Genomic DNA, 72,089 nt, shown 5'->3' on the forward strand with positions numbered 1-72,089 from the left:
AACGACCACCATAGCCACCTCTGGGGGTCTCTTAGGAGTCAGGAACCACAGGCCTTGCATCAAAATTCCATCGGGAGCCATCGTGGTGACCTCCGACTCGAAAACTACCCAGTCGGGTCGAGACAGCTTCCAACTGAGTCTGTTATTGCCATTTAGGTCTGTTCAGGCCAAAATAGCCCAAAATCGACCGACCAATGGTCCAACCCGACTTTTTACAATTTCATCCCGCATCCCGGGACTAGGACTTTTACATTTTTGTTGTGTTTTTGGAGTTATAAGGGGTTTTATGCATGTTTTACTTCCAAGTTTTAATCTTTATGTAATTTCCATGTTATATCATTCATGTTTATCATCTTTGAACGTGCTAGCATGTCGAGAAATGTTTAAATCGAAGTCGAGGAGACCGATTTAAACCCGAACGACCAAAGAGGCTCACGGGTTTCCTTTGAGGAAGGGTAACCATGACCACTTTGTTGGTTTTTTGGGTCATAACCGGTTTCCTTGCCCCGATTTAAATTGTTTCCCCTATCTTTATGCTTTCCCGCATCCATGAAACCGATAATGTTTTATCGATTCCATAAATAACGTGTTTGTGCATGTCTGTATGATTGAATGCGTTTTTCAAACTCAAGACGATACCGGCTTTGTTAAATACGTGTTATTTACTGTGTTTAACGTTTGAGCATGCAAGAAATAGTCGAAATTAGGTTAAAGAGACCACTTCAAACCCGAAACAGGTCAAGGAAACTCACGGCTATTCCCAAGAGGAAAGAGCCGAGAGTTCTTTGACCTTATTTCAGTCAAGAACAGTCTCTTTACCTCAATGAAATCCATTTCTCGGATTTTGTGCAAATTGCAATTTTAATATTGTCGCAAATCCTGCATGCTTACAACTTTAAAACATTATTTTAAAAGCAAAATGCATGGATTCATGTATCGGTCACTCTTTCGGGGCCATTTGGGTTCTGAGGGTATTTTGGTCATTTTGACCAAATTATCCTTGACCTTTCTGGACCTGTCTTGGTCGTCGTGTCATGAATTATTTTCACTAAATTAAGCTTTTCGGGTATTCAGACTTCATTCGGTTGATTAATTCATGATATGTCTAATTGTCTGTAACACGCATATCTGCTGCATTCGACATTTAATTTTAAGTTGTAATCCACAAACGGGTTAATTGGGATGCCCACATGATTAAACCCATTTCACACTAACAAATCTTGCATGAATTGGCAATTAACTGATAATTCGCATCGATGAGTTGTCAAATGACGTTAATGCCATTTTCAAAACTCGCATTTCCAAAATTCCGAAACGCGCGATCCAATGTAGCACAAACATCTAGAAAGGACTTGTGTGTCTCGACTTGAGTTTTTACCTAATTTCAGGTAACTCAAGTCATGATACAAAAGATCTTTCTAGATCACTTCCAAGCAGATCGACCTATTCTTTAACTTTTTCGGGGTTCTTGCACAACCCTGGACGATCCAGGAAATTGGTTGACACCGGCTATAGGCCGAGGTGGCCCACACTGCGATGTTTCCCTTTTTTGAAAACAATTTTCAAATAAAGGACAAAATCATATTTTCACAATTTAGCGACACCCCTAGGGTTAGCTTGACAGAAACACTACGGTATCAAGATAAGAATAGGCTACATGTTCAGGTACCGGTTCATCTGTAAAGCCGTTTCTTATCCATTGATGAGTATCATTCTATCGTAGACTCGGGTAACTCGAACGGTTATCTCTGTCACAAAACATGCAAAACGCTGATTAACCTTTCACTTGACCTAACCAAACACTATATAATTGTTAGGTGAAACTCTAGGTTCCAAATCTAGAGTCAAAACACGAGTTTGGCTAATTTAGTGGAATTTAAGTATCATAATACAGAACAACTGTAAAAGTAATCCACACACACGAGATTTGACTCTATTTGTCAAGTTCTCAAAGCAAAACCGAATGCAAAATATTTTGCACGATTGCTTGTTTAGCATTTGGTAATTGCTTGCAAAATACCCTTGGGTTAATAACTTCTTAATCCACATAAACTCGGCAATAACAAACACATTATCTGCAATCTGCATGTTGTTTGTCTATGCGAGTCGAACCCGACCCATAGGACGCATTGTCCTTAGGGTTCAACGCCCTAACCATTAGTCACGGAGTCCAACACCCCATTTACTGAAAGCGCTTGAATTTCAGTTTTTCAGTGTTTCCCTGAATTCACGGTGAGTCGGAGCGGAATAATAATTGAAAGCGAATCGATTGGGATTCAATCATTTGTAATTCGTATTTTATTATTTTTCTGAGAGTATTGTAAGGATTTTACTTTGTACATTTATTCTGTAAGAATCCCAGTCAGTGAGCGAACGGTCCGAGTGTCGAATTAATCGAATGGGTCTAATGCTTGCCTAGACAAGAGTAAACCCAAGATATCGCGGTTCCAGTTCACGCGGGAATTTAACCATCACGGTTTGATGAACTGTAACGCAAGATTGTGAACCGAATCCCCGACATACGGGCCTATTTCTTTCTTGGCTTCCCAACCGACATCGTTTAGTTCACCGAATTTCCAATGTCAAAAAGTGTAAGCCGAGCGCAGCTTAATTCACGTGGTAAATGATTAAAACATGCAAGCCTAGCAAACCAGAGTACCGAAAGGGCGTGCGAGATATAGGCACACCCATAACATGAACCCCCGAACACGGACTTTCCGGTTCCGTACCAACCAATGCCTTAGCAAAACTAGGTGTTCCATACCCCTAAACCTGGGTAACTTACCGGCCCTCGACCTCTGAGTTGTAAAATAGTAAGTGGCGACTCATTCTCACGCGTGTCCATCACGTATCCCCGGGAAGGTGAATACTTCCAAGCCGCGCGATCCAAAAGCGTGCATGCAAGCCCCGATGAGAGTCCACATTCGAGTCCATACACCACCTATTTCGTCCTTTTTTTTTTGCTAAATAAAGTACTTTATTAAGAATAGACGGTGTCAAATACATCTACGATTGGATTTAGGATCAGATAGCCATCATAAGTACGGAGATAATGAAAATTTGACATTGAGCTGAATTGACCAAAGTCATGGGCTAGGAATCAAGGAACATAACCAATCTAAAAAAAGTTTGAGAGTAGATATTATATCCTTAACAATGCTTCTAATCTCCCATGAAGTGGTCGTGGGTACAAAATGGCTTCTACTAATAGTAAGGCGTCGCATCGTAACCAGATCTTCGTCATTCCTCTTCCCACAGCTATGGTCAGGGCTAGGAGGGCGGCTCGAGCATCTGCCTAGAGCGGTGTATCTTAGTGGGAATTTGGAACCATGATAATATTGGAGGGCTATTCGGATGCTGTATAACCCCTGAGAGGCACGATATGCTACAGTTCCATGCTGCATCCGTACTGATGATGCTCCATTCTAGTCTTGTGGGTTCCTCTAGTATTGTGAGTTGCGGGGGTGATGGGTGCGAGCCTTCTTCTTGTTGCCCTGCATTGCGACTGCTCTTGCTGTGCTCCTTAAAACCCTTTTGATTCTCTTGATTGTATCGTAAAGGTCTGGTGGTTTTCCTGCATGTAAAACATCGTTTCATGAGTTCCATAATTGGTAGATAGTGATTGCAGCATATAGAGAAAACTTGTTCTTGTCAAGAGAGTTTGATAAAGAAGTATGTGGAGGGCAAACAACAAAGTTGATCAAATCCTTAGTATTAGTGCTCAGGATGATGTTTGATTGTAAATCCCATGGTGATTCCTTCCAAGCAACATGATAAAAGAGACAATCTCCATAGAGATGGTCAAATTTATCGGAACTAGTTTAGCAAAGAGGACATGGAGCGTTTTCTTCACTAAATTAGGAGAGGCTTTCACTGGCTATTCTCCAGAGGTGGAGTTTTAGAAGTTCATGAATTTTTAGGCTCCAAATAGCTTTCCACACAATGCCAGTATGGTTATGGAACCTATTCTGTTGGTCTATGAGATAGAAGGATTTGACTGAGTGCTTCCCTAAAGTGTTTGGAGTCCATATAGCAAAGTCTTCGATGTCGTCTTGGACAGATGTATTCTGAGGATGTTGTCCACCGTTTCTTGCTTGAAAAGAGATGTGAGTAGTAGGACGTTTTATCTTTTGGATGGAATAACATCAAATCACTTACCTTTAGCTCCGGATCCAGAGCCACATTTAGTCTGGGGGAGGGTTTGTGATCATTCGTACCTGAGACCCATGGGTCTAGCCAGGCTGAAATGGTGGAGCCATTACCTACGGAGAAGCAAGTACTTACCTGGATGGTATTACTTCACCATTGTAGGCCTTTTCATATTGGTGAGGGAGATGAGCGATTGAAAGAGTTTAGGAAGTTACCGTATTTTGCCTTAACAGCTCGACCTGCTAGGCTAGTATTGGTCTATGTCAATGCCCAAGCTGTTTTGGACAGCATTGCTTTGTTTGAATCTTCTGCTCTTCGGAATCCTAATCCTCCTTTTGCTTTCGGTTGACAAATGGAATCCCAACTCCTCGGTGCATAGTATGTGCCCTCTTCTTTGTTTGTATCCCACCAGAATCTCCTTGTCACTTTGTCGATGGTGTTGAACGTGGATTTTGGTAGTCTGAAAAGTGACATTATGTAGATCGGGGTGCTATTAATCACGGAGGTAATTAAGGTTGCTCTACCCACTCAAGAGAGTGCTTTTGCCTTCCATGAAGCCAGCTTGCGCTTGATTTTGTCGATTACGAATTAGAATGATTCCTTCTTTTTTCTTTTGATGATGAAAGGGTTTCCCAGGTACTTGGTGTCTTCCTTGAGTTTCCTCATGCCCATAGTGGTTTTTACATATCTCCATATGTTTGTTGTGCAGTTCTTGGATAAGAAGATCCCTGATTTAGCGTAGTTGACTTCTTGACCCGATCAAGCGCAAAATTTATCTAAAGAACTTTTTATGTTTCTGATGTTTGCTTCGGTTGCTTTTGAGAGGATGAGAATGTCATCTACAAACATTAGATGGGAAATATGCGGCCCTCCTCTACTAATTTGAATGCCCTTGATGTCACCATTGATTTCTGCCATGTAGAGGAGTTGAGACACTATTTCCATTGATATGACAAATAAATACGGTGAAATAGGGTCTCCTTGCCTTATACCTCTAGTTGGTGAGAAATAGCCATGGGTGAGCCATTGAGTAAGATAGAAAAGGTAGATGTTGAGATGCACTGGTAGATCCATAATATGAAGGTCGAGTGGAATCCCAGCTTTTCTAGGATCTTGATGATAAAGTTTCATTCTATCTTATCAAAGGCTTTTTATAAAGTCAATTTTCATTCCTATCAATCCCTTGCGGGCCTTTGTTTTCCTCATTGTGTGAGGGATCTATTGGGCAAGTAATCCATTCTCATTTATCCATCTCCCTTCGATGAATGCGGTTTGGTTTAGGGAGATGATCTTGTAGAGCAGAGGTTTGAGTCTGTTTGCTATAATTTTATAGATGATTTTGTAGCAAACGTTGTAGAGGCTAATGGGTCTAAAGTCTCTGAAAGATGAGGCTCCTTGGCATTTCGGTATGAGGCATATGAGTGTGTTGTTCCATTCCTTGAGTATATAGCCTGAGATGAAAAAGTTCTTCACAACAAAAAGAAGAATGGGCTTTACCGTTTCTCCGTAGTGTTTGTAGAAAAGAGAGGGAATTCCATATGGTCCTGGTGCTTTAAGATTTGGAATTGAATTGATGGCCATTAGGATTTCCTTGTCGTTTGGAATTTGGATTAGGCTTTCGTTCTAAGACTCTGTGATGATGTGGCTGATTAAGTTTTTCATATGTTCAGGTATAACGGGGTGGGAAGTATTAAAGAGTTCCTGGAAATTTCTCAGGAAGTAGTTGCCTATTCCATCACGATCTTGAGTCCATTCCTCGTTGTTGTCCTTAATGGCTGCGATATGATTTGAGTTGAGAGGTGGAAAAATTTGGAGTTTCTGTCTCCTTCTTTCAGACAGAGTTCCCTCGATTTATGTTGCCATATGAGATCTTTCCTAGTGAGATTCTCTTCGAGCTCTGCAGCTAGTTTTTCTTCTTGCTCTTTGTTTTCGGCCGTGGGGGGCTTTCCTTGGATTTCTTCAAGTTTCTCCATTATAACCGCAATGTTAGCGTCGCAATATCCAAATACCTCTCTGTTCCATTTCCTAATATCTGTTTTTACTATTTTAATTTTGGATGAGAGTTGGAAAGCTTTTAATCCATTCATAATTTTATTCCAAGCCTTTTTGACAATTTGATTGCTTGATTTATCACGGGTCCAGGATTCCTCAAAACGAAACGGTTTAGGTTTGTGAGAATAGTCCATCCACAGTTTTAGTAAAATAGGATTATGATCGGATCTAATTTGTGGAAAATCGAAAACTCTTGCTCTTGAAAAAATGGTTCTCTATTCATCATTTGTAATTGCCCTATCTAGTCTTTGTTTTATAAAAACTAGACCTAATCTTTTATTCCTCCAAGTGAATGGGTTACCAGTAAAGCCTAGATCTACACAACTCAATTGATTAAGAAATGAATCAAGGAAGGAACGAGAAGATGATGCATAATTACGCCCTCCAATCTTATCAGATACAGCACAAATTTCATTAAAATCATCGACAATCAACCATGGGCATTCAATAGTATTGGCTATATCAGTTAGCTCAGCCCAGAACAAGGGTTTATAATGCATATAAGGTGGCTCGTATACTGCAATAAGTATCCACGGAGCTGGTAGAATATGGTGTTTAATAAATGCATGGATATAGTAAGAGGAAGATTTAAGGATGGTTACCTTTAGCTCGGTATTTCAAAGAAGGCATAAGCCACCAGATGCATTTGAGGAATCGATTGTGAAGATGCCTTCAAGGTTGCAGTGCCTTGATATTTTATTACAGTGCTTGGAATTGGTTTTTGTTTCTGAAAGAAATATCATACTCGAACGGTATTTTCAAACGAGTAGTCGTAGTGCTCGAACTGTCAGTTCTCCCCTAACCCCAACAATTCCAGGCCAGTAGACTCATGACTTCCTTGAGGACTTGTTAAGGCCCGCCTCCCCGACCATTTGGATTTCATCGATATTAGTCTCCTTTTCCACCTCTTCCATATAAAATTACGTCTCAGTCATCCATGAATTGTTGTTGAAGGGCACCGTTCCCCAGGGGGTGCTTTGGCTGCATCCATCGAAATAGTTCGGAGTTTGAAGAACAGTCCAGTCCATTTGCACGACCTCTCCTATTGTTTTTGCCATTTTGTTGAAGATTCTGGAGTACGGAGCGGAAAGCTTGAAGAGGTCATCCATCGTTGGAATGTGATCTTGACATCTTCAGAACTGGTAAAATCGGCTGGGAAGGGCCGAGGGCATCCAGAAAATTTTCGGCCTGGAATGGATCCGTTCAGATCGGGGTTTGGGCTGGCTGGGTAGGTACGCGGACAGCTAGGAAATTCCCGGCCTGCAGTGGGTCTATTCAGTCCTGGGCCTGGGCTTGACTTCAGATTTCTTTGGGCCCGCTCTGGGGTTTGGCTACAGAATTGGCTAGGCCAGCTGTGGACTTGGTTTCCCGTTGTCGTTGGGCTTCGGTTCTCTTCGGGCCATTCCTAGAATTGGGCTTCCTGCTAGGCTTGCATTTCAATGAGTCCAGAGTATAATGTATCGGTAGAGAGAGATATGGGGCTGGCGGGTTTTCTCGAGTTCCTCTTCTCAGCAGGGTTTCCCCGGATCATGCCTCCGTGCAGAAAATCCTCTGATGCATCCGTACCTGCAATCTTCTCCGGGTCTGCAACGGTCGGCGACTTCGCCTCTTGTTTAGAGTACCTTCCAGCTGGAGCATTAATTTGGGGTGTGCTGTCGCTTCCTTCCATCAGGTCAGTGCCACTTCCAGAGCAATTGAAACTGAGCATATATTTTGATTTCTAGGGAGTCGAGCTTCGGTGAGGGGTTGGGGTTTGGGTTTTAGAGTCTGGATGATGGGTAGCCGGGGTCGGCGTCGGAGATGGAGTCAGATTAGCTGAGACCTGTGGCGGTGGGATGTCGGATTGATTATCGTAGCGAAGCCACGGTCCATAGAGATTCGGTATTGCTGGTGTATCGGACATGCAGTGGCTTTGGTCGTGACCGAGGATTCCACATCGTAACAAAAGCTCATATTTAAAGTAGACCCATTGTACCTTCCCGTTCTTTCGGTTGATGAGATGTCCCGGACAGAGTGGTCTTGATATCGGGACTTTAATTAGGGCTCTCGGTGTGACGTACCATTTGGGGAGAGATGGTGAGTCCTTCCAGTCAATATCGACTACCTGACCTGCTCTTTCGGCCAATTTGTGATGTTCTTTCTTGACAGCATTTCAGGTGGGATTCCTCGAATATGGATCCAGAATGTGATTGAGTCGAAAGTGATTTCCTCCAGTGACATTCTCCTGTCCCAGGGCTCGATCATCAGGTGAGCTCCCTGGACTGACCATGCTCGGTCCCTTTCTACATATAACATGTCTTTTTGATCTTTGAAGAGGCAGACCATAATGTTGTCTGTGTATCTCTTTGGTGTGATTGTGACTCCCTTTTTGATGTTCCAGTCTTGAAGAAGTCGTGGTATGATGGCTTTTGGCGGTGGGGGTTTAAAGCCGAAAGGCTTAATAAGGAGGGTTAGAGGGATTTCTTCTTGTACTTCTTCCTCATTGGACGGCAGATCAAGAGGTTCCTGATCGTGGGCCATGGACATCTGTGAGCCGAATATCTCTGCCAGGGAGTTTTCCAGGTCGGTGGGATCCATTGGTGGTGGGGTATCTTGTGGTTGCGGGTTTAAGAATGGTAGCTGGGTGTTGGTTATGGCTTTGGTGGAGGTTTGCTGGAGCTGGGCGTTGCCTTGGTTGTAGAGGCTTGTGTTTTGGGTTAGTGAATGCGGTTAAGAGAGCAGGCAGAATGTAGGTTGTGGGAGTAAATTCGTGGGAGGTCTGGTTGTTGCATGGAGATGGGTGAACAAAGGGAGATGTACTTCGAGTTGTTGGAGTTGAAGGTTGTTGCAGTTCTTTGAATGGCGATTCCTGCATTTCTGCGATTGGAATTAAAGGGTGTTGCAGATCATTGAATGTAGATTCCTGCATTTTAGCTGCTGAAGATCTCCTGGATTGTCTGGTGAACGAGGGAGGAGGAGGAGGAAATTGCTTCCAACAAAGGGACTAGGAGAGAGAAGCTCTCAACTTAGGAGAGAAGCTCTCAACTTAGAAGCTCTCCCATGTCAGTTGGGGTTGCTATGCGTTTCCATCTTCCGGTTTTGCATTCATCACCTATTTCGTCCTTGAAATATCATTTTGTCTACCATATTAGTCCAACCATTATCCAGCCGTGAAATCCTTAATGGAAAATTAACGTGGCGTCCTACATGGACGCAACGATGTTAACAACTCGTTTTTTTAGTCCCAAACAATTAACGACGTCGTTTTCGGTCTCCTAACAACTCAAATTAAATCCAAAACGACGTCGCTCAACCTGAACTCCCATGCCTTTGCGGGCCACTCGATAAGGACAAGACCCCAAAATCCGCCGACCCACTTGGCCCGACCTCGCGGGGACTCGACACCCTCAAGACCCTGCTCCTGGAAAACAACTCCACCACCTGCCTAACTTCAAGGTCCTGCCTTTCAGGAAGGGTTGGCCTTTGGCCAACTCCTCCTAGGATACCGGCGGGAACGATTCGGGCCTCACCTGGCACCTGAGTTGGGTCAATCTGGGGAAGTGCAGGACCCTGTTAACCAATTTCGGGATTGAGATGAGTTGCAAGCTGTTCGTCTATCTGTGTTCTAGGGCGGAGGGTGAGACTTACTGGGCAATCGATGTTTTAGGGGAAGGTGACGGGATGGTTGGTGAGTTGGGTGGAAGATGAGCCCTCTCGGACCTCCTGTGCTACTCGTGGCTCCCCGGGCTACTATTCATCTTCTTCAAAGAAGAAGATAAACAGTAGATTTCTTTTTTTCTTTTCCCTTCTTTTTTTTAATTTGTTATTATCGGAATCCCAACATAACGTCGTTTCGGGATTATTTGGGGCTGGGAAGAGACCGAAATTGACCCCGTTGTATGTTTGGAATTAAAAAAGCGTCTTGTTAACGTCATTGCGTCCACATAAGCTGCCACATTGATTTTCCGTTAAGGATTTCATGGTTGGATGACAGTTGGACCAATATGGTAGACGAAATGATCTTTTGGGGATGAAATAAGTGGCAAAAATAGTTCAGAGACTAAACTAATGGCTACGGAATCTTTCAGGCCCAAATTGATAGTCTTCTCTTTTTAAAACCTAACATAGAAAAGGATGAAACCCTCTTCATTGTTCGCATAATAGCAAAGCCTTCCATTCTAATTTACCAGCAGATGCACTTTACCTGCACAATCAAAGATAGAAATCAACTGAAAACAATATGTGGTTAGTGCAAGTTGACGTTCATAGATTAAAAAAGCCTCTATTCTAATTTCCAAGAGGGATATCTATAGATTTGGCGTCAATTAGTGGAGCCAATGAAGGTTTGATTATGGAACACATGCCCCTCAAATCAGATTAAAAATTTGACCAACTTTTGTACTGAAAGGGAGAATGATTTTTGGATTGCCCAGGAAGAAGCAAAGGAACAACTTACCTAAGAGAATCATTATATTCTGAGGGGATCCCTTTGGTTGGAAGAAACCCAATGATAAGAGACTCTTTGATCCCCCTGTGGCCCTGAACGGTCGAGAATTTTCCCTTTCTTAATTATGTTTTCTGATTGCGCCCTTTTTCGTTCCCATGACATTTATTCCGAAAGTAACGTGTTCTGGATGAGTTGTTACCTAACTGTTTTATAGGTTTCTATCTTTTCTTTTCTTTTTTTAATTACACAACAGGACTATAATTTAGTACAAGGACATAGGAAGCTAAATAAAGGGTTAACAGGTATTCCTACTAATAAAAATCGAATTAAAACCTCTTAATTCTTAAATGAAGTGTGTACAACTGCAGTGTAGGTTCTATCGTCTACCCTATCATTTTTGAGTTTACAAAGATCGTATTGTGGGCTAGATAATTGCCCTATAATCTCATCGGATAATAATTAATGCCAACTAGATGAAAAGGTCCACGCATTGAGTTGTTCGAGATGAATAGGTGACCACCACATTTGATTGAAGTTTTTTCATGACTGGAGAATTTCTAAAGTAGATAGAAGGGAAAAAGACAAAAATCCCCTTGTAGTTTGGGGTTGAGACAAATCGCATCATGTTCTTTTATTTGAGACAATTAGTCTCCTTGTGATTTGCTCTGTTAGATATAGGGGTTACGACATTACTTTTTTTTCATTTTCAGTCCTCAATCTTTAGTCTTTTAATCATTTTAGTTTTAAATCTTTTTCTTTTATCATTCCTATCATCAACTTTTCATTTTAGTCCTATAAAGAAAATCGAAAGGAAATGGGGGTCGGGATTGCCAATCGGAGACCCCAAGCCCTCCACCGAGGTCGCCGATACCCACAAAGGACGCCGACGATCTCGATGGAGGGTCGGGGTTGTCGATTGGCGGCCCTAACCCCGAATAAACTGAGGACTCTGAGTCGGCGGTCCTCGGTCGATTCGGGGTTGAGGCAGCCAATCGGCGACCCCGACCCCTCCACTGAGGTCGTCGGTACCCATGGAGGACGCCGGCGACCTCAGTTGAGGGGTGGGGGTCGCCGATTGGCGACTCCAACCCTGAATTGATCGAGGACTCCAAGTCGGAGGTCCCCGGTCGATTCAGGGTGGGGGCCACCAATCGGCGACCCCGACCTCGACCCCGACCCCTTTACTGAGGTCGTCGGCGTCCTCTGTGGGTACCGGCGACCCCTCCTTTCCTTTCGATTTTCTTTATAGGACTAAAATTAAACAAAATGAATAGTTGAGAAAATGAACGATAAAAGAAAAGGATTTAGAACCAAAATGATTAAAAGACTAAAGATTGAGGACTGAAAATGGAAAAAAAAAATTAACGTCGTAACTGCTTATGTCTAACGGAGCAAACCACATGGGGGTTAATTGTCCCAAACAAAAGAACATGGTGCGATTTGTCCCGATCACAAACCACAAGGGGGATTTTTGTCTTTTTCCCTAGATAGAATCGGCTCACACTAATATTGTAGAGGTGCTCTTATTTATAGCAAATGAAATACAATAAATTTAGAAGATATCAAAGATTACACAATATCATAAATATGAGATATTCTTCGATATCCTTGATACGACATCGCTTGACTCTCTCTCTAACACTTCCCTGCAAGCGTAACGGGATGAACTTCATGTTGCGATTGGATCAGTGAAAATCCTTGTTAATTTTCTTGCCATATGATTGTCATCCTTAAGTTGTTCTACCGTGAGGTGGGCATCGTTGAAAATTGGGCAGAGTGATGTGGCCCTTATTCTTTTCTTCTTCCTTACCTCCAAATAAATTAGATTTGCATTCCCGTTCATAGCCATTGTGGAAGCTCTTCATCTAAGTATTGGAAGCTGAGAGGATGATATTGCTGACTCGAGAGAGGAAATTAAAATCTGTGAAAGAATGAATGAGGTCACCATAACAACATCTATCCATGTAAAGAAAGGAGGACATGATAGCAGCAGCTCAGCTAGAGTCTCGAAGATGAAAAAGAAACTGATTGTGCTTTTGTGTGGTCGGAACTGAATGTGATTGAGAGAGGGTGATGAGATCAAGCAAATGCCAAGCAGTCGAAAGCTGGAAGAGAAGCAGAAGCTGTGATGACCAGTTAATATTGGAGAGGCTGAGAGAGATCCTATGATAATAAGGCCATGGCCGAAGCTCGGGATGGCCAGAAGATTGAAGGAGATGAGGGGAACTCGTTAAGATGCTGGATGGCCAGAGAGCAAGCAGAGGCTGCACGTGGTTTCTGGAGACACGAAAGCAGCAGTTTAGCAAGGAAAGAAAGTATAGGGGGCTGCATGAAGTGGAGGAGCAGCAGCAACGGAGTAAGAGAGAGACAACTACTGTGAGAGGAGAATAAGGCCAATTTTGGCTTAGTTTGCAGCAGGAAAGGTAGAGGAAGAGCAAAGCTCAATTCATATTGGAAGATTGAAGAATTAAGGACACAGGGGATCGAATGACGAGTTCATTGAGTGAGAGAGAGTCGGATGATAGAGGGTTGCGATGTAAAAAGTGGCGTGGTTGAGGGAATGGCCTGGAAGGAGAAAGTGTGAGAGGAAGGGACCACTAAAGCTGAGCGAGAGATTGGAGAGGTTGTAGGGATATCGACAAAGACTGAGAAAACAAGGCGGAACTGGGGTTGCCAGGCAAGGATTTCGAGAACTATAATGGAACTGGGGTTGCCGGGCGCACCCAATCAAGCCGGATGCGCCGGCGCTCCAAGCAACTGAATGTCACGACTATGCCAAGATTTTTTACTATTATACCATGATGAATTTCTTGACTAGATAGAATTGGCTCACACACATAATCGTGTGGAGGTGCTCTTATTTATAGCAGACGAAATACAATAAATCTGGAAGATATCAAAGATTACACAATATCATAAATATGAGATATTCTTCGATGTCCTTTGTCAGCACCCAATTTCGGTTCATCGACTCTAGGGGGGACAAAATCGACATTTCCTAATTTATTACCTTTTTCTAAATATATATATATATATGTACATAAATAAATAAATTAAAAAAAATATTTTGGGTAGGCCGGGCAGCGCTGACCGGCTGCCCATGATCCCGCCGGCCCTAATATTTTTTTTTAAAAAAAGGTTCGGGCAGGCTAAGCAGGGCCGGGCAGTGCTCACCGGCTGCCCACGATCCCCGCCGGCCCAGAACCCCCAAAATTGCGATTTTCGCGATTTTCTCCAAAATCGGCTGAAATCTTAACGGAAAAGGGGAAGAAATTGCAATTAAATGGACGGAAATACGATTCGGATCAAAACGAACAAAACCCAGTGAGAGAAAACGGGAAATTGGTTCTCATTTTAGAGAATTTTGAAATCGGTGGAATTCGGGAACCGTCGCCGAAAAATCGAAAAACTCCCCCGATTTCGATCGCTTAAACTCCAGTGAGGCCCAGATCGACCACGGCGAAGCGTCGGCGGTGTCCAGAACCGTCACTGGCGTCCATTACAGCCCTCACCGCGGTGTCCAAGGACGAGAACTGTCGCCCGCAGCGCCGTCGCCGCCGTTCCCGGCGATCCCGACCGCCCGCCAGCTAACAGGCCTCGGCCCAGTTCACTTTCTTCGCAGGTCCAGCCAGAAAGTTCGGCCCATTCCGGCCCAACGTCCCCAATCCGGTCCAGCAGCTCTTCCGGGCGGTTCCTCCTTCGGGCAAGTAGTCTGATCCGACTCAATCCGACTCGATTTATCCGGCGATTTTTTTTATTTTTACAGAGAAGCCCCTCAACTTTCCGGACTAGATAAATTCTTGACTTAGTGGCATGATTATGGCACATTTCCTGAATATTATTGCTTGCTTGATGGATATAATGTGAAATGAGTGTTCTTGGATCACGTGGGTGATCGGATTTGTCCCGTACTCGATTTTACGAACTTTCTATTTTGTCACATTTCAGTCCAGAGGGCGCATTTTATTTTTTTTAGATCTACCCTGAACTCTAGTCCCGGGATCATTTTTCACCCTTTTCAGATCTACCTCGAATTTGAAAAATTCTTTTCAATCAAGTCCCATTCATTTTACTATTTTCCAATCAGCCCTTGAATTCTTAGAATTTTTCAAGCATCCCAAGGAACTTTTCAAGTTGTTTCAGTTTAGTCCTAGGGCCATTATTTTGTTTTCAGATCAGTCCAGATTTTCAAATTCATTTCAAATAAGTCCTAGGACATTTTCAGTAATTTTTACACAGTCCCAAATTTTTTCAGAATTTTCAAATTGATCCCTGAAACTTCATCCGAATTTTCAAATCAGTCCCTGCTCTTTTAAAATCGTTCAATTCAGTCCCCTGGACATTTTCTAAAAATATCCGACCCTTTCCTACTTGGATCACCCACCGAAAATGTATGTGCCCCATTTAAATATTTTATTTTTGTAATTATATGTATACAATGTGACCATGTTGGAAATTAGAGTTTATCGGGCGGTCAATTAATGGCTATCTCCACGGCTCGAAATCCGTAAACTAAAGTATTCGGCAAATTTCTAATTAACCTAAAATTCTAGATACGGGATAATTGGAACGTTAAATTTGGCTAAATCAAATCACTTGACTATTTTAAATAAATTGTACGAACCGATTAATAATCTGTAATCGCGTCGACAGTTCAAGAACTGTTAGTCACTCCCTTTTTAAATTCACAATTTCAAAAGTATTGAGATACGTGTTACGTAATCTGATTTTTCATACACATACATATTTTTCGATTCAAAGGGATGACTATCGGTTCTTGTCCTACCGTCACTCTAGTATAGGTTTGTGTTTAGAACGGGTTAAAACATGGAAAAACAGATTAATCTCAAACTCGACTTAAATCAAACATGGGCAATAGTCAAATAGAGGGTTAGGTTTTGGGTTTTAGGTGAAAATACTCTTAATCTGTAAAGGCCATATTGTCACGATACAGAATAATCTAAAAACAATCCACACATTTGAGACTTGACTATGGACATCACGTCTGTCGGGTCCGTTAAAATAATGTTGGATGCTACATGCCCTATCTATCACTCCTTTTGTTTGTTTTAAGGTAGGATTTGTATGCCAAGATATCTCGGTTAATAATTAGTTAATTCACGTAAATTCGGCGATAACAAGAAATCTCATTGTTTGTTTATTTGAGCTTGCTTGTTACATTTTTTGCACTTGTTTGTTATGCGGATCGAGCCCGATCCTTTAGGACTCGATTCACACTGGGTCCAACGCCCATAACCGTCGATCATGGGGTCCAATGCCCCCATACACCGAGTGTGTATTTAATTTAATTTTCGGTATTTTCCAAAACTATACGGTGAGCATGAGTGAAATCATGGCCGAATGCGAACCGACCGGAATTTAGTAATTGTAGCTTGTCTTTTATTTATTTGAGAGAACAATGTAAGGGTTTATGATGTATATTTATTCATGTAATAATCCCGGTTGGAGAGTGGACGGTTCAAGTGTCTCTTCGAATTTACGGTGTCAAAACGGGCGAGTCGAGTGCAACTCTAAATTATGCGGTAAATAAATAAAATGGCAAGCCTAGTAAGCTAGAGTACCGAAAGGGCGTGTGAGATATAAGCCCACACGTAATAGAATCCTCGAATTCAGAATTTCCGGTTCCGTACAAGACCATTGCCTTAACATACTAGGTGTATCCATACCCCTAGACCTGGGCGACTCACCGGCCCTCGACCTTCGGGTCGTAAACAGGTAGTGGCGACTCCTTCTCACGTGCGTCCGTCGCGCGTCCCCGGGAAAGTGGACACTCCGAAGCCGCGTTGCATTTAGGCGCGCGCATGCGTGCCCCGACGAGATTAAAATTCGGGTGCGCACAGCTTGGCGACTCCACTGAGGACACTTATGGTGCGTTTGGTTTCAGAGTTGAAGTAACTTTGATTTTGATTTTGATTTTGATTGTGAAAAATGACAAGTAGGATGTGATTATAAATTTGACTTAGGAAACGTGTGTTTTTGTTATGTAGTGTGTTGAGTTAAAGTTAAAGTTAAAATTTTTGACTTGGGAAATGTATATTTTTGTTGTGTAGTGTGTTAAGTTAAAATTAAAGTTAAAGTTAAAGTTTTTTATTTGAGAATCCAAACAGGGTTAGAGGATTCGGGCTCGTTCTCGCTTGCTTTGTTTGCTTGTTTATTTACCGCTTTCCATAATTTTCCGCTTATCTACTTTACGCACTTTCATTTATGCACTTGCGTTGCATATCATGATAACTCTAGGTACCTATGGGTCGCGTCCCACGACCGGAAATTGGAGCATAGGTTAGATATGGGCTCGAAGTAGGGGTACGGCGCGCAGTTCGACTGTCGCTTAGGCCTTGAAAAGAATCCCGCTCGATTTTAAGGAATTGACACCCTTGAGTCGGGGGCCCCCATCCCTAAGTAGCACGGTCCTTGTAGTGCCGAAACCATGCATACTGCAGGAGCTCCATGCCATCTTCCAACCCAACTTCAATAACAGTCCATCGAGTCGACCTGCGTGCCATTTGAGTCCTTTTCTATTTTTGAGAGAGATGTACGTTGTATACATTAAGCCGTGGGCATTTATTTTTTGTACCCATGCATCATCTAATTTCAAAATTAGGCGTCATTTGTATTAACTAGTCCTAAATCGGTTTTCCTTTCATCTTGGTAAGAGATGGCACGCTCGGTCTCCTTTCCACACCTCGACAGGGTCACGCCACCACTCGAGGAAATCAGTCACATCTGGGCTCATCTACGTCAAGTCGACCGCAATTATATCAGGACCTTTGTTGGGGATATACCAATGCTAGCCATGTGCCGAGTGGATTGGAACTTCTTGGGAGCAGCGGTAACGTTTTGGGACCCAGTCCACACCGTCTTCAACATCCAAGGTACCGAGCTCACACCTACCATCGAGGAATATCGCACTTTCGTCGGAAGAATTGCAGCCACCCGCGGCATTGTGGAGCCTAACTTCCACACCACCCGACTTGTTTTGGTATCGCGTCTACTCGGGGTGCATAGGTCTCAGCTACAAGCTGAACTTGCATATTCCGGTGGCACAGAGATAGTCACCGCGAAACTTCTCCGTTTTATTGAAATGCGAGCGCGCGAGGTTCAAGGGGATCTTTTACAAAAAAAATTTGTCATGCGATCTTATTCTTAATTTTCGGGACTCTATTATTCCCTCGCTCGGCCGGTCACATTGACGCAACCTTAGCTAGCGTTGTCCTCCAAGTGGTTGGAGGCCGCGAGTACGAGGTGGCCTTGTTGGCCGAGACCATACGATCCCTTGATCGCGTTACAAGAAAGACCGATCGAAGGTTGAGAGGGTCCCCAATCCTTTTGCAAATTTGGCTCCAAAGCCATGCAAACCCCTTCGGCCTTGTTCGTCCGGTTATGTTTTTCACATGTCCGGAGTCTATCATTTCGCGGTTACTACCCTTCCTGCGTGTGGAAGAACGCAAGGTCTCTGAGTGGATCAAAATTTTTCGTGAAATAGCACTTAGGGGCTTCAAGTGGCGTGCCGCATGGATGCCACCCGGACCCATGGCCCTTAGGTGTCCTGATTTTTATGGAGTCCCACTCATGAGTCATGCGGGATCCACCACTTATTTTCCGGCACGAGTAGTGAGGCAGCTCGGTAGCTTACAGACGGTCCCCGAGGATACGGCGCGAACTAGATTTGAACATACTTGGCATGAGGATCAGACACCCGCAGATCGCCAAAGTAACGTCGAACAGGTCCTGGATGCGTGGCGAACTGTGTTTACTGAGCGTCCATACTTCCCCGAGCATCCGACCCTTGATGAGTGGGATTTACAGGCTACAGAAGAATACATCATTCGCTTCTACCGATGGGGTCCAGCAGCACACGAGGATCTCGTCAACTCTCCGCGAGTCGAAGATGGCTGGTCATCCGGCGCAACTCCCACTTCAAATATGGCCATCCAAGCCGATCTCACTTATATCAGAGCCGAAAGAGATCGTCTTCGTCGAGAAGTCGCAGAGAAGGAGGAGCAGCTTGTTGATCAGCGCCAACTACAGAGAGAGCTCGCCCAGACCCGTGCCGAGCTACAGAGGCGCGATCAGGACTTGGCACGAGTAAACGCCGCTTTGGAGAGGTCCAGGAAAAGGGTCCGCGGGGGTCCATATACACCCTAGGATAGACACCCCCGCCAGACCCTTGAACTAGGGCTATCCATGGCGATGATTGCTTGCTTCTCGGGCGCGGTGGAAAATCGATTTAGGACTATTTCTTTTAAAATTTGCATTATATTTTGGATCGTTCGGAGTCAATGCAAATAACAGCATTAGTTTTCAAAATTCATGCATTTCATGCATTCCCTTTTTTATTCAATACTTTATCCATTTTAAAGAGAATCTTTATTTACGGGCTTATGGAATACAGGTGTTAACAACTAGCGGCGCCTCACCGATATCCCACTCGTTTTCAGCAAAGAATGGCAGAGGAAAATCAACTAACTGTCTTTGAGGAGGATACGCCGCTCACCCCAATTCATTCTCAAGCACCGACTATGCATGCGCCACCACCACACGTGTCCCCAGCAGGCGTGCCACCAACACATCAGGGAGCTTCCCCGACTCATCTTCCGCCACCTGCATCTTCGAGCGCACACCTGGCATATTCAAGAGGGTAGCCATCTTCTGCAGCTGATGATCGTGCACGTATTGCAGTACTTGAGAGCACGGTCAATTAACTGGCTGCCACCATGGCTACAAATATGGCCGAGCTCATGGCCTTACTTAAAGGCCCAAATCGCGCTTCTTCGAGCTTCACCCCACCTCCTAGGTACGGGCCAGCAGTCGATCCAAGCCCATGGGCCCAGCCGACCTTGATTAATGATAATGGAGATACGTCTGCCCTAACGATAGTGAACGCGCCGGCGGCCCATCCGGTTAACAATCTTCCAGCACCACCTTCTTTCTCGCACTCGGCTAATCTCCTGGCGATCACTCCTGTCCCTTCAGCGACAATGTTGGAACCGCCTATGCTCGTACCCCCACCGATCTCCACGCCAGTCCCAGTTTCGGTCTCTACGTCGGTCCCAGCTCCGACTTCCGCTGTCCCATCGCCCATCATATTCCTGCCTACAACCGCCCAGGCTCCTGCTCACACTGCTGAACCTCCCCCATACCAAGCCCCACAACCCCATATTGGCCTTTCCTACCAAGCTCCACCTCCCATAAATATCGCTTACTCTGAACTGGGCACGCCGAGCCACGCGACCCTTAGAGCTCCACCCACAAACTTCCTCCCCGAGATAGAGACTGAGCAGGAGAGGAGAATGAAGAGGATGGAAGAGACCATTAAAGCCCTTCAAGCTAGTGACCCCCGCCACAATACTAGCTATCTAAATTCGACTCTCTTCCCGGGGATGCAGCTACCCCCGAAGGTCAAAGTGCTCGACTTCCAGAAGTACAACGGAACTACAGACCCGCGAGACCACCTCCGCCACTATTGTGGGAAGATACTTCAATACTGGGACTATGAACAGTTCGTTATCGCTACGTTCCAGGAAAGCTTGGCGGGACCAGCCCTCAACTGGTTCATGTCGCTCCAAGCATAAGACATCCCCTCCTGGACCTAACTGTCGAAGAAATTCGTAGAACAGTACCAATATAACATGGATACGCCTCCATCTTTCCTCGAGCTGAGCACTATGGAAATGGAGGAGGGTCAGAAGTTCGAGCAATACGCCACGAAATGGCGTTCGGAAGCTGCGAAACACTTTCCCCCTATTTCTGAGGCGCAACAAATACAGATGTTCCACGGGACACTCAAGGGGGCCTACTATTTCCATCTTATGGGCCACAAGTCTTCATTTTCAGAGATGATTATGACCGGGAAGCAGGTTGACCTGGGCATCAAGCTTGGGAGGATCGAGGGCCCTACAAAGAAAGGGGAAGGAGAGTCCTCGAGGAAGACTGCCTCAGCAGCCACCCCTACTGGCGGTAGAAGGAGTAAGGAGGCATCGGTCAATGCCGTCAATGCGGGCCACAACGCGCCGCAACAATACTCGATGAGCTTCACGTCCGCACCGTCTACCACTCCCGCATATGCTCCATTGCCTTCACCCTATCCGTCTCAGCATTCCGCTCAGCCGGTTTATTATTCGACCCCGCCAACAGCATTTTCATCGACCCCGCAACAAGTCGTCCATCATTACGCCCCCGCTCCTCCTCAGACCCCGCAGTACAGGCCTCCGGCTTCGAGAGCTCCTCAGCCGACGCAACAGGCCCCAGCCCCACAGGGTCAACAAGGCGGCGCAACGCAAACTCGGCAGCGTAAACAGTTTACGCCCATGTCGGCGGCACTCTCCCACATATACCAACAGCTCATTACAGGCAAACAGATCCAACCAATAGCACCTAATTCTGGTTTTGACCCGACCATCCAGGATCGGAGTTGGCACTATGAATACCATTCGGGGGCACCCGGCCACAATACTGACAATTGTTGGAAACTGCGGGAGAAAATCCAACAAATGATTGATGAAAAGAAGCTGGTATTCAATGCTGCCAGGCCTCCAAATGTGCAGGCAAATCCCTTTCCTGATCATGGGTCGAGCTCGGGACCCACCATCAACATGATCAATGTTTGCACTATTAGGGAGTACGAGGCCGATTAGAAGCGTCCTTCCCCGTTCGTGATTTAATATGTCCCCCCAAAAACCACTGTAGGGTTCGCAAGGTTCGGTGTTGCACCCACTTCATTCGTAATAGAAATCCCGGCGAGGGAGCCGTATCAGAATAGTAAGGTCCCATGGACTTACGAAGGGAGCGTCGGAAATCTCGAGCAACAGTTCAGCGTCATGGGCGTGACGCATTCGGGGAGGGTGTACGAGAACCCAGAGGCTGCAAGAAAAGGAAAAGCCCCTGCAGTGCCCGGAGTCGCCCCGGAAGCCTCGTCTATCCCCCAGAAGAATGTGACTGAAGAAGAAGCTGAGGCCTTCATGAAGATAATTAAGGCAAGCGAGTACAAGGTGGTAGAGCAAATGGCTAAGTCTCCTGCCCATATTTCGCTACTCGCTCTCCTCTTGAGTTCGGAGCCACACCGAGAAGCCTTCCTACTGGTCTTGACTGCAGCACAGGTTCCCAAGGAGACAACCCTGGATCGGATTGAAGAGACCGTCAGCTCGATTTTCACCAATGTCATCTCATTTTCAGACGACGAGCTCCCCTCCGAGGGATGGGCACACTCACGGGTGTTGCACATCGTCTGCAAGTGCAACAATTTCATCATTGGCCGGGTCATTATGGACAACGGCTCCGCTCTCAATGTTTGCCCAATTTCCATGCTGAAGCAAATGAACGTGGACTTTAACCGCATCCGTCCGAGCAAGATTGCGGTTCGAGCCTTCGACGGCTCGCGGAGGGAAGTAAATGGAGAGATCGACCTGGTGATCGAGGTGGGTTCCTACTCATTTGCTGTTACGTTCCAAGTCCTAGACATTCCGAATGCTTTCAGCTTGTTGCTCGGGTGGCCGTGGATCCATGCGGCCGGCGCCGTTCCTTCGTCCCTACACCAAAGGATCAAATTCATCGCAGAATGTAGACTCATCACGGTCAAGGGTGAAGAGGACTACGCCATTTACAAGAAGACGGCTGTCCCCTATGTCAGCATTGAGGACGATGAGAACCTCCCCTTCCATTCATTTGAAACCATCTCCGTCATTCGGGACTACGGAGAGATCGGTCCAACCCGTGCTGACCGCATGGTGGGGAAGATTTTGCTGCGCCACAATTACATCCCCTGCACCGGACTCGGAGCACATGGGCAAGGGATCAATCGTCCTATCGAGATCGAAGAGTACAAGAATAAGAGGGGACTCGGTTTTCGCCCTTTCTGTCACGAGATTACTGAGGCTCGCAGGGGCAAGCACCTTCACCGTCTCGCCGCGCGCTATGGGAAGACCAACAGGGGCATCCCGGTCCATCCGCTCTCCTACTTTTTTCCTGGGCCTCCGTACATCGTCGGAGGTACTCTTGCCGGTCCATCCTCGGATTCAGACAGCGAGCCTGTTGACCTGCCAAACATATGTGCCGTCACCGAGGAGACTACTCCAGGGGCTTACATTCACCTCGCGCAGGAAAATGAGGAGCTCAACAACTGAACCTCAGTCCCGCATTACTTGGCTGTAATCGCCGATGTGTAAGGCCATCTATGTTTTGATATTCCCCACGTGTCGGCATAGCCATAAGCCACACGACGGAAGAGGGATTCTTGTTATGAAATTGCGCCCTCATCATTAATAAAATCCCCACATGCATTTTTCAGAATTCTTGTGTCTACCTTCTTTTTCTCTCTCACTCATTCTCAGCACTTTAAAATTTCTAAGACAATTTGTTTAAATCGTTAGGCTCCACTCGAATCTGAGTCTTCGACGCGTCGATTCAAACCCATCCGAGGAACTCCTTGAAGAGTCCCGACCCATATACTTCGGGGAAGGACTCGACGAGGATGGTTGAGTGCCCGAGATAGAAGAGAGTTTGCGCCGCCTTGAGAACCGCCAACTCACTTCTGTGGAGCCGACAAAGGAGATCAATGTGGGTATCGAAGAAGAACCTCGCATCTTAAAGATCGGGACGGGTCTCGACCCTACACAACGAGCCAAGATGATCGAATTTCTAACGGACTACCAAGAGGTCTTTGCTTGGTCCTACGCTGACATGCCGGGCTTAGATCCTTCGATAGTCAAGCACTTCCTACCGCTCGATACAGAGAGGTTTCCACCCAAGCGACAGCACTTGCGGCGGCAACGTGCCGGCCTTCTCCTCTGCATCAAAGAAGAGATTATCAAACAGATCAATGTAGGGTTCCTGGAGGTTTGCAATTATTCTGAGTGGGTAGCGAATATCATGCCCGTGGAGAAGAAGGATGGAAGAGTTAGAGTCTGCGTCGACTATCGAGACTTCAACAAAGCCAGCCCCAAAGATAACTTCCCCCTGCCTCACATTGACGTCTTAGTCGACAACACAACACGTCACACGTTGTTCTCCTTCATGGATGGTTTCTCCGGGTACAACCAGATTCGGATGGCTGAAGAGGACAAGATCAAGACGACGTTCATCACAATGTGGGGCACTTTCTATTACCGAGTCATGCCCTTCGACCTCAAAAATGCCGGGGCAACATATTAGAGGGCGATGGTCACGCTATTCCACGACATGATGCACAAAGAGATCGAGGTCTACGTTGACGACATGATTGCCAAATCCAAAGAAGGAGAGGATCACCTTGTTAATTTAAAGCGCCTTTTTGACTGCCTCAAGAAGTACAAGCTTAGACTCAACCCGATGAAGTACACATTCGGTGCAAAGTAAGGGAAACTGTTAGGATTTGTGGTCAGTGAGCGAGGCATTGAGGTTGATCCGGACAAGGTGAAGGCAATCAGGGAGCTACGTCCGCTATTGACGGCTCGCGAAGTACGAGGTTTCTTGGGACGGCTGAACTATATTGCAAGATTTATCGCAAACCTGACAGACAAATGTCAACCACTCTTTCGTCTGCTTCGTAAAAATGCGGCAATTGAGTGGGACGAGGAATGTCAGAAGGCCTTCGATACTATCAAGGCATATTTGGCTCAACCACCAGTGCTAATTCCGCCGACACCAGATCGTCCGCTGATCCTTTACTTGATAGTGTGCTGGCAATCCCTGGGATGCATGTTAGGGCAGGAAGACGAGTCCACGCGCACAGAGCACGCCATTTATTATTTGAGTAAGAAGTTTACTGAAGGGGATTCTAACTACTCGGAGATTGAGAAGATATGTTGCGTGCTAGTGTGGGTTATGCAGAGACTTCGACAATACACGCTCTACCACACTATCCGCTTATTGTCAAAAGCGGATCTCCTGAAATACTTGCTCGATAGTCCATCTTCAATGAAGAACATTTCAATGTGGCGATGTCAGCTGACGGAATATGACATTGAATATGTGCCCCGCACATCAGTTAAGGGGCAGGCAATTGCGGATCTCTTAGCGGAGTTTCAAATCGAGGATGACACGCCGATCAACTCCGACTTTCTGGACGAAGGAATCCTCCAAGTGGACGAGGAGGAAGATAAACCCGCATGGAAGATGTATTTTAACGGCGCAGTAAATTCCACTGGATTCGGCATTGGTGCAGTGCTGATATCCCCTGACGGACGCTACTATTCGATTGCAGCAAAGGTTGATTTCCCTTGCACTAATAACGTGGCCGAATATGAGGCATGCATCCTTGGCCTGCAAGCGGCGATCAACTTCAAGGTGAAGGAACTGGAAGTGTTCGGAGATTCTATGCTTACAATCTTCGTGATCGAAAAACACTTCGGCGACTCGCAGCACATTATTTCCTGAGTGGAGAAACTCTCTATCGCCGTTTTTTCGACGCCATACTACTCCTATGTGTCGATGAAGTCGAGGCACAACGTCTCATGGGAGAGATACATGAAGGGAGTTGCGGACCCCACATGAGCGGGCTTATGCTTGCCAAGAAACTCATGCGTTTGGGTTACTTTTAGTCCACCATGGAAGCCGATTGCGTCAAACACGTTAAGCATTGCCACTTGTGCCAAGTATACGCCGACCAGATCAAAGCATCGCCTAACGAGTTACGCCCGATGGCAGCTCCATGGCCCTTTTCAATGTGGGGTATCGACGTGATCGGCCCTATCAACCCCAAAGCATCCAACGAACACCAATTCATTTTGGTGGCGATAGACTACTTTACTAAGTGGATCGAGGTCGTAACACTTGCTGCAGTCACTGCAAATGCCGTGGCACTTTTTCTCAAGCGTGACATCATCGCCCGATACAGAGTCCCCAAGACGATCATCATTGACAATGCCAAGAACTTGAATAATAAGGTCATTGACGAGCTCTGTGAGCGATTCAAAGTGCATCATTGCAACTCCACTCCATACCGTCCCCAAATGAACGGTGCGGTGGAGGCTGCAAACAAAAATATCAAGAAGATCATCGAGAAAATGACAGTGACTTACAAAGATTGGCACGAGATGCTCCCTTTCGTGCTCTTGGTATACCGAACATCTATCCACTCTTCAACCGGGGCAACTCCGTATTCTTTGGTCTACGGCATGGAGGTCGTCCTCCCGATCGAAGTGGAGATTCCTTCCATGAGGGTCCTCGCCGAGACCGAACTTGAAGAAGCAGAATGGGCGAAGCAACGTTGTGAACAGCTCAATCTCATCGACGAGAAACGGCTAACAGCACTATGTCACGGCCAATGCTACCAACAGAGAATGGCCCGAGCGTTCAATGCGAGAGTCCGCCACCGTGAGTTCAAATCCAGTGACCTCGTCCTGCGGAAAGTCCTACATATTATACATGATTCTCGGGGCAAGTTCGCATACAAGTACGACGGGCCTTTTGTCGTTAAGGAAGTCTTCTCCGGAGGGACAATTATCTTAAGCGACATGGACGGGACCGAAAATGCGCTCCCAGTCAACGCCGATGCCCTTAAGAAGTACTATCCCTGATTGGGTGCTTCGTCGTTCTACAGCCTCTGCATGTCCCTGCAAGCTACAACTCACACTTCCAACACTTGTCTTCTTCTGTATTCTTCAGGCTCCGCGCCCGTTTCACTTCAGCGTATTTTCTGTTATCAGCATTTATGCCATCTCCATCCAATCCTTCCATTTAAGGGCATCTCTGAGAGAAAAAGAATAATTTTCCCGCTAGGTCGAAAACCTCCTCGAGGCGACCTAGGCAAAAATTAGGGAATGAGGGGCACGGCTTAAAATCCAGCAAAGGGGAGTCGTGGCAAAAGGAGAGCATGAATTATATCATTGCTAGGCTGAAAACCCCATAAAGGGCGGTCTAGGCAAAAGTTAAAGGAACCGAGAGGTACGATCGAACCCTATCCTGGGCGGTCGCAGCAAAATGTGAGTATTTATGAGGGAAAAATGAAAATAAAATACCCCGCTAGGTCGTCATGCGTCTTGCGGCCTACAAAAAAATTAGAGGAAATTATCGGTTCAACCACGAAAGAGCTGCAACACCTCGTGTGGAGCTATGACAAGTAGGGGTTTAGCGGTTTTCAACGCAAGCAAACTCTCTTCGACTCTTCGGGCTCAAGACATGCCTCGAAATGAGTTCGAATCGTCGTATCCTTGATTTAAAGGATCCCCAAAGATCCTTCCTTTTACCTTCATACAAAAAATCTGCGGGTCATGCCCGCCTTGCAAAGGCCATTCCTTTTAGTCAAATACATGTCATACTCGGGGACGCGGCCACTGAATTTAAATTCCCGGAATATCATTACATAGATTTCTTTACATATCGCAATTTCAGCAAGTTCTGCGTGACTGACAACGACCGTTGGTTATCGTTTTCTTGCATATAGGTCTGAGTGTACAGGTCCCGGGAGGCGTCCCCCCGAGCGGGCGTATGTCTGTCTCGTTCGACAAGTCGCAGTCCCTATCCGGGTGAAGGACCCAAAAAGGAACACAGGTCAACTTCGCCAAACAAACCCATAGGCGCATGGCCAGCGACAGGGCGCGGTTATCACTACATCATTTCAATACAATATCGGCTTAGCATCGAACAGATCGCCCTATACTATCCCATAATAGTGATTCTTACTCTTGCATTTTACTGCTTTCCGGACTTCGTGTCCGCATCTACTGCATTTTGGACTTCGTGTCCTCATTTACTGCTTTCTGGACTTCGTGTCTGCATTCACTGCATTCCGGACTTCATGTTCGTATCTACTGCATTTCGGACTTTGTGTCCACATTCATTGTTCTTCGGACCTCGTGTCCACATTTATTGCTTTCCGGACTTCGTGTCCGCATATACTTCCGGACTTCGTGTCCGCATATACTGCTTTTCGGATTTCGTGTCCGCATTCACTGTTTTTCGGACTTCGTGTCCTCATTTATTGCTTTCCGGACTTCGTGTCCGCATCTACATTTCGGACCTCGTGTCCACATTTACTGCTTTCCGGACTTCGTGTCCGCATCTACTGCTTTCCGGACTTCATGTCCGCATTTACTACTTTTTGGACTTCGTGTCCTCATTTGCTTCTTCCCGGACTTCGTGTCCGTATCTACTGCATTTCGGACTTCGTGTCCTCATTTACTGCTTTCCGGACTTCGTGTCCGCATCTACTTCCGGACTTCGTGTCAACATCTACTGCTTTCCGGACTTCGTGTCCGCATCTACTTCCGGACTCCGTGTCCTCATTTGCTTCTTCCCGGACTTCGTGTCTGTATCTACTGCATTTCGGACTTCGTGTCCTCATTTACTGCTTTTCGGATTTCGTGTCCGCATATAGTGCTTTCCGGACTTCGTATCCGCATTTACTACTTTCCGGATTTCGTGTCCTCATTTGCTTATTCTCGGACTTCGTGTCCGTATCTACTGCATTTCGGACTTCGTATCCTCATTTATTGCATTCCGGACCTTGTGTCCACATCCACTGCTTTTCGGACTTCATGTCCGCATTTACTATTTTTGGACTTCGTGTCCTCACTTACTACATTCCGGACTTCGTGTCCTCATTTACTGCTTTCAGGACTTCGTGTCCGCACCTACTCCGTTTCGGGCTTCATATTCTCATTTACTACGTTTCAGATTTCGTGCCCGCATTTACTGCATTTTGAACTTCGTGTCTACTTTTACTGTTTTCCGGACTTCGTGCCCTTATCGCCTCTTGTCCACATTTACTAATTTATGGTTCTTACTATTTTGCAACATGCCCACATATTAGCAAAAACGAGGAGAATGGCCAGATGGTCGCCAAGACCAAATGAGGTACTTCTCATAGTCTTTGGCCGCATCCTCTATCCGAGTACGCAACCAAAGAAGGACAATCTGTCAGCACCCAATTTCAGTACATCGGCTCCAGGGGGGCAAAATCGACATTTTCCTAAGTTATTACCTTTTTCTATATATATATATATATATATATATATGTACATAAATAAATAAATTTTTTAAAAAAATTTGGGCAGGCCGGGCAGCGCTGACCGACTGCCCGTGATCCCGCCAGCCCTAATATTTTTTTTTTTAAAAAAAAGATTCGGACAGGCCGGGCAGGGCCGGGCAGCGCTCACCGGCTGCCCACGATCAACGCTGGCCCAGAACCCCCAAAATCGCGATTTCCGCGATTTTCTCCAAAATCGGCCGAAATCTTAACGGAAAAGGGGAAGAAATTGCAATTAAATGGACGGAAATACGATTCGGATCAAAACGAACAGAACCCAGTGAGAGAAAACGGGAAATTGGCTCTCGTTTTAGAGAATTTTGAAATCGGTGGAATTCGGGAACCGTCGCCGGAAAATCGAAAAACTCCCCCAATTCCGACCGCTTAAACTCCGGTGAGGCCCAGATCGACTACGGCGAAGCGTCGGCGGTGTCCAAAACCATCACCGGTGTACATTCCGGCCCTCACCGTGGCATCCAGGGGCGAGAACCGCCGCCCGCAGCGCCTTTGCCGCCGTTCTCGGCGATCCCAACCGCCCGCCAGCTAACGGGCCTCAGCCCAGTTCACTTTCTTCGCACGTCCAGCCCAGAAGTTCGACCCATTCCGGCCCAACATCCCCAATCCGGTCCAGCAGCTCTTTCGAGAGATTCCTCCTTCGGGCGGGCAGTCCGATCCGACCCGATTTATCCGACGATTTTTTTTTTATTTTTACAGAGAAGCCCCTCAACTTTCCGGACTAGGTAAATTCTCTACTTAGTGGCATGATTAGGGCTCCTTTCCTGAATATTATTGCTTGCTTGATGGATAGAATGTGAAATGAGTGTTCTTGGGTCGCGTGGGTGATCGGATTTGTCCCGAACTCGATTTTACGAACTTTCTATTTTGTCACATTTCAGTCTAGAGGGCGTATTTTATTTTTTTTAGATCTACCCTGAACTCTAAAATTATTTTCAATCAAGTCCCGATCACTTTACTATTTTCCAATCAGTCCTTGGATTTTCCAGAATTTTTCTGAACATCTTAAAGAACTTTTTAAATTGTTTCAGTTTAGTCCCGGGACCATTTTTCAATCTTTTCATATCTGCCCCGAATTTCAAAAATTCTTTTCAATCAAGTCCCATTCATTTTACTATTTTCCAATCAGCCCTTGAATTCTTAGAATTTTTCAAGCATCCCAAGGAACTTTCCAAGTTGTTTCAGTTTAGTCCTGGGCCATTTTTTTGTTTTCAGATCAGTCCAGATTTTCAAATTCATTTCAAATAAGTCCTAGGACATTTTCAGTAATTTTTACACAGTCCCCAATTTTTCAGAATTTTCAAATCGGTCCCCGAAACTTCATCCGAATTTTCAAATCAGTCCCTGCTCTTTTAAAATCGTTCAATTCAGTCCCCTAGACATTTTCTAAAAATATCCGATCCTTTCCTACTTGGATCACCCACCGACAATGTATGTGCCCCATTTAAATATTTTATTTTTGTAATTATATGTATACAATGTGATCATGTCGAAAATTAAAGTTTATCGGGTGGTAAATTAATGGCTATCTCGACGGCTCGAAATCCATGGACTAAAGCATTCGGCAAATTTCTAATTAACCTAAAATTCTACATACGGGATAATCGAAACGTTAAATTTGGCTAAATTAAATCACTTGACTATTTTAAATGAATTGTACGAACCGATTAATAATCTGTAATCGCGTTGACAGTTCAAGAACTGTTAGTCACTCCCTTTTTAAATTCACAATTTGAAAAGCATTGGGATACGTGTTACGTAATCTGATTTTTCATACACACACATATTTTTCGATTCAAGGGGGATGACTATCGGTTCTTGTCCTACCGTCACATGGAAAAACAAATTAATCTTAAACTCGGCTTAAATCAAACATGGGCAATAGTCAAATAGAGGGTTAGGTTTTGGGTTTTAGCTGAAAATACTCTTAATCTGTAAAGGTCATATTGTCACGATACAGAATAATCTAAAAACAATCCACACATTCGAGACTTGACTATGGACATCACGTCTGTCGGGTCCGTTAAAATAATGCCGGATGCTACATGCCCTATCTATCACTCCTTTTATTTGTTTTAAGGTATGATTTATATGCCAAGATATCTCGGTTAATAATTAGTTAATTCACGTAAATTCGGCGATAACAAGAAATCCCATTGTTTGTTTATTTGAGCTTGCTTGTTACATTTTTTGCACTTGTTTGTTATGCGAATCGAGCCCGATCCTTTAGGACTCGATTCACATTGGGTTCAACGCCCACACACCGAGTGCGCATTTAATTTAATTTTCGGTCTTTTCCAAAACTATACGGTGAGTATGAGTGAAATCATGGCCAAATGCGAACCGACCGGGATTTAGTCATTGTAGCGTGTCTTTTATTTATTTGAGAGAACAATGTAAAGGTTTATGATGTATATTTATTCATGTAATAATCCCGGTCGGAGAGTGGACGGTTTAAGTGTCTCTTCGAATTTACGGTGTCAAAACGGGCGAGTCGAGTGCAACTCTAAATCATGCGGTAAATAAATAAAATGGCAAACCTAGCAAGCTAGAGTACCGAAAGGGCGTGTGGGATATAGGCCCACACGTAATAGAACCCTCGAATTCGGAATTTCCTGTTCCGTACAAGACCATTGCCTTAGCATACTAGGTGTATCCATACCCCTAGACTTTGGCGACTCGCCGGCCCTCGACTTTCGGGTCGTAAACAGGTAGTGGCGACTCCTTCTCACGTGCGTCCGTCGCGTGTCCCCGGGAAGGTGGACACTCCCAAGCCGCGTTGCATTTAGGCGCGTGCATGCGTGCCCCGATGAGATTAAAATTCGGGTGCGCACATCCTTGATACGATATCCCTTGATTCTCTCTCTAACAATGACAATCTCAATAAAAAATTCATTCATAAGAAAAGTTATTTTGTATATGTTTTTCGTCATTTCGAAATATTTGATTGAAATTCATTTCATATTATTTTTCATGTTAAACAATCATAAGTCACAAACTATCTTATGGATTTAAAATTTTTCTTCATTTTGAATGACCTATTAAATTTCCGTTGGGCTTATATGGATTCGGGTCTATTTCCTCTTAAAAGCTCAAGTTGATAAGTGGTGATACCCAATCTCTTATAAACCCATTAGATTCATCTTAGTCTTTTCGTATGAGATTTTTTACTCTCAACACCTGTCTTCACGTGGCAACGTTTAGCTTTGACATTCACCTACATGTGTCACGTGAACTAGAACAACCCGCCCTCAAGCACTAATTACGAGTCGGGACTGGACTTCCATGCTCGAGAGGAGGGGGGACAACAATTGACAATGATGCCACGCTTGGGCTGGATTAAGATTAGGCGGGTTTCTCTCCACACTCAAATTTCAAAGAGACCACGAGCTTTACACTCGGGCCAAACATGGGCGCACTTCGGCTGCCCATCGACAATGAGACATTTCAAATAGCGTGATGTGAACACACACACATGGGTATGGAAGCATTACCCGCTCTGATACCATATTAAATTTTCATTGGGCTTATACGGGTTTGGGCCAATTTTCACTTAAAAGTTCAAGCTGATAAGTGGTGTTATCCAATCTCTTATAAACCTATTAGATTCTTTTTAGTTTTTCCGTATGTGATTTTTTACTCTCAACACAATTTTCAACACAATTTTCATTAAGGAGAAAAAAGATTCATAATCTTCTAGCTAAGCACAACTTCCTTTTGGAATTTTACATGTGAAGCGCGAATGAAGGAATTATAGAAGGGCCCGATCCGTTTTACTTCTCTACTAATAATCTTTATTTTGACTTTTTTTTCCTTAATTCTATTTAGTTTTATTATTGCATTTGAAGTGCTGGACTTCTAGGATTCCAGCAATATCACACATAATACTTTACGACAATCGTCCAATTCTTATCGGATGTGATTCGAAATATCTCTTTGAAAATAAAGTTATCCAAGTCCAGTCGAACTCCAAAGTAAGGCTAGATCATCAAGATTATTATGTTTGGAGTGTCTTAGTTCATAATTTTTGAGAGAGTTGATGCATAGTCCAATTTTTTTATTAGCTTTTATCAGATTTTACAAGTTATTGGTACTAAGACATGGATTAAGAAAGATTAAGAAGTCAAGGATATTCGCGCTGGCCTACAGCATAGCAGTTTTCCCCTGTGTCGTGGGAGTCCATATTCTAGATTCGAAATTCAAGTTTATGAGCTGATTTTAGACAGTACCGGAGAGAAAGGTATGTCGCAACAAGGACAGGAGACTAGCTAGATACTTGTGGGATTAGATTAAGGGTTGAGATCGAGAACAAGGAACAAATTTAGTTAGATTCCCCCAAAAGGGCCAAATACAATATTTTAATCCCATGAACTGTTTCATTTTTTTTTTACTTTTTTTTAATTCATGTTTTAAGATGACTTGTATTTTCTTTCATGAACACGAGCTAAATTCTCTTCCATCATGTAGTTGAAATGATTGCATTTTCTTGAGTTAATTAATTTTTATTTCAGTTTGCTTATTCTCATCTTGTGCTAAATGTTTTTCGATGAGTTGATCACTAGTTGAGTTGTTCAATTTTGATAATCTTAAATGAACTCGGGCAGAGTTTAAGTTTTGATCAAGGCGAGGATAGCTTATATGTACAATCTATGCGGGTTGTTTGAGAGAAAGATTCAATTGCAAGTTATTTTGTGGATTTAGGATGGGGAATTTACCTAAAATGGCTTATGATTTATTCGTTTTGTCAAATCTATCCCATGATTTACTTTTTGCATCAAATCTATCCCGGCGTTATCTTTTCCGTCGACATCTAACGGCTGTGCTAACGTGGCGCTCACGTGGCAAGTGTGGCCCACTATCTCTCCACATGCCACGTCAGCACGACCGTTAGATGTCGATGGAAAAGATAACGCCGGTATAAATTTGATACAAAAAGTAAACCATATGATAGATTTGACAAAAAAAAAACATATGATAGATTTGATAAAACGGGTAAATCATGGGTCATTTTAGGTAAAAATTCCATTTAGGAATATAATAGGTTTTTTTTTTTTGGGCAAATGTAGGGAAGTGGTTTGAGTTGGCGTATTCTTTGAGCAATTTGGAAGACATTTTGGGAATATTTGAGAACCTTGGGTTGGTGAAGGATAGAAAGGGTCAATAAATCTACCATAGGAGATAATCTTATATCTAACGTATCGAAGGTTTGCTGGAAGTTATCCTAGATCATTAACACTGATTTATTTCCATTTCAATTAATTTTTAATTTGCTTCTATTTCAATTATAATACTTCGATTTTCAATTCATTTGAATTCGACTAGATTGTGATGATTTCATCATTAATAGATTTTCTAGTCTAAGTTTCCATGTGAATGATACTCTATTTAACACTTGTTCGTGAACCTGTAGAATTAGAAAAACGTTTAACAAAAGGTTATTCAAAAGGAGCCAAGACCTTATTCCTACGTGGCACCGTCTTGAGATTGACCGCTACCTTTTGTATATTGTAAGTAGGTAAGATTGAACCTTAACATTTTATTATCACTGATAAGAGCGGCTTGACCTAGCCCGATACATGAATATTTTTACCTCAAAATCCACGCAGGATTGTTTAAGCAATTGTCTAAGCGTTTTCGTCAAATAAACCAGTAACAATAACAATAACAATCATCATCATCATCGTCATCATGAAATTAAAAAATATGGATGAAAACGTGGATCTAGTTCAGTAAGGAGAAATCAAAGGGATTTAATAGCTTCAGAAGCCTCCCCAAAAGAGGAATATCCGAAGGCCAATCGAGAAGTGCCACATGACAATTTGTCGGATGGCTCGTATTATTTCTTTCTTAATAACAAGTTTCTTGTTTACGATGATACATTTGTTGATGTGACTATAAAAAGACTCTTGTTAAATGAAATTTTTTTTATTGGTTCATACTTGTTAGTGTTAAATCCAAAATATATGGCAGTCATCAACTAATAAGTTTTTTACAAAATAATTTTATTTTATTTTATAAGAAAAGTCCCGTGAGCCTAATATAATGAAATGAAAATCCTAATAACTAGTAAAAGGGCACGAATATTTTCACTGAGTATCGAATTTGAAATATCTTGTTTACCAAGTATAGACATGCGCTACTGTGTCACATTCTCTGTTAGAATTTTATTATTTTTGAAAACTCCTAAAAGGTCCACTTTTTAGGTGGTTCTTAATCCAAGCAACACTCTTAGGATAGTCTCAATTCGTTTTTTTGTCAATGCAGAATATCATCGAGAATAGGTTAACAAATAGTAATAGTTCATGCATTTTCGTATGCTCTTTTTTTTAAGGGAAAAAAAAGATGATTTTCTCGGTAAAGATCTACAAGTTGCCACCATCGAGGACCATTGCCTTCTACACGGCTATATTGTCACCTCCTAGGCAGAAAACAACATAACTCATGCACATGATTGCATATCATATGCCGTTTGCTAATTTAGCAGAGATAATTTCCGTTGTTTAAGGTTTTCAAGGAACCAAAGATGCAAAGGAAACTAGATTAGATAATGTTATTGTAGAGAATGAATATCACCAAAATGGATCCTTGGCTTGATCTATTGTGTTACTGTACCAAAAGTTCCATTTGATTGAATAGTCACTAGTACTCCTTGACAACTTATATTATTAGCCACCTTCCGAATAGAATGACTGGCAATAGGGATTGATCTAGGACAAGAAGACCAATCAATTTATGGCTTACCCTTCCAAAAGTTAAGGATTTACTTTACCTAGGTAACTTCTTTTTTTGGGTATAAATCCTAGTATCGGAAGCCCAGTAGGCCCCGACTAGTCCACAGTTCGAGCCGGGTTGGCACGTAGAGAATATCACATAAGTTTGCTACCCCCTGCTCTAGGTTGGTTTAAGTTAAACACTGATGGTTCGATGCTAGGTAACCCAAGTAAAGTAGGAGAGGAGGGCCTTATCAGGGAAAAGCATAGCCACTGGCATGTTGGCTTCACATGTAGGATTGACACAACCTTGACTGTCAAGGCAAAGCTTTGGGACAACCTTCCGCTCACTTTCAAAAAGATACATTTGTGATGTTTCACTAAGTACTCATTTCCTCATTTTGAGAATATTAATTATCAGAAAATTCTCCTGTCTTCTAACGTTAGAATTCTATTCTCATCTCTCCCGAAGTTTCTGCTGAAACATTCCGAAACTCCAAAACCTCCATTCTTTCCCTAAAGATCTTTTTGGAGTAGTCCAGAGATTTTCGAGTTCTTTGGATATTCTATTTGAATGCGCATTAGAAGATCCCGAGCAGTTCATCGTATCTTGGTAGTTTGAACGTCATCATGCTATTGCATCAGGATAGTGGCAGAAATCCAGCCTGAAGTTAGCGTCTTCCATTGCGTGCTTTGAACCGGTTTTACATTTGAAACTCTTTCTTCTTTTCCTTGTTAATTGTTGATTGTGTGTTTTTGGTCTTCGTCTCGTCTGATTTCAACACTAGAGTGGTCAGCCTTGCACGATCCTGAACTCTTTTTGTAATTTATGTTTCATTAATGTTATACCTTTCGACCAAGAAAAAGATGCAATTAAGCAATAATGGACATGGTGGTAAAAAAAATAAGGCATAATGGACTTGCCCATATATTCTTAAGTCTTAACCACAGCTGGCAATTCGCCGATGTTATCGTTAAAGAGCAAGAAAATTGCAACCAAATCTCACATTGTTGTTGTTCAAGTTGGGATTTTACATCATAGAATTGAAGAATCTCACGTTGCTAAACCCCCAGCCGGAAAGAGATCTGGATCATTAAAAGCAAATTTCACAAAACAATTAATATAGCATTGAGGCAAAATAGCTATCAACACTATAGATTCCTTACATCGAAGATCCTAGCTAGTATTGTGCTTTTAAGATCTGGCAATGAGGGTCATTTCGCATAGTATGAATGCGTAACATTGAAATGTATGCCCTAGTGGCTTGAATTGTGGGTTTAGGTACTGCTTTCGTTCTCGTCTAAGTTCGTTCAAATTGGATTGGGCTCCCCTTTTGTTGTCTTCAATCATATAAATATGACTGATAGTCGAGCCATCCCATGTAGCAGTCCAAATCAACCATTGTTTTTGGGCCCATCAGAGAGTAATACCCCATCAATTGGTAAAAGTTTTAATTCGAAATGAGTTGAAAATGATTAGATAAAGTAATATTGTTTCATTTTTGCTGAGTTATGTTAAAAAAAGTTACTAACAACCCCATGATTCTGGTCTTATCCCATTCAATGGACATTCCGTTGTCCTTACTTAATGATCCAACTTAATTTGCCAACCTTTGGCATCTCTGGAAAAACTCGGTTTCCTTCAGACACAGCCCATGAGAACTCCAATTTAGAACGAGGATCAACTTTGGGAATATGTGGAAAGTGTTGGACAAAGACTACTCCTGTCCCTTTCCTCTCTCATAAGAAAAGTTTGGTTCAAATGAAAAGTTGAAGTTGCATCACAAAGTAATCAAAAAGCTTGCCACCAAATACTGTAAGCTACCAAATCCATGGTCCACAAACTTATAAATCTACACAGTTTCCTTCAGGAGTATGGATCTCTTCCATACCAATTGCACTCTAAGAAATTTAAGAAGAATCAATAGCTTGAGGGAATATATGTTTCCTTGAGAAGCCCTGTCTTTTCATGCTGAAGTTGCCTGCATTTGTCGTATCAGCATGGTTTCTCTAATGGCGAGTAGACGGAACAGGAGGTTTCCTTTTTCCATTCATCTGCATATGATTCTTCGTCGTCTTTTCCTTTTTGTTCTGATTGGTGGCTTAGAAAGTTTGGCGGTTCTCTCAGTGAGCAATAAGATCCCCGATTATGTATCAGCAGTGGGGGACCCAGGAATGAGGAGAGATGCGCTACGGGTGGCAATAGAGTCGTGGAATCAGTGCAATGAGGTTGATGAAGAAGCTCCCAACATGGGAAGCCCCAGAGCTGCTGATTGCTTTGACATATACAAAGCTTCTCCTAAGGGAAATGGTGAGGGGTTCTGTATTAGTCCAACATTCATTATCCTTCTTGACGTTTTCCTTGGATATTATGTGTTGGCACGCCGTTTGAGCGGCCAAGATATTTGAAGAAAGTTGGTTTTTCGCCAAATCCATGTTTTACTTAAAAGTAGAAAAATTCGTGAAGTAGAGCAATTTGATGGTGAAATTATAATTTCATCAATAAATTTGTCTGTATGATTGATGATCTATATTCTTCGTTAGTCGAGTGCATCTGTATGCTATTCTCTGTTCCGTGAGTTGCTGCTGTAACTTTTGCAGATAACAGTTGTTCACTGTGCAAACTGCTGCCCTACATACTAGTCCACAGGGTGACTGAGCATGACAACAGGCTTGGATTCGGAGACCCTTTCCCGGGAGGTCGCATAAACGATGCCCAGTTAAATGTAGACCAGTATGCGGCCCTAAAGGAACTCTACTTGGGAGGAAAGTGCCAAGTTGAGGACACCCCAAGCCCCTGGCAGTTTTGGATGGTCATGCTCAAGAGCGGGAATATGGATACTTTCGCCGCAAAGTGCCCAAAGAATGGCCATAGGGTGGGACCTATTGGCCCCGACACTGCCTTTCCTTGCTTCGGGAAGGGATGCATGAACCAGCCTCTAATGTATCATGACTACACAACCCTGCAAGGCCCTAACTTGACCAGCCTAAAGGGTCGGTTCTACGGGTCGTGGGACTTGGACTCTAATAGCAGCAGTATCAATAGAGGTGACAGTAATAGGTCGTACTATTCGGTGACGTGGGAAAAGGAGCTCGGGCAGGGGAGTTGGGTTTTCCATCATGTACTCAGGACTTCCACAAAGTATCCTTGGCTTATGCTTTACTTGAGGTCAGATGCTACACGTGGATTTTCTGGTGGGTACCATTACCCAACAAGAGGGATGTCCAAAGTTGTGAGTATTATCCAATTTTCTTTCATAAAGGATTCTTAAAAAATAAATCATGAGAATGTGGCTCATCAGTAAATTGAGTTCTCAGTAAATGGATTTTACCTTCAATACCGGGATTTGGAACCTACTAGAAATACTTTACAGGGCCAATTGCTTGGAAAAGAGGGTGCCTTCCCTTATTCACAATTTGCAGTAGTTAGTTTGCTGATCTATCCAAATCATGCATTCCTTTTCGGCAGGTATAGTTTCCCTTGAAAGCAAAACATTCTTTTCTTCAAATTCTGAATTCGCTGACTCAAGCAATATGACCTTTTATTGTTAGATCCCGGAATCCCCTAACTTTAGAGTAAGGTTCACTCTAAATGTAATACGAGGGGGTGGCCCGAATAGCCAGTTCTACCTTATGGATATGGGAAGCTGCTGGAAGAACAACGGTCAGCCCTGTGATGGGGATGTCACTTCTGATGTCACCCGGTACAGTGAGATGATCATAAATCCTAACGCGACTTCATGGTGCCACCCTGGCAACCTCAACGTGTGCCCACCTTACCACACATTCTCGAATGGGACGTGGGTCCACAGAAACGAGACCAGCAGGTTCCCTTACAGCGCGTACCACCTTTACTGTTACCCTGGGAATGCACAGCATTTGGAGGCACCTTACAGCTTGTGTGACCCGTACAGTAATCCTCAACCTCAAGAGATAGTGCAGATCTTGCCCCACCCAGTATGGGGAGAGTACGGGTATCCTACGAGGCAAGGAGAAGGTTGGATTGGCGATCCCAGGACGTGGGAGTTGGATGTGGGAAGACTGTCCCAATCCCTTTATTTTTACCAGGTTCAATCACGAATCTCGACCATTTTGTCTATTTTTCCACGAAAAAGGAACCACTATCAATCAACCCTCACGGGTCATGTCAATTTACTCACTAAAGATTGACGACGACCTCCTCTAGTTATTTTGGTCCGAAAACGGATCAGATTTGATATTCGTTCAATTCTGACAGGAGCCGGGAACGCCACCAGCAAGGAGGCAGTGGATGTCCATTGATTTGGGGACTGAAATCTTCAAAGATCCAGATCAAGTGGCTGAGTGGACAGTCAGTGACTTCGATATTCTTGTATTGAAGCAATGAACACGAAGAAGACTGTACAAGAAAAACAGCTTCGCGCCCACAAAACAATTGATTTTTCAGGGAATAGATGAAATCTTCAACCCGAAGGGTTTCTGTTGCTTCTAAGATCCTCACTATTAGGATCAGACAAAACATGATCAGGTTAAAGAACAGAGAGGATCTGGCAAAATTCTGGTTGTTCCGTTTGGCTTTTTCCCTCCGTGGAAGAACAATGATAACAGTGCATGTAAGGACAATAGCTCAATTGCAGATGAGTTGTTTGTTATTTCAAGGGGAGAGGACGCCATTATTGAGTCCATTATTAGTTTCATTGCTTTAAAATTCATTACAGTGTATTTTTCGAAACATCTCATCATCCTGCAATGAATCTTTTAGTGAAGATAGTTCTGTGAACCAATACTGTACTTGAATGTATTAAAGGGTGCATGATTAAAACACATCGACATGTTTGGCTTCTTGAATTGCTCTTTTCCTCGATCCCGTTGATGGTAGGAGAGATGACTTGGTCTATACAGGAGACCAACAGATAATAACTCACTGTCGGTTGAGTACTATCACCATTTAACCGTGTAATGGGCAACATACAGGAGACATTATTGTTAAAGCAGAAAATCTTCACAAGACGAGAGCATGAAACTAAACATCAACCACTAGATGTGATTTCGTTCAAATTTTGGACATGGTTCACCTCGCACATGCTGTTGGACAGAAAAGTAAAAGCTGAGCTAAGCTAGAAAGCTAAAAACAAGTTGAAAATGAAAATGTATCTGAAACAGACCTTTTAGGTTAATATTTTTAAGATTTCTATGGTCATCGCTATATTCAGAGCATGTCCCGGAGCTGTCCCAGGGCTTCATCTATATATATGCGCACATATGGGAACCCAAAAACTAGTACAATATGGTCCCATGACTGCAGTCGGTGCCGCATCTTATCTGTGTTATATCAATTGTGGCAGAGCCATAGGACAGGAAAGGACCTGATCATCAGCCAATTTGAAACTTTTGGAAACCAATTTGAAAACCGGTGGAGCAGACAAATCAATCTATTTTCAAAGTGTTCTTATTTCACCAAGCAGCAGTTCCAAATGGGCAAGCCCTTTTGACCAAATAGGAAAAGGATATAGCAATAATCCGCCCCAACAAATTCCAAAGTAAAAGAGAAGAGAATTAAAGCAGAAAAGGGCCAAAGAGGATAAAATGAAAGCAAAGAAAACCACCCAAGTTTTTGTTGGCAAATGGAAAATGACACGTGAAAGAGGTCCCAACCCCTCTTCTATATATGCAGCCCAGCTGCTCTTCAACTGCCTTGTCATGATACCACATACGATTTTCCTCTTGCTTATGCTTGGCTGCTAATGCACCGCGACAATTCCGTCAATACCCTCAACACTCTCAACTGTACGGTTCGTGCATCCATAAGATGAGAAAAGCAAATTCAGGGATAATTTTGGTGCGTGTCGTCCTTTAGTCATGAAATGCGTAAGCGATTGGCTTGACCAAATGCATCATGAAATTCAAAAAAATTCTCATTCATATGAGGATTGATCACTTGAAGATGTCCTAATGAAACGTGACAATCTATGTTATGTACTTCCAACAGTTTTCTTTATCTTACCTTTATCTTTATCTTTTTTTTTCTTTATGGGCTTCAGTTTAAAGCTGGCTAGTAGAATTGAGCAGCCGTATATAGTGTGAAAGAATTGACCCAAAGTGGGCCCACAATGATTAGCCCAAAGGGTGGCGAAGACCACCATGCTTTTCTACCTTTTTTTGCATTGTCTCATAAATGAGCTTCAGGTTCTATACAGCCATCTCCTTAGCCCTTCCCTAAGTTCCCCTTAATTCCCGAGCAAAATTATCCGGTATTCTCAATACATCGCGTGATTTTTGATTAATTTAATAAAACTAGAACTTGTGACTTACACATACAGAAGTAGTCAGGACCCGGACATTCACCAATGCAAGGGCAATATACTCGGATACAAAAAATGACTTCCTAGACTGCCGAGAAGCATATTGGAAAACCGGTAAAGTTGATAAGGCAAAAATGGTCACAGGATCTGTGGCGGGGTTTTTCCTTTTGAAAACAATTCACTCACCTACTCACTCACTCACTCACTCAATCCTTCGTAATGGAACGAAACTGCATCACTATCATCTAATCCCAAGGAAGTAATGAAGCCCACGTTCCTACTCACAACCAACCGCCCCCCTAACTGCTACTCTTCCCTAGACCCTTCTGCCCCTTCTCCCTTCTCCCTCCCTCCTCTTGGCAAACTTCTCCTCTCCAGTCTCCTCTCCTCTCTTCCATCGAGACATCTCCCGAGTCCCAAGTTTCTGCTGAGATGAAGTGGGGTCGAAGACAGAAGCCTAACAACCCTTCAGCCGCCCCACCCCGGCGTTCTCTCCTCGCGTCATGGCTTCTCCGCTTCAAGAAGATGGGTATAGGCAGCAGCAAGAATGGCAGTGGAACTGGCGATTTTGTAGACACTAAACCCAGGAAAGTGAACCCGAGCGGAGGATGGAATCGGAGTTCTGAACGGTTCTCGGGCAGTGCAGGGGCCGAGTTTTACCGTGGTCATGGGGCGTTTTGGAGGCTGTCGTTCAGGAAAGAGAAAGTCGATGGTGGGCTCGGGGAATTATTAGGGGACACAGTCGATGAACAGGGAGAGGTGAAGAACTTCGACCAGATGGTTTCAGGAGTTCGGAAGATACGGGGGGAGGTGCAGAGAACGGAAGGGAGCTTGATGGAGTTGAAGACGCCAAGGAGGAGAAAACTCACGAGACAAAGGTCAAGAAGCAGAGGTAAGGTAGGAGCGGAGAATTCGGGTTCTAGCCCGGTCGAGAGTCAGGACTGCGACTCTTCTGTTGCAGGTTTCAAAGAAATCGATGAGCTAGCTCCAGAGCTGGTTTCAGATGAGGAACCATCTGCAGAACTTAGAAGTGAAGATCTGAAGAGTCGGAGACAGAGGAAGTCTCTGCATGTAAGCGGGGGATCACCGACGAGGAGAGCAAGACAGAGTTGCAGGGTCAGGATTCACTCTCTGCGATCCAGGTCGGGAACAGAGATGAGGGGAGGTGAACAAACGAAGAGAGCGAAACTGAAGAGTAAGAAGAAGAGTAAGGAGAAGGGGATTGCATTCGAGAGGTTTGCTATGGTGAAGTGCTCATTCGATCCCCAGAGGGATTTCCGGGACTCGATGATCGAGATGATCTTGGAAATCAAAATCAGGAAAACTGAAGAGCTCGAGGAGCTGCTTGCTTGCTATCTGAGCCTGAATACCGACGAGTACCACGATCTCATCATTGAGGTTTTCCGCCAGATTTGGTTTGAGTTGAGCCAAGCCTCTTGCTGTGAATATGATCCTTCCGAGTTACCAACAGAAGAAGACTGGTAAATAGAGTTATTAAAGTCATCGTTATTTTACCCGATCACTAATTATTCGGTTTCTAGAGCTCGAAATCCGCTGTATTTATTCACTTTAGAAACTCATTAGGTCATGCCACAAACTGGCAGTAACAATTTCCTGTTTTCTTATTAGTATTCTGATTTCTGAAATGAACGCAGCAGGGTAATATCAGTTTAATATTAACTGACTCCACACGTTACAATTATTAAGAAGTTCGCATAAATTAGCATTCCGTATGAAATTCTGGTCGAAGAGAACCGAACGAGTTATTGATATGACAGGTTCTTGTCTATACTGCAATTGCTGCAGAAGATAAAGTAGTCCCTACACAGGGCAGCTCCTAAATTTGGCTAAATAAGCAGTGACAGAGGAATGGCCCTCAGTTTCATGGAAACTACTCAAAAATGAGCAGGGAATATTTAACAACCCCCACAGCTCGAAGGTCTATGTCGACAATGGTGGTCCCTTGAAGAAGTAGCCATTCTCAATGTCGAAGATAACTATTCCAATGCAACGCTAGATTAGCCCCTGCCCTTGAAACTCCTTTTAACCAAGGAGCCAAGAAAGAAACCTCCGGTTTGCACCATCCCAGTGACTGGAAGGATATGCGACATATTACTGTTCATCGTTATTGGATTCCATTATCTTTCATTCGGTTTTACCAAACATATCATAAGTCTTGACAAAATTTTACGAGCCACATATTTTCTGTGAAGAAATGTGTTAAGACTGAAAACAAGCCACTTGCAATGATCCTACGTAAGTACAAAACATCAACTGTAACAAAATTCATTACAACAGCACAAGCTGTTCCTGCACAATCAACCAATACCGCGTTCTTTTCCTGCAAAACTGTTCCTATTCCCCGTACTTCCTCGAACTATCTGTGTCCCACAGACCCACTCATGTCATTCTTTCAGCCATCAGGACCTTCCTCTCGAATGAACTGCCTGATTCTCATCGCCCGGGTTCTCGGTCAAAAACTGTTCCCAAAACACATCATTGATCCCAACAGCCTCAGAAGCAGTACCAGGACCCACTGGTCGCTCTCTCGAGGCAGCGGTATCAGAAGCAGTATTAATGGCCACAGGAGGCTCTGAATTCATGTCGATCACATGAGTCCCGGATCGTGCATCTATGTTAAGTTGAGGACATGAGAAATTAGGGCTGTCCCCCTCTACACAGCTTGTAGTCTCACCAATGTCCAAATCAGAGCCACGTGAATGGTAAGTGTGACTCACATCGTGCACCATGTCGTCCCAGAAGGTTAGGGACGATTCCAACTGCTCATAGAGCTCTTTGATGGATAGCAATTGAGAATTTGCAATGTTATCATGTTCGTCATCAGTCTCCTCATCGAAGAAATCAACCCGAGCCAACCGTCTTTTCTTACCCTGCAATTCTAGTCCAGGAGATGTACTTGTTTTCTGCAGAACAAGGGACAGATTTGACACCATAAGTCTCTGCTTTTCCTTGATTCGCATAAACCGATCTTTCAGTTGCTGCATCTGCAATTCATATCGTCTTTCTTCCTCCTCGTGCTTTTCTAACTCTGAAAGCAAGAGTTGCTTATCGTTCTCTAGTGTGGCTATCTTGTCCTTATACACTTGCCTTTCTGATTCAGTCAGAGAGGAAGAGCTGATCCCTTGATTCTGTTGGAGGTTCGGTGAGGAGTGGCTATGGACTGGCTTCCGCCGGTGGATGTTCCGCAGAAGATGGGGTCTACCTTTGATGAAATCGTCATTTGCAAACTCCCATTGTTCGGGATCAATCTTTCTAAATCCCTGTTCAAATACATACAAGTAGCACAAGACATTACGGAAAGGATCTGAACGGAACAGAAACGAACACCGAAAACCCGGGAAGCAGAACTCACATATGTGTTTAGCTGTCTGATGAAGCTGGAGAAATTGTTGTGCTTGAAGAACCTCGGCAGCAACACCGAAGCGAACTCCAACGGATTCCACACGATGAAACTTTTGTTGGACTGGCTCCACGACACGATTGCATTCGTGGAAGGATCATCAACCATTTCGTACATCTTTGATAGAAAAGGAGGGAGAGAATTCATCAAGCTGCTCTGAGATGCGTCCATTTTTAACACAATAGAAGCTGAAACTGCACGCTGGACCATAAAAAATTCCATCCAGTTCGAAAAGCTAAGTTCTACAGGGGCAACTCCATACTCTCCTCCTGCAATTTGGCTGAGGACAATAACCCGAAACTCGAAGCAGAAAGCTTGAGATTCCTACTCGAATCAAGAAAAACTGAACATACCAATGGACAGACACCCAACAAGATTAAAACAACTGAGCATACAGGAATCTCGGCAGTGTCAGGCCTAATTGGGCTCCATCAAGAAACCCTTCAACCAGTACTCACGAACCCTATCCGAGAATCCCAAGAAACACCCGACTGCCAACCAATCGCCGCACAGCCTCTGTATATGTCTCAGTAATCTTCATGAACCAGAACGACCACCCAATTTCTCAGAAACCCGGAAGGGGGAAAAGTGAAGTTCTTCTGGGATCACACAAAAATGGCGTCACTGAGAATCGAAACAGAAAAAGAACAAAAATTTCCACGCAATATGGAATCCCCGTTGACAGAAAATTCTAGGGAAGGAAAAAAAAAAAAGGAGGAATGGCTTATCAGTCTGGTAATTAGACGGGGAATTTCCGGACATAAACGCGGATTTCGCTGTTACCATATCATTATTATATATATATATAGGTGAAAAATGAAAAGGTTTTTGGTTTTTGTTATGGGAGAGTAAACCGGTAATTTCGTCCCGACTTACGCAAATTGCATCATCAGGGTCCTTGAAAAAAATATTACATCGAATTCGTCCATGGTTACATCGAAGTCGTCCCTAGTCACATCGAATTCGTCCCCAATAACATCAAGTTCGTTTCTCGTCACATCAAATTCGTCCTTGGCCACATCAAATTCGTTCCTGAACACATCAAATTTGTCTTTGGACACATCGAATTCGTCCTTGGTAACATCAAATTCGTCCCTAGTCACATCAAATTCGTCCCTGTGCACATCGAATTTGTCCATGGTCATATCAATTTGGTTCTCAGTAACATCAAATCCATCCTTCCGTCAAATCTATCGTTAACACTGGACAGAAAACATCGTATTCATCGATATCATCTTTCTATATAACTGTTCAATTTATTCCCTCTTTTTTTGTCCCCTCTTTTATCACTCCATCTCGTCTCTGGTTCATAACATAAGGACCTTTTTGATGCATAAGGACCTTTTTGATACACATCAATCTGGACCTCTCACGGAGTTATAACGGCAAAGGACCGTGGGATGGATTTGATGTTATCAAGGACCAAACTGATGTGACAGAAGACTGAATTGATGTGACCATGGACAAATTTGATGTGCTTAGGGACGAATTCGATGTGACCAGGGACGAATTTGATGTTACCAGGGACGAATTCAATGTGTCCAGGGACGAATTTGATGTGGCCAGTGACGAATTTGATGTGACGAGGGATGAATTTGATGTGGCCAGGGACGAATTCGATGTAACCAAGGACGAATTTGATGTCACATTTTTTCAAAACTCAGATGATGCAATTTGTGGAAATCAGTAATGGAATTGTCAACTCAGGAGATGACGGATGATGATGGGGGTGGCTGTGAAAATTCAATGGGATTGAAAAGGACCCTTCAACATTAGAAAAAAGAAAAAGAGAGCAATAATGCTTGCGGCCAAAGAAATTATTGAATTAAAAAAAAATTCTAAAGGAGATAATCTATTTTACCACCCGTCCATATCGGGTTGGTATATACATGATAAATGCAATTGGAGATATATGTACCATACATTCAAAATCTCAACCATATAAATTTTTTGAATTTTTACTTTTGAAATCTCAACAATTCATGTATGTACCATACATGCAATGTATCATAGAATTTTCCATCTATATTCCGATCAACTGTGTCAGATTAGGGCTGCCTTTATAGTACAAGTACAAATGTTTAATAGCACCCTTACCGAACGTGTCAACTGAAAGTACCAAACATTACCGAACTTTATTACATTCGATAGTTCAAACATGGCTATTTGATAGAAATCTCGAATTGTGAAGCTCATCTCAGATTTTGGCATTGGAGAGTGGAAACTGCTTTTCTAATGTTACCAAATTAGCCTTGTGTTGCATTGCATTTTGGTTAATTCGAGTATCTTTAATATAACTTATTGGCCAAGAAAGAGCTAGACATTAATAGGTATCGAATTTGATTCACCCAAGTGGGACTATCTCCGTTATTTTATTTAGAATTCTTTAATTTTATTTTAGGCCTCGGACTTTATTTGTAACATGTTGGGAACAGTATTTCGGGCTCTAACTCAATACGGCTCATAAGGTCCAACGACCCGAGCGAGGCCCTACGATGCCCAATCAACTCATTCACGAGACAGGTCAAGTCTTTCCAGCCAGGCCAACGGAGCGATGGCCTATCAGCAAGAGTTATTATAAGGAATTTCATGTAATGACAAGATATACTCCCTTATATATCGAGGTGTAGAATACGAAAATATACCGAATGTCCCGTGATGGTGGTAACATAATTTATCTTTAAGCCCTTTATAAATACATGCACTTTATGTATTTTTAGGGTTGATCAACAATTCATTACTTTTCCCCATATTTACGGCTCACACTAACTTGAGCGTCGGAGAGAAAAATTAGACACCACTCTCGATCTCCCCTTGTGCAGGTGTTCGAGGTTGACCGTAGGATATAAATCCAATTTCTTCATCAACGAGACGTATGTAAATCACTCATGGTTTGGATCCTAATTTGGCGGTCCTAACATTGGCACCCTCTTTGGAAAACGGCACGTAAGGCTAATGCTTTTCCCGGTTTTACGTCTAAGAACTTAGCAAGATGGTCTAATTCTGCACGCAACTGTCCTGGTACTAGAGGCTCTGTCTGTAACCCTGGCGCACAACTGCCCCTTGAAAATTACAGTCAACAACCTCCCGCTTATCACCAAGCCTCAGGTAACGACGGTTTGCCTTGCCAGCAACCGGCGGACAGCTCCCGTTCACCAGCATCCATCATCGCTTCGCTTGAAAAGGATTCTCAAGCGGAAAAAGAGTTGCTGGAGGCCTCCTACCGGAGACGAGGGATTGGGTATGGGCCACCATCCATCAGTACACGCAGATGGCTTTGAAGAATGTCCTCGGTGCTGCGTCGGGCTCCCAAAGCATCCCCGCCGAGCGCGAAGGGCCCCAAGCTCAATCAAAGTGCGAGGAATCGCCTGAGAAGTTCTAGAAGGACAAGAAGAAGAATGGAGGCCCACGCCTGGGAGGACCATCACTCCACGATGGAGACTATTGTTTCCTTAAAGGTGGAAGTGAAAGCTGAGCAGCTTAACAAGTTTATAGAGAATCGAATCGCGGAGAATGAGAAGAAGAAACAAGGCATTGTGCTCTTTGATGTGGACGACAAAAGTCCCTTAGCGAAGGAAATCCCCTCCACTACCGTACTGCGAATGTTTGCTTTTTCCTAGATCACCCCTACGATGCAAGTCCGATCCGAATGACCACTTTTGCAAACACGTTATCTAACTACTGAGAAGAACTTCTAATGAGAAGGTGAAGTGTTTGCTCTTCCAAGGGATTATGGCTGGGTTAGTAGCAGAATGGTTCTATTCACTCCCCACGGAGTCCATCTCCAACTTCGATCGATTACGAGAGTTGTTCGTGCAAAGGTTTGCGAGTAACCAGACAATACAAAAGGATGTGAACTACTTGTTCAGTATGGAGCAAAAAGAGGGGGAGATGCTTTGCGCTTCTTTGGAGTAGTCGCAGAGGTACCTGAGGTCATTATGCGTGAAACCATATATGCATTCCAAAGAGGATGCAGGTAGGGAGACTACAAGAAGGACCTCATTGTAGACCCTGCTCAAGACTTGAAAGACCTTTCCGTGGGGGCCAAGAGATATATGACCCTTGAGAAGTTGCTGGCTGCAGAAAAGAAGAGTAAAGACCGGTAAGGAGAAAAGTGAAAGGATCTCCCTAGGGACGAAGGATGCCAAGGGAAATGTCCAGAGCAGTTCACTAATCTCACTGCCCCTTGGTCGCTTGTTCTTCATGAGGTGGCAAAGCTAGGCATGATCAAGCCACCTCGGCCACACAAGAAAAGGCCCAAATCTGAGCAATGACCTATCTAGTTATTATGTATACCACAAGGCGTATGGTCACCATCGACAAATGCAAGCAGCTGAGGTTTGACATTGAGAAGCTAATCCAGCAAGGGCACCTAAAGAAGTTTGTCCGAGGTTGAGGTTATGACGAAAGCCCTCCTCGAGGGACCTCTCCAAAGAAGCGGGGCGATTACAATTCAAGAAAGGAGTCTTGCGAAGGGGATAGGCCCCGCAAGCATTGACGTTACAATCGCGTTGACTCTCGAAAAGATCGTCGTGAATCAGGAAGTACCTGGAGGGAGCACACCCCCTAGAGGTTATCCATGTGATATTTGGGGAAAAGCTTATGGATGAGAGTCTAATAGTGCGCGAAGAGCCCACATCCGACAAATGAAACCTGTAGATGAGTCCTCAACATGGAAGTAAGTCAAGAATAGAGGACTTGAGGATCCAGTCCTTAGCTTCTCTAAGAAGGACTTAGAGCATGTACTCTACCCCCATCATGATGCACTGGTGATATTGACCCAGGTTGGGACATATACTGTGAAGCGAGTCCTGGTAGAAACAGGGAGCCCGTAGACATACTCTTTTTAGATGCGTTCAAATCAAATGGGGCTAACGAAGGAAAGTCTCAAGCAAATCAATGCTCATATAGTTAGCTTCACCGGAAATATGGCAAAGCCTTTAGGCTCTATCAGCCTGCCCATAGTATTAGGCAAGGAACCCCAAAGAGTCAACTGGATGGTCAACTTCTTGGTAGTGGACCTCCTCTCAGGATACAATGCCATTATGGGTAGACCAAGGCTCAATGCCATCAGGGCCGTGGCTTCAACTTTCCACTTGAAGTTGAAGTTCCCACCAGCAACGGTGTTGGAGAAATCTGCGAGAGCCAATCAACGGTGCGAAGCTGTTACATAATGTCGCTGAAAGGGAAGCAGGTGGAGTAAACACTAACAGTGGAATCAAATCCACGTGAGGGGACCTTTAGGCTTGTCTTAGTGGAGGAACTTGAAGAAGTTGAAGTAGGCCTTGATGGAAAGAAGCTGAAAGTGGGAACTAGGTTGGCTCCAGATGTTCGAGAGTCGTTGCTGGACTTTATCCTCCAACCTAGACTACTTAGCCTGGCAACCCTTGAATATGCTAAGAATAGAACCAAGCATCATAACCCATTACTTGGGCATCAAGGAAGGAGAAAGGCCCGTGGTGCAAAAAGTCAAACCCCTTGCGGGGGAAAGGCTCGAAGCAGTGAAGGCAAAGGTCGAGAAGTTGAAGAAAGCATGGTTTATTCACAAAGTCAGATTCCATACATGGGTCGCGAATACCGTGCTCGTCCGAAAGAGTAATGGCAAATGGAGGATGTGTGTGGATTACACTGATTTGAGCAAGTCTTACTCGAAAGACGCTTACTCGCTTCCACGCATTGACAAGTTGGTGGATTCTGCTGTGGGTGAAAAGCTACTAACGTTCATGGACGTGTACTCTGGGTACGACCAAATCAAGATGCACCCTCTAGACGAGAAGCACACGACATTCTACACTAACAATGAAGTCTGCTGCTATGAGGTAATGCCCTTCGAGCTGAAGAATGCTGGGGCAACCTATCAGAGACTTGTCAATAGAATGTTAGCAAAGCAGTTGGGTAGAAATGTCGAAGCCTATGTGGACAACATGATCGTCAAATCTCCCCTCATTGCTCAGCACTGTGCGGACCTGGAAGGGATGTTCGTGACACTTCGAAAGTACTAGATGAAGCTGAACCCTGAGAAGTCCGCCATTGGGGTCTAATCTGGGAAGTTTTTGGGGTTTATGATTACGCAACGGGGCATTGGAGAAGGACCAGGCTGTCCTAGACATGGCCTTGCCGAAGTCCCCCATGATGTCTAGAGATTGACTGGGATGCTCACTGCGCTTAGTCGCTTTCTGGCCCAATTTAGGAACAAGTGCCACGTATTTTTCAAGGCCTTGAAGGGGGCAAGGAATTTTGAATGGACAAACGAGTATGAAGTAGCTTTCCAGGCCATCAAAGAGCACCTCCATTAGGGGAAACTTTGTACGTTTACCTAAGGGTCTCTGAGATGGCGGTGAGCTCGGTTCTGGTTCCCGAAGAAGGTACACTGCAGCAGCCGATTTACTACGTGAGTAGGTCATGCTACCGGTGGAGAAGAATTGCTCCGCTATTAAGAAATGCGGCTTCGCATTAATAGTGGCCTCTAAGAAACTCAAGCCCTACTTCATGGCCCATACTATAATCATCAGGACTGATCAACCACTGAAGCAGGTCTTTAAACATCCTGACGCTTCTGAGCGAATGATCAAGTGGGCAGTCGAGCTTGAATAATTTGGCCTGGACTACGCCCCAAGAACGACAATCAAGGCACAAGCTCTGGCAGATTTCATCAGCAAGACGATAGGATCTGAGTTAGAGATAGATGATGGCCCCAAATACATTGAGGACAAACCCTGAATTATCATGACTGATGGGGTCCTCCATAGTGAGGGCCTCAGGCGTCGGATGTGTCCTTATTCCCTCAGAAGGGGAACCCTTAAAGTACGCTCTAGTGCTCACCTTCCCAGCCACTAATAACGAGGCAGAATATGAAGCCTTGATCACAGGACTCCTGATCGCAAAAGGGGTCGGAATTACGAATCTCCATGTCAAATGTGACTCCCAGTTCGTGGTACAACAAGTCCTGGGTCAGTGCGTAGCTAAAGAAGATGGGATGAGTAGGTACGCGAATAAAGCGTACGCTCTCTGGATTTCTTGAGGTGGTTGGGGAGCAGGTGCCTCGCGAAGAAAAGGCAATAGCGGATTCTCTGATCAAAGTAGCTACTGAGGGCCTAGAAGCGAAAGGGGTCTACTTCGTGGATTTTTTAAGAAGGATGAAAGCCATTCTAAAAATATCGTGATGAATGTGGAAGATAGAAGTGCTGGATGACTCCCATAAGGGAATACCTAGACAAGGATGTTCACCTAAGCGACCTCGAAAAAGAGAAACGCTTGAAGAAAAGGGCAATTCACTACACCCTGCTAAATGGGGTACTCTACAAAAGAGGATATTCAAAGCCCATGTTGCATTGCCTGTCACCTGCAGGTGCGAATTACGTCCTTTGCGAACTCCATGAAGGAATTGTTGGAGCACACGAGGGAGCAAAAACCATTGCCTGTAAGGCACTCAAGTAAGGATACTACTGGCCTGCCATGAGAGTTGACGCTGAAAAAATAGTCTGAAAGTGCCAAATTTGCTAGCAGTACGCAAAGAGCGTCGGAGGACCTCTAACAGAACTTACACCAATCCTAGTTACGTGGCCATTCTCAACTTGGGGCATCGACATCATGGGACCGCTCCCGCTAGCTTTTGGTGGGCGGAAATTCATCGTTATGTTTGTGGAATACTTCTCCAAATGGGTCGAAGTTGATGCAGTGGCCTCTATTTGTGAGAAGGCGATTATCAAGTTTTTCACTATCTTAATTAGCCGCTTTGTAGTCCCATATGCCCTAGTGTCTGACAATGGCACGCAGTTCCCTAGGAAGGAGTTCGAGAAGTTTTGTATGAGCTGCATTTCGAACAAAGGTTCGCATTTGTGGGACTTCCAGAGACCAACAGTTTGGTGAAAAGGACTAATCAGATAGTCCTCCATGGGATACGCACCAAGTTATATGAGCTAGGAGGAAGTTGGGCGGACGAGTTGTATAATGTGCTTTGGTCCTATCATACCACGCCTAGGGGGCAACCAACAAAACCTCTTTCAGCTTGGTCTATGGATCCGAGGCAATTCTACTAGTGGAGATTGGGCACACCTATAGGGTGGAACTGTATGATGAAGATTTGAATGATAGGATACGAGCTGAGGAGTTGGATAATCTGGCGGGCTTATGACTCGAGGCAGCTGACTCTATGGCCAGCGCGAGAGACTCGGCCGCGAAGCACTTCAATAGGAAAGTGAAGGCCATGTGGTTCGCGATTGGAGATTGGGTCTTAAAGAAAAACGAATTTAAGGGGCTGTCAAGATGTAATAAGCTCACTCCGAAGTGGGAAGGGCATATCAGATTATAGGGGTCCCATGTCCAAATGCCTACATCTTGCAGGAACCTGAGGAAAATGAACTTCTTCCCACGTTCAATGCAGCCCACCTCCGCAAGTATTTCTTTTAAGTGATTTACATTTGACTATTCGCGTTATAAGAGTTAATTTTTTGCGAATTACGCTTGTTATGCGAAGGATTCTACCACTAATAAAAAAATTTTGACAAATTTTTCATGAAAAATGTCGCTTTTGTACTTTGAGCTTGACCTAGGATACTTTATGGCGAGGCAATCAATAAGTCCTTCCGCTAACACGAAAGGGAACACTCGCTTGGCTTAACAGGGTGCTCGAATGATGTCAGTTATCACTCGAAAGTGGTATATGTAACCACACACCCTTGCTCGCTTCCTCAACAGGGTATTTGAGTGATGCCAGTTATCACTCGAGAGTAGTATTAGTAACTACAGACCCTCGCTCGCTTCGATCAACAGGGTCCTTGAATGATGTCAGTTATCACTTGAGAGTGGTATCAGTAAACATAAACCCTCGCTCGCTTCGCTCAACAGGGTGCTCGAGTGATGTCAGATATCACTCGAGAGTAGTATCAGTAACCATAAACCCTCGCTCGCTTCGCTCAACAGGGTGCTTGAGTGATGTCAGTTATCACTCCAAAGTGGTATCAGTAACTGCACACCCTCGCTTTTGCCTACTCGATGGATCTGTCGCTAATCGAAGAACCTTAGTAGTATTAGTCGCCACGTAAGCTATTTTAAAGGGAAGAGTGATGTTAGTAACTATTTCCCGACTTACGAGATGTTACTTGTTAATTCGGCGAATGATGATTAATATTTCGAGAAGTCCTTTGCAGCGTTGCATTTGTCAGAATCTTAACACGCATTATCAATTAAGATAAAAGCGAAGCATCTACAAATGGAAGGGAAAAGTATCTTCATTGATTGGACACATTTTACAAGGGCGTGAAGCCTCAGATACAGTGGAGGAGAGGAGAAGGATCTTCTTGGGCAGCCTTGACTTCAGCGGAAGCCTCCGCTATGGAATCGTGAGGAGCCTCCATCGTTTCGCTCATAAGGGTTGCAGGTGCTGTCTCTGCTTCCATCTCTTGAGTGTGGGGTGGTGAAGTCTGGGCTAGGGCGTCCTCAGTTGGGGACTCGGGCTCCCTTAGGGCAACCCGATTGCTGTAGTAGCGTGCAAAGGTATCATACCTTCGCATTTCCACCTGGGGTTCCTCTTCTTTGAGCTCCCCCTTAATGCCTCGAGCCAGCTCAAACAAGGCCTAGCCCAAGTCTATAGTGTACTCGGGCCCAGCTTTGTATTCAGCAACAGCTTGGACGCCAGCCTTCACCACTGCCTCCTCTTTCTCTCTCCGTGCCTCAACGAGAGCAGCTTTCTTCTCTTTCCTAGTAGACTTCAGGGCCCTTGCGTGGTCCCGAGTCATCTGTTCAAATTTTTGTTGCTGCTTCTCGGACTTTCTTTTGAGGTCCTTCACCTAGCCCTCCAGCTCAGCGATGCGCTTCTTCAGCTGGCCAAGCTCTAACTCAATAGCCTGGTGCGAAGACTCAGCCTCCTTCGCCAGACGGTCCTTATTGTCATTGGCCTTCTTGAGCTTGGTCACGTCGCGTGGTAGGCCATTCATGGCCTCATAGCGACCGTGGAGGATTTGCATACAACATACATGTGGAGCTAGGCAAGATAAATCTAAGCAACCAATTAAAGTATAAAGCGAAGTACTTATACACATCTTCTCCCTCAGGAGAGTATCAATTGCCTCTGTACGAGGCATCCCCAAGAAGTCCCTCTTTCACTGCTTGTCCTTAGGAAGGTAGATAAATTTCAATAGCTACGAAGGAACTACAAACTCCTCCATTGAGGACTCTTCTGTCACTGTCAATCCAGCGAGGACATGTATAGGCTGCGAGGGTAGGGGACCTCCCCGCATTGCCGATCCGCAGCAACGACCATTGCACCCCGCGAGGCTATCCCTGTCCTTTGGCCTCGCGACAAAGTATTTGAGTTCTTTGAGACATCAACTTGGACAGGGGACACGACCTCTGTCCTTGCCTTCTTCTTCTTCTGCCCCACAACAGACGACTCACACTCCTCACGTTGACGCGAGGGCTTCATGAAGGGGGCGCTGGGGGCAGCGATGGGTGCATTGGACGGTATCGAAGCATTGGCCCTGTGGGAGCTCTAAAGTGAGTGGGGGGCAGATGACACCGAGCCTATAAAGGCTGCAGTAAGTGTGCGATACTTGACAAGCGACCTACCAATCAAAAGAAAATGAAGGGATCAATATATACCCAAGCAATCTAGATTGGTTGATTGGGGATCAATTGTCGCTTCCAAGGCACTCTCGCTAAGGTTTTCCTTAATGGAGATGGGCCTAATAGGGTCCCCTTCGTTAGGGCGGACCATCTCCTTCCAGGCGTCCATGGCCGACCATTCCTCTAGAGAAAGCCTTGAGTCAGTGTCAAGGGCAGCTTTGAGCCACACCCATCGCTGTCGATTGTTCCAAGGCTTTGCTTGGTTTATAAAAAACCAATTCTTCCGCTAATCAGTATTGGTACTTGGGTAATTATGGAGTATCCTCATCTTCCGTAACGAGGTATGAAGAAGTACTCGTAGGTCAACCCGCAAGGGTTCTCCTAGAGGCGAAAGAAGTGGAGGAAAGCATTGAGAAAGTAAACTATTCCATTGAATTTGCAGCACACGCGAAACGTGAACCATAACCTCTATGAATTTAGAGGCAACTGCAAAAAAGGGATGATGGGTCGCCTGCATAGCTCCACGACGTCCTTGTGGGGGTAGCGAAGCCCTGCCTCGATCAGAGCTGGCCACATGGGCATTTGCCCAACTTCCCTCGGATCGTTTGGCCTGCGATTGGGATGGGGGGAAGTGTCGATTTTCCGAGTCACAAAGGCGGCCAAGCATCACTACCTCTCGAAACTCGTCGAAGGTGATCACATTTATGGCAAAGACCTTGCAATCTTTGCCTAACCTATGCTTGGAAGGTCCAACTCTGCTACCTGATGTTGATCTCTCATTCCTTTGAGAAGCCATGGCTTGAGGGTTGGAGTAATGATCAAAGAAGATGATCGGGAAATGCTAAGAGAGAGAGAGAGAGAGAACGAGCAGAGTTTCAGCGCAAGAGAGAGAATCAAGAATGGGGGAAAGCTCTCCAGATGATCCCTTTTATAGAGGTTAAAATCCCATAGGAATGCTAAAGGTCGTGGCTTTGAGAGGATTCCCTCCATCATTTTCTTTGATAACCCCGCGAAGGCGAAACGATGCCTCACCCAAAGGTTGAAAGTGAGTAGGGACGAAATGATCTGACGGCTAGGGGACATAGGGAGAATTGACGTGGATTGACGCGTTATCCGCTGTTGGGTCAAGGCTAATCTAACGATGCGCGGGTGCTTGAACTGTGCTTCTGGTGGGGTCTGTTGCCATTGAGCAACGCGCGTCAATAACTTTCTCGATCATGCACGCTGCACGTGCCCGAGTAGGAGGTCAATGTTGGGGACAGGATTTCGAGCTCTGACCCGATACGTCCCGTAAGGCCTAGCGACTCGAGCGAGGCCTTACGAGACCTAATCTACGAGTTCACGAGACAGGCCCAATCCTTCCAGCGAGGACCACTAGAGAGAGCTTGTAAGCAGCAATTATTATAAGGAATTTCCTATAACGACAAGATACACTCCCTAATATATCGAGGTGTGGGATGCGGAAATATACCGAATATCCCGTTATGGTGGTAATGTAATATATCTTTAAACGCTTTATAAACACATGCACTTTATATATTTTTAGGGTTGATCAACAATTCATTACATTTTCCCATATGCACGGCTCACATTAACTTGAGCGTCGAAGAGAGAAATCGAGCACCACCCCCAATTTCCCCTTGTGCAGGTGTTCGAGGTCGACCATGGGCTATGAATCCAGTTTCTTCATTAACATGACACACATGAATCACTTGTGGTTTGGACCTAAATTATGAGGTCCTAACATAACCGCAAAAAAATTTATTGGTCAGTTGTTGCGTCAATTTTAAATAAAGAATATATTATTACGTTTTCCTGTATTTTATATAGAATGTGCGGACCCGAATTTCGTCTCATCGGGGCCCAAATGCATGCGCACTGATTGTACGGCTTGTGATTGTCCATCTTCATGAGGGACGCGTGAAGGACACATGTGATAAGAAGTCGCTACTACCTGTTTACGACCCAAAGGTCGAGGGCCGATGAGTTGCTTGCTAGTTTCACGGGGCCTACGGAAGCGTAAAAGTAAGAAAAATTGAAAATTTCCTACCTGTGAAACTAATCCCAAGACCTACTAGAAGAATATGAGTAGATTAAGCGTACCTGGAATTTTAAAATCGTCAACCGAGCGTCCCAAGTGTGATGCCTCTACAAGTATCCACACCGACTTTGTCGACTGGTATTCGAGATTGGCGGTGGTAGCAGCCGACTCTCGAAGGAAATACTGATGCAACACCTAGAATTATTAGACTTATAGACCTAATTTGAGTTGAACAATTCAACCCAAATTATATATATATGCGCTCACATATACATACACATATATATATATATATATATATGCATATACACACACATACAAGCATACATATAAGCATGCTCACTACCCCCTTTTATAAGCAATATGGGGGGGGGGGGGGGGGGGGGGGGGGGGGGGAATTCAAGTCCCTGCCCGATGTGGGATTAACCCAAATTGGGTTTCTTGCTAATTTCACGGGGCCTACGAAAGTGTAAAAGAAATAAAAATTCAAAATTTCATATCGTGAAACTAGATCCCAAGACCTATTAGAAGAATAGTAGTATATAAAATGTACCTGGAATCTTTTAAACCGTCGACCGAGTGTCCTAAGTGTGACGCCTCTACCGGTATCCACACCGACTTCCTCGACAGGATTTCGAGATCGGCGATGCTAGCGGCCAACACTCAAAGGAAACATCGGTGCAACAACTAGTATTATTAGACTAATTGGACCTTAAAGAGTTGAACAATTCAACTCAATATACACGAACACACATACATACACTCATATGTATGTCAATCTTAGCCGTTGCCCATTCTGTTGCTATTTATAAGCAACATGGATGGCTTTGAATTTGCATGGCCTCCATGCAAATGGCCACATGGAAGGCCATATGGCTTACCCTGCAAATGGCCATGTGTGGCCATTCATGGAATCGCCACGTGCCTCCTTTTCTAGGGTCCAATAAATCTAATAAATTGTGTCTAATTAATCAGTAAATTTAATTTCATTAAATACTTGATTAATCGGTTGCACCTTAACTCGTCTAATCTCCATTAGACAATTTCAGTGTCTGAAAATCACCCCATCGACTTGGTCGTAGTGTGTGACCCTGTAGGTTCCCGATTACGTTGACAGTAATATTGAAATCCCTATTTCAATATTACAAACAGTGAGCGGTATCTATCAATGCATTACTGCTACTTAAGTAATCAGAAAGTCAATTTCTCGACAAATCTGTAATTTATGTTACCGTGCAGTATAATCCATTTGTCCTCTATATCTCTATTGAGCCCAAGGCATGGTCGTTGTCATCCTTGTATGGCTCAATCTCTCTTTCTTGGTTTACCGGGTAAGTCTATCAGAACAAATGAGCTCGATATCCCTATATCGACTCATTTGGGTATGCATTAACTTATAGACTCTGCTAACCAAGCAGCCGTGAGATATCACTCTCATTACGTAGGAGGAACAAATCATATCTTGATCACTCACATTCCTCTCCATGCTCTGTAGTATACCCAATAATTGTCTTTATAAACAGCCTGTTACGGTGGCGTTTGACAGTATCAAAGTATACGACATTACATGTGGGAAACCATGGTGACCTCAAGTCAAAGGACCACTGCACCATAGTCATTATGAGATCTGCTAATGACAGTCACGCAACAACCCATGTAGCAGTCCCATAACGGGTCAGTCCAGTACACATTACTCCTAATGTATACCTGCGGTGTGACTCGATATCTCCATATCCATGATCTGTGAGACTTAGTCATCAATCTACACCCACACTAGTCTAACCGCATTATCATTGTCCTAATTAACGATAATACTTTGACTAGGGACATTTAGGAATAGTGTTCAGTCATTATAGGATCTCAGAACCAAGTCACACTTGATGCCTGTTGAACCTACTATTCCAAGGACATTATTGTGTAAAATTAATATTCAGCACAACCCACACAATAACATAAATGTCTCGTATTATAATGAAATATATGTCATATTACAGAATTGATGACAGATTGCCTCTAGGGTATATACCAATTCCTAACAATCTCCTACTTGCACTAGAGCCAATTTGACATATCCCTAATGCCTAAGGATCTAGTGTGAGCCTCGTGCTTGCGCTGTACAAGAGGCTTCGTAAGTGGATCTGCGAGATTCTCATCTGTTAGCATTCTGCATATTTTCACATCTCCTCTGTCGGCAATCTCGCGAATGAGATGGAAGCGCCTGAGTATATATTTGTATCGCTGGTGAGACCTGGGTTCCTTAGCCTACGCAATGACTCTATTGTTATCACAATAGAGCTCCACTGGGCATGCGATGCTGGGAACCACAAAAAGTTCTGTTACGAACTTCTTGATCCAAACAGCCTCTTTTGCGGCGTTAGAGGCAGCGATATACTTGGCCTCTGTGGTAGAGGCGGCTACTGTCTCCTGCTTGGAACTCTTCCAACTCACAGCACCTCCATTTAGGCATAACACATACCCTGATTGCGATCTACTATCGTCATTATCGGACTTGAAGCTAGCATCAGTGTAACCTCTTACAACGAGCTCTTCTTCGCCCCCATATACCAAGAACATCTCTTTAGTCATTCGCAAGTATTTAAGGATGTTCTTTACTGCGATCCAGTGTCTCTCACCTGGATCTGACTGGTACCGACTCGTCATGCTCAAAGCATACGAGACATCAGGTCGAGTGCATAACATGGCATACATGATGGATCCAATAGTGATGCATATGGAATCCTACTCATGCGATCCCTCTTCTCCTGAGTAGAAGGACTCTAAGCCTTCGAAAGGCTTATGCCATGTAACATGGGCAGCGATCCTTTCTTAGAATCCTGCAAGCTAAAGCGCCGAAGCACTTTATCTACATATGCACTCTGACTTAGGCCAAACAGTCTCTTGGATCTATCTCTATAGATCCTGATACCTAACACATAGGTAGTTTCGCCTAAGTTCTTCATGGAGAAACACATTCCCAACCAAGTCTTCACAGACTGTAGGGAAGGAATGTCATTCCCGATCAGAAGTATGTCGTCTACATACAACATCAGGAAGATCACTGCGCTCCTACTAACCTTCTTGGAAACACAGGGTTCATCTTCATTCTTAATGAAGCCAAACTCTTTGACTGCATCATCAAAGCGAAGATTCCAGCTCCTAGAAGCTTGCATCAGTCCATAAATAGACCGTTGTAGCTTACAAACATTTCCAGCACTCTGTGGATCGACAAAACCCTCAGGTTGTGTCATGTACATCTTCGAGGAGCCTTCCATTCAGGAAAGCAGTTTTGACGTCCATATGCCAGATCTCATAATCATAGTAAGCTGCAATTGCAAGCAAGATCCTAATAGATTTAAGCATAGCCACCAGAGAAAAGGTTTCGTCATAGTCAATACCATGAACTCGTCTGAAACCTTTTGCCACTAATCGACCCTTAAAGGTAATCACATTATTGTCCATGTCGGTCTTCTTCTTGAAGACCCACTTACACCCAATGGGCTTTACCCCTTTAGGTGGATCAACCAGAGTCCATACTTGGTTAGTGTACATGGATTCCATCTCAGATCTCATGGTTTTCAGCCATTTCTCGAAGTCTAGGCCTGTCACGGCTTCCGCATAGGTTGTAGGCTCATCATTATCTATGAGCAATATGTCATTGTCTTGAGTCACAAGAAATCCATATCTCTCGGGCTCATGACGTAACCTACCAGACCTACGAGCCTCTTGTATCACCTGTGCAGAAGATTGTGTCACAACACCTTGTGGTACTTGTTATGCAACCTGACCCGTCGATTGGTCAATGTTATTTTATGGTAGAACTTGCCCAAGTTCTAATTTCCTCCCACTAGTTCCCTTAAAGAGAAACACTTTCTCAGGGAATACCGCAGTTCGAGCGATAAACACTTTGCCCTTGATGGGATTATAGAAATAATATCCTCGAATCTCCTTAGGATACCCCACAAAATAACATTTGTCCGACTTAGGGCCAAGGTTATCCAAAGACAATCTCTTCACATAAGCTTCGCAACCCCATATCTTTAAAAAAGACATATTGGGACGCTTTCTGTACCACATCTCATATGGTGTCTTTTCAACTGATTTTGACGGAATATGGTTTAGTATGAGCACTGCGGTCTGTAGAGCATATCCTTAGAAGGAGTTAGGTAAGTCCGCATGACTTATCAAAGATCGAACCATATCTAATAAAGTTCGATTCCTCCTCTCAGCTACACCATTCCACTGTGGTGTTCCGGGTGGAGTCAGTTGAGATAAAATCACACACTAACTAAGATAGTTAGCAAACTCATAACTCAAATATTCACCTTCTCGATCTGATCGAAAAATTTTAATGCTCTTACCCAACTGATTCTCCACTTCATTCTTAATTCTTTGAACTTTTCAAAGGATTCGGATTTGTGTCTCATCAAATACACATATCCAAATTTACTGAAATCATCAGTAAATGTAATGAAGTAGAAATACTCACCTCTAGCAAGCTTGTTCACTGGTCCACATACATCGGTATGTATGAGATCTAGAAAATCACTAGCTCGCTCACCCTTTCCGGTAAAGGGGGCCTTAGTCATTTTCCTCATTAAGCAAGGTTCGCATGTCTTGATCGATTCTAAACCAAACGAGTCCAGTAATCCATCCTTATGGAGTTTGGAGATGCGATTCTTGCTAATATGGCCTAAATGATAATGCCAGAGGTAAGTCAGGTTCGAATCATTAGACTTGAGCCGTTTGGTTTCCACGTTATAAATAGGTGTATCTAGATCAAGAACATACAGACCATTACTTAAATGTGCACTGCCATAATATACATCATTCATGTACAAAGAACAACACTTGTTCTTGATAGTGAAACAAAATCCTTTCTTGTCCAAACAAGAAACATATATTATGTTTTTACATATAGCAAGTACATAATAACAGTCGTTAAGATTTAGTACAAGCCTAGTAGGCAAAGACATGTGATAAGTCCCTACAATTAATGCAACAACCCTTGCTCAATTTCCAACTTGTAGGTCCACCTCTCTCTTTGCCAACAATCTATTGTCCCTAAGGTCCTGCATGTTTCCACAAATATGAGCACCACACTCGGTATCTAATACCCAAGATGTAGAAGTAGTAGATACATTGATACTTAAAGTGGAAGTCTCACTTCCCTTCTTCTTCCTCAACTCCTCCAGGTATACCTTACAATTTCACTTCCAATGTCCAGTGTTGCCATAGTGGAAGCAGTAGTCATCCTTTGCCACCTTGGCTTTGGGCTTTAATGCACCCAATTCATATTTGGATGCGCCTTTAGCCTTCTTGCCTTTGTTCTTGCCCTTGCCCTTTTTCTTGGTCCCCTGGACCATCAGAACAGGCATCCCCTTGCTGATATCATGCTCAGTTGTTCTCAACATGTTAAGCAGTTCAGGTAATGGTTTGTTGTGCTCGTTCATGTTATAGTTCATGACGAACTGACAGTAACTATTGGGCAACGACTACAGGACTAAATCTGTGGCCAACTCTTGACCCAGAGGAAATCCCAGTCGTCCCAAAACCTCGAAGTACCCAATCATTTTAAGCGCATAAGGACCTACCGGGCTCCCCTCAATCAACCTTGCCTGAAAAAGTGCCTTACAGATTTCAAATCTCTCATGTCGGGCCTGCTCTTGATAGAACTGCTTGAGATGCACGATCATATTGTACACCCTTCTCGTGTTGCTTTTGAAGCTCCAAATCCATGGTGACTAGCATGAGACATCCGACGTTCACAGCATCATCTTGATGCTTACTATAAGCATCTCTCTCAACTCGGATAGCATTGTCAGGCGATGGCTCAGGAAGAGGTTGCTCCAAGACATATAACTTTTTCTCCTGAGTGAGAATAATTTTCAAGTTCTGGTACCAACCTAGGAAATTATTCCCCGACAGTTTGTCCTTCTCAAGGACCGATCGCAAACAGAAAGCACTACTAGTGTTTATCGCCATGGAAACTACCACAAAAATACGTAGAATAAGTATTATGACATAACAATATTTAATGAGGACCTTATTAAACATTGCTCACACTATTTTTATCAAATCAATGACCCTCACCACTAATTCGGAGAATCTCATTCTCATAGTGGTCTAAGATCCATATCTTACCAAGTTCTGAGTCAGCAAGGACTGATTCGCCCAGAACTGGCTATTTAGGTAGGGAACCCCTTTTCCTAGCTGCATCACATGCAACTCTTGGTTAGTTGGGTGAATAACTCCTTATTCCGATATACCTTTTAGATCATTGCCCAACTCCTTGCCTCTGAACTCCTAATCCTATTATGCTTGATTAATTAAGCCCGACCCACCGGTAAACATCACGTCTTACCGGGATAGTTGAGGGCATCCTGCGAGGGCAAGGTCTACACACTCATCGATCTTGGTCTTGACGAGCATTACACGGTGGAAGGCTATGGACTTAATATTTTGAGGGATTTTATCAACATTTAATCGATCTCACCATACACTATTATGTTACCATTACATAATAGTCCATACGTATAACAATTATACTAACACAACTATGATCTAGTACATGTCTAACAGTCATGTACCGCAAATATCAAACATAATCACACAAGTACCAAGCATAAAATTATATTTCATGCTTTTTTATCTACTCAGATTCTAACTAGCTAGGCTCTGATATTAATTGCTAGCTTCACGGGGCATACGGAAGCATAAAAGGAAGAGAAATTCAAAATTTCCTACCCGTGAAACTAATCCCAAGACCTACTAGAAGAATATGAGTAGATTAAGCGTGCCTGAAATTTTAAAATCGTCAACCGAGCGCCCCAAGTGTGACGCCTCTAAAAGTATCCACACCGACTTTATCGACGGGTCTTCGAGATTGGCGGTGCTAGCGGCCAACTCTCGAAGGAAACGCCGGTGCAATACCTAGAATTATTAAACTTGTGAACCTAATTTGAGTTGAACAATTCAACCCAAATTATATATATATATATATATATATGCTCACATATACACATATATAAGCATACACACACATACAAGCATACATATAAGCATGCTCATCGCCCCCTTTTATAAGCAATATGGGGGGGGGGGGGGGGGGGGGGGGGGGGGGGGGGGGGGGGGGGGGGACAATTCAAGTCCCTGCTCGATGGGGGATTAACCCAAATTGGGTTTCTCACATGATATGTGTCCATACACATGTCCATTCACATAAAAGCCATGTGTCTTCATATGCATCTTGAATCGATGCAATCCATTTAATCTAATAAATCGGGTCTAATTAATCGACAAATTTAATCTCATTAAATATCCAATTAATCGGCCACACCTTAAATAATCTAATCTATATTAGACGATTTTATTGTTTTAAAATATCCCGTTGATTTAGCCATCGTGTGTGACCCTGTAGGTTTCCAATTACATGGACGATAATATTGAAATCTCTATTTCAATATTATAAACAGTGAGTGGCATCTAGCAATGCATTACTGTTACTCAAGTAATCAGAAAGTCTATTTCTCGAAGAACTTTACGACCTATATCGCCGTGCAGTATAATCCCTCTATCCTCTATATCTCTATTGAGCCCAAGGCATGGTCGATGACATCTTTGTATGGCTCAATCTCTCTTTCTTGGTTTACCGGGTAAGTCTATCATAACAAATGAGCTCGATATCCCTATATCGACTCATTTGGGTATGCATACACTTTTAGACTTTTCCCACCAAGAGGCCGTGAGATATCGCTCCCGTTTCGTAAGATGGACAAATCCTATCTTGGTCATTCACATTCCTCTCCATGCTCTGTGGTATACCCAATAACTTTCTTTATAACCAGTCTATTACGGTGGCATTTGACAGCATCAAAGTATATGACATTACATGTAAGAATCCATGGTGAACTCAAGTCAAAGGACCACTATACTATAGTCACTATGAGATATGCTAATGACAATCACGTAACAACCGATGTAGCAATCTCATGGTGGGTCAGTCTAATACATATTACTCTTAATGTATACATGTGGTGTCACTTGATATCTCTACATCCATGACCTATGAGACATGATCATCAATCAACATCCACACTAGTCTAACCGCATTATTATCGTCCTAATTAACGATAATACTTTGACTAGGGACATTTAAGAATAGTGTTTAGTATTTATAGGATCTCACAATCAAGTCACACTTGATGCCTATCGAACATACTATTCCAAGGACATTATTGTGTAAAATCATATTTAGCGTAATCTACACAATAACAGAAATGCCTCGTATTAAAATGAAATACATGTCATATTACAAAACTGATGACAGATTGCCTTTAGGGCATACACCAATTCCCAACATTGCCCATGTCTAGGGGTAATGAATGCACCTAGCTTGCCAAGGCATACGGTCTACGGAACCGAGGGTTCCAAGTTCGGGGGTTTTGTTATGTGTGGGCCTACATCCCGTACACCCTATTAGTACTCTGGTTTATCTAAGGTTTGCCATTTTTTTATTTATTTATCGCATGAATTAAGTTTCGCTCATCTTGTTCATTTCGACACTGTAAATTCGTAGAAACGGTAAATTTGGACTAAGAGGCTGAAAGAAGAGCGGGTCGTCGTGTCAGGGGATTGGTCCACCGTTCTTGCTGTCTGTACCCTATTCTGGTCCACCGGCTCTTGTGAAGAATAGCAATGGTAACCTTGATCATGACCCGACCAGCATGACAGAGGAAGACCTCAGAGAAACCCAAGTCACTATTCACAATCGGGCCAGTAGGGGCAATCACACGGACATGGACTACAAAAGAGAAGCTAGTGCCACCAGAAAGTCACAGAGGGCAACTGAAGAAGCCGAACAGACATCCGATCTCGGGATAACAGAACTTCACTCGCTCAAGCACTACTCATCGCTGAATTGCCGGAGTATCAGAAGATCCCAATATGGGGTTCTAAAAGTACCCCATGACATCAAAATGACCAATGTCAGCTCCATGCGCATTTTCGTAATCACCTGACTAAGTCGGGACACTCCCGAACATCCGCAAACGGCCCTTCTAACCGGATTCTCGAGACTTTTATTACTCGAGCGAAACAACAACACCCGAAAATAGGCATGGCCACACCTAAGGGTTACCAGGACCAAGGAACAGGTTTCAGACCATTTTTCGGAAGTCATTTGGATCTCCCGTGTAGATCCAGACTCGGGAAAACGAGGCCTTTTTTACAGAAAGACATAGCCGGAGACCCTTTTAATGAATCGTCAGTGCACGAAATCCGCACCAACCAATCCCAAGAACCTCAAGGGGCAAGGAAATAAACCATGATCGCACTATACGACTCTTTTAGGTTTCCCGAGCATCGTTCCGGAGGAAAAAATGGCCCTTTTCAAATAGAATCTCATGCTCGGAGCTCGTCTTGCGAAAAGTTAATACCCGGGCTCTACACCTCCTATTCCCAATAACTCCTACGGCTTGGGAAATCATTTCGCCTCAGACCAAGCAAATCATCAAGGTCTCCCGAGTAGCATTAAAGTGGTCTCAAATGACCCCCAGCAAACCTTCGGAGTTCGTTTTTGACAAACGAAGTTCGTACTGGTCTCCAAACATGTCAGAACACTCAGAAAACACTGAGAAAGCTCCGATCATGGATTCTTAGGACGTATCTGATTCCCGATCTTCAGTTGAGGTCGACGAGTCAACTGATCCCCCTATAGCACATAGTACGCCAATGCGAGCAGTATAACACGCAGAGACACAGATAGGTAACAAAAACAGTTAACCAAAGCTCCGATCGTCCAAACCGAGCAAAACCGGCTTTCGAGCCCCTGGGCCACACGAACATTCATTTAACCAAAGCATGGCAATATGGGGTTCATTGGAATCGTATTCGCGCACACGTTGACAATTCATCACTTAAGCGAGCCACGGAGTTCAAACCCGCAAATAATCGAGACCTGAGCTTTCCCAACTTTCTCCCTAGCCGAGTGGGGCCCACGAGCCAACCAAGCCAGCCGTTGTCCTTCTATTCGTCCGATTGAGCCAAATTGCTCCCCATCCACACATTCAAAATATCACTTACACACTTCCTATCCATCCTGTCCCATCACCTTTTGCTAGACATCTTCCTCACCCTAATCCCCTTGAGGTTTGCGGTAGCCCCTTAACCCCCTCCTAACCTCGCTTAACTTTGCCTAATTGCCTCATTAGAGCCTCTTATAAGTTCCCATGCATCATTAGCCTTAATCACATCTCACCATCCACTTTCTAAGATTGCTTCCTAAGTTGCTTAGGTGATACAGAGATTGCTGCGATCTCTGTTTGTCGAAAACAGATCTCAAAGGACTGTTTTGGGGCATTTGAGGCCTTTGAAGCATTGTTTTGGAAGCTTAAATGGTTTATACAGTTCAATCTGAAAGTTCCACATTGAGCCTTAGAATAATTAGCACCGTGTTGGCCAGTCATCCGGCATCAAGCTTTCGCCAAAAGGACCTTCGGCTATGGATTTATGTTGAAAACGACATTTTCCACTCCTCGGAGGTCACTCGTGAAACTAAAAGGGGATATGCAGTTTGATTTGGCCAATTGCGTATGTTCGCTGCAGTTTTCGGGGCAATGCATGGCTAACTTCGTTTGCCGATATTTCGTCAGACCAGTCTCCGGTTATGCATTTATGTTGAAAGGTATTCTTCTGTCATTCAAGAGTCATTCGACGAGTCTGAGTGATTTCTAAGAAGCAATCTGAAGCGATGCTCATGATCTGTAGAACCGCAAGGTATGACTGTGTCTAACATCGGACATTAGCTTTTGTTTGATGAATCGGCGTTTCTGGACTTCTTCTGAAAGGTTGTCTGTATTCAGAAAATTACTCTGTATAGAGCAGATGATCTGCGAAATGTGTTTGTAGACACTTTTCATCTGTTTGGCACCAAGAGGGATTTTTGAAGCTCAATATTGACTATCTTATGATGGTCCATTGAATCGACAAAAAATAGCACCGTCGGTGTTATATTCTGAAAACATCAGTTTGAAGGTTGTTTAGGCTCTTTATTTGCTGTGTATATCGCTGGATGATCCTAGAAGTTCTTCTGTTGTGCGTTTGAATCATCTGTTTGTCTCTGTTGACTTGAGGATATATAATGACTCACTGCTCTGTCGAGCCTTCTTCTGTATCGATACTTAAGTCATAGGCTGAGTCGTTGTTGATGCGTATTGCTTGAATTGTTAAGCCAAAACGGGGTGCTGACAGCTTGCCCCTCTTTGACTGCATGCTCGGGTAGAGGATGCAGCCAAATAGTTTTAGAAGTACCCCCATTTTGATGGCATTGACCACCACGGCACCTCTAATGGCCGTTTTCTCTTCCTTGCTTTGGATGTGTAGGGATGTTGTGCCTGTAAAAGTAGATGCAAAATCAGCTAGCAAGATCTAGAATAGAAGTGAAGGAATGCCTTGCATATAGAAAAGAGTGCTTGCATATAGAAAATAGTGTTTAAGGAAAGTGCTTGCTTAAGAGAAGAGTATTTGCTGAAAATGAAATGTAGAATCAACGGGCCAAGCCCGGAAAGATGAAGAAGGATTGCTTGCTTAAAGTGAAATTCAGAATCAACGGGCCAAGCCAGGAAACGTGAAAAAAGAGTGCTTTGCAGAATCAATGGGCAAGGCCTAGAGAAGTGAAGAAGGAAATGCTTTGCTTAAAGTAAATGCATTGTTTCATTGAAAGTGCATGTTTAATTGAAAACTGCGGTGCTTAATGAAAATTGCATCGCTTAATGAAAAGTGCATTGTTTAATGAAAAGTACGTGTATAATTGAAAAGTGCGGAAGGAGTATTTGCAGCATATAAGAACGGGACTCGATCCCACGGAAATCTAGGGATGAGACTCTACCCTGCGGAAAGTCTAAGGATATGACTTGATCGTGCAGAAAATCTAAGGATAGCACTCGGCCCGGTGAGAGATCTATTGATGGGACTCGGCCCTACGGAAGATCTAAGAATGAGACTCGGCCTTGTGGGAGACCTAACGATTGGACTCGGCCCTACGGGAGATTTAGGGATGGGACTCAGCCCTACGGGGGATCTAAGGATGGGACTCAGTCCTGTGGGAGATCTAGCGATGAGACTCGGCTCTACGGAAGATTTAGGGATGGGGCTCGGCCTTGTACAAGATCTAACGATGGAACTCGGCCCTATGGAAGATCTAGGGATGGGGCTCGGCCCCGTGGGAGATCTAACGATGAGACTCGGCCCTACAGAAGATCTAGGGATGGGACTCGACCCTGTGGGAGATCTAACAATAGGACTCGGCCTTATGGAAGATCTAAGGATGAGACTCGGCCTTGTGAGAGATCTAAACCTGGATCGTTATTCCAATTGTCGGGGATGCCTCGGTCGCTTGTGAATGTCGTTGTAGACCGTGATGCTGTAAGTGTGTGGGGAGGATGCTATCCTGAGAGTGCTGATTCGTTGGAAGCTGATGTTGCTACTTGGGCGATCGTATTTTGACCTGTAGGAAGTTCGCTGGCAGCCGACATCTTGTACTGCGAGACTCGAGCTCTAGGGGGGAGTGCCTACGTACCCCATTGGGCAGGGGATAAGAGTCTGTCGTAGTTCTTGAATGTTTGTGGTACATGTGATCCTAACATTACTAGTAAATCATGTGAGAAATACTAACACGAGATAGGCACAGGTGAGCACCAAAAAGAGCATCGTTGCAACGCGCAAATCTTCAGTTTTGGATCGTCTGAGCGACCCATGAAGATTTTTTGCTTTGAAGATGCAAGAGGGGTCCCATTTTCAAAGACCTCGATGCGAGGCCTCCGAGGACTCCCGTTAGCCATGCATGGACATATCGAGACTTCCCCGACGATACCCTAGCAGCTCTATCGGTTGTTCAATACACCCGTAGGCTTTAGACCATTATCATCAGGATGCCGTAGGGCGATTGTGCTTACAGCCTGCGGGAGATTTCTATCCAGATTTGGTCAGATCCCGGTCTAGTCGTTTCGGAGTATTATGACTAGACTTTCGAAAAGGAATGTCCAGGGATTTGGCTTTTTGGTAGTTTATTGAAGGGTGGCTGTGATCCGTTTGGAGTTATGCAAAGACAAAGAGAAAAGAGAAAGCTTGGAGAGTGCTCTGCCCCAAGCTAAAAAGATACGCGGGTTCATGCCTGCAGCAAGGTGTACCCCCCTTCGCCTCTGTCTTTTTGTTGTGTAGGTTGCTCCAAACTGCTCGGAAGGCGTGCTCGGTTGCTTATCGTGCTCGAGGAAGACTCTGCTTTGGACAATTGAGTAATGCAGGAGAGCCGATCGGGGATCGTGTTGGAGTAGATAACCTGGCCACTTCCCTTGAGGATCCCCTGTCCGCACGATGTGACGATGTGTGAGGGAGTAGGGGGTCAATTTTATCTATCTCTCGCTTTGCTCTCCTTTTGCTACGGTCACCCACCTCGAGGCCGCACCTCTCAACCTAAAGGGGACGAGCTTTCCTTTTACTACGGTCGTTCACCACAGGGTTTTCACCATAGGGTTTCCGGTCGTGCCTCTCTTTTGCCCTAACTTTTACCTAGGCCGCCCCAAAAAGGAGTTTTCGACCTAGCGAGCTTGATTTTTTTTCTCGAGTTTGCAAGGGCGAAGGGTTCGAAGGATTCAACCTCCGAGTACGTTGTGTTCTGTCTCCATCGAGGAGTTGTGTCTTCCACATAGACCATTCTCGGAGCAAGGTATTGAATCGGGGCTAGACCGCATTCTGCACTTGGGTTGCACGCGCTCGGTGTGGTTGGGGGTGTCGGACCCCGCAATCGATGGTTTGGGGTGTTGGATCCCGTGAAATGCGTGACCTATGGGTTCGGGTTCGAGCCGTAACAAATCAACAAGTAATAATAGAAAATAGAGAAAAAGTTGATAGAAACAGATGAAAACTGATAAATACAGACTAATATAGACAAGTTGTGTATAAGATCGAATTTACGTGATTTAATCAGTTATTAACCGGGGTTAATTGGCAAACAATTTATCTAACTTAGACAAGCAAGAATGCAGTGCTAATTCGACTATGCATGTGTGGGTTCATTTTAAAATCTTGTTCTGTATTTCGTCACTGCGGTTTCACTGATTATGCCAAGCACGTGTTTTGACTCTAGATTTGGAGCCTAGAGTTCCACCTATCCATGATCTAATATTTTTTTCAGTTGAGTAAATGATTAATTGAGATTTGCATATCTTATGACAGTGGTAATGATGCTAAATACTCGAATCTACGGTAAGATGACAGAAACACCGAAAGCGGATGAGGAGGGCTATGTGAATAAGACTCACACCTAAACGGGCTGCCTTTCCCCAACCATAAATCGAGGTGTTTCAATCTCCCTAACGCCTAAAATGTCGGTGAATCACGAAACAACGGTTATGCCATAGGTTTGTGAAATGTGTAAAGTGTTCATGTAAAATCGAGATCGCGTAACACGAAGAG

At 44.0% G+C, this 72,089-nt stretch overlaps 4 protein-coding genes across 5 annotated transcripts; 3 read left to right on the forward strand and 1 right to left on the reverse strand.

The window, feature by feature from the left end:
- Positions 1-7,661: 7,661 nt before the first annotated feature.
- On the forward strand, positions 7,662-10,123 carry LOC116193111. Its single transcript, XM_031521880.1, has 3 exons — positions 7,662-7,873; positions 8,350-8,448; positions 8,582-10,123. The coding sequence occupies exons 1-3, from the start codon at positions 7,677-7,679 to the stop codon at positions 8,601-8,603; spliced, it is 318 nt and encodes a 105-aa protein (XP_031377740.1). The 5' UTR covers positions 7,662-7,676; the 3' UTR covers positions 8,604-10,123.
- Positions 10,124-37,123: 27,000 nt separating this feature from the next.
- On the forward strand, positions 37,124-40,117 carry LOC116192784. Of its 2 annotated transcripts, XM_031521435.1 has the most exons (5): positions 37,125-37,350; positions 37,443-37,625; positions 37,916-38,547; positions 38,867-39,382; positions 39,552-40,117. In XM_031521435.1, the coding sequence occupies exons 2-5, from the start codon at positions 37,490-37,492 to the stop codon at positions 39,678-39,680; spliced, it is 1,413 nt and encodes a 470-aa protein (XP_031377295.1). In that variant the 5' UTR covers positions 37,125-37,350; positions 37,443-37,489; the 3' UTR covers positions 39,681-40,117. The 2 variants fall into 2 exon arrangements, with proteins under 2 accessions (XP_031377288.1, XP_031377295.1); XM_031521428.1 differs by having other exon boundaries at positions 37,124-37,625.
- A 1,591-nt stretch (positions 40,118-41,708) lies between these two features.
- On the forward strand, positions 41,709-43,275 carry LOC116192735 (transcription repressor OFP5). The gene has a single exon (XM_031521360.1). It carries the CDS (start codon positions 42,028-42,030, stop codon positions 43,078-43,080), a length of 1,053 nt encoding a protein of 350 aa, XP_031377220.1. The 5' UTR covers positions 41,709-42,027; the 3' UTR covers positions 43,081-43,275.
- A 496-nt stretch (positions 43,276-43,771) lies between these two features.
- On the reverse strand, positions 43,772-45,776 carry LOC116192734 (heat stress transcription factor A-4c-like). Its single transcript, XM_031521359.1, has 2 exons — positions 44,969-45,776; positions 43,772-44,876 (listed from the first exon to the last, which is right to left on the reverse strand). The coding sequence occupies exons 1-2, from the start codon at positions 45,236-45,238 to the stop codon at positions 44,016-44,018; spliced, it is 1,131 nt and encodes a 376-aa protein (XP_031377219.1). The 5' UTR covers positions 45,239-45,776; the 3' UTR covers positions 43,772-44,015.
- Between the last annotated feature and the right edge of the window lie 26,313 nt (positions 45,777-72,089).

Source organism: Punica granatum, chromosome 1, assembly GCF_007655135.1.
Source record: "Punica granatum isolate Tunisia-2019 chromosome 1, ASM765513v2, whole genome shotgun sequence".
Taxonomy (NCBI): Eukaryota; Viridiplantae; Streptophyta; class Magnoliopsida; order Myrtales; family Lythraceae; genus Punica; species Punica granatum.

Bases quoted from the DNA above. Each gene is read 5' to 3' on its own strand.
- LOC116192734 (XM_031521359.1), bottom strand. From the start codon at position 45,238: ATGGAATTTTTTATGGTCCAGCGTGCAGTTTCAGCTTCTATTGTGTTA. The intron at 44,877-44,968 runs GTGAGTTCTGCT...GTATTTGAACAG, and splicing joins TCAGACAGCTAAACACATAT to GGATTTAGAAAGATTGATCC.
- LOC116192784 (XM_031521428.1), top strand. From the start codon at position 37,316: ATGGTTTCTCTAATGGCGAGTAGACGGAACAGGAGGTTTCCTTTTTCC. The intron at 37,626-37,915 runs GTGAGGGGTTCT...TAACTTTTGCAG, and splicing joins AGCTTCTCCTAAGGGAAATG to ATAACAGTTGTTCACTGTGC. The intron at 38,548-38,866 runs GTGAGTATTATC...TTTTATTGTTAG, and splicing joins CAAGAGGGATGTCCAAAGTT to ATCCCGGAATCCCCTAACTT.
- LOC116192735 (XM_031521360.1), top strand. From the start codon at position 42,028: ATGAAGTGGGGTCGAAGACAGAAGCCTAACAACCCTTCAGCCGCCCCA.
- LOC116193111 (XM_031521880.1), top strand. From the start codon at position 7,677: ATGGGGCTGGCGGGTTTTCTCGAGTTCCTCTTCTCAGCAGGGTTTCCC. The intron at 7,874-8,349 runs GTCAGTGCCACT...CTTTCTTGACAG, and splicing joins CTGTCGCTTCCTTCCATCAG to CATTTCAGGTGGGATTCCTC. The intron at 8,449-8,581 runs GTGAGCTCCCTG...TTGATGTTCCAG, and splicing joins TCCCAGGGCTCGATCATCAG to TCTTGAAGAAGTCGTGGTAT.